Consider the following 70,715-nt stretch of genomic DNA (forward strand, 5'->3'; position numbering starts at 1 on the left):
TAATTTGCTTAAGTACATTCACAAAACAAATATGGGTACAAATTAAATAAAAAAAATATGGGTACAAACAACTGAACCAATGAGCTCTTTAAATAGAAAACTAAAAGCAAAGTGAAAGACCAAGTGCCACAAAAGCAGAGGGGCACAATAAAGTAGCCCTGCATATTGGGCAGCATCTTCACTTTATAAAGTGGATCTGATGCAACTTTACGTGGTTGCACGGAAAGATTCCAACAAAAAAAAAAAGCATGACTAAAACTACAGGAGCCAAGGACAATTATTCCAATAAAGAATAATTGTTGACGTCTAGATATCAGACATTACATTTTCTTTTCTTTGTCACTTTCTCTTTTATCAAAGAAAAAGCATGTCATGCTTTACTTCTTTGTACGGATAGGAAGACAGATTCCACAATAAACATCTTCACTATCATCTCCGAAGTTTTCATCCATGTGATGCTGGATGAAGCAACTTCAGACTTTATTTCCTCATCATCTAAATCGTCAAGTTCAAGAATTTTTAAGACATTTTCCTCATATCCTTTTCAGAACAAGAAAGGTTGGACTCGATCAAAGGCTTAAGTTTTTTTAGTCTTTTTGGATGAATCGGGGGTAAGGTAAGATAATTCAGCTACAAAGTTGCCTATCAAGCAGGATTCATCAGGCTTTGAAAGATGATGGCTTTAAATGATCAAGATGGAATTTATACCACCATCGAATAAATATTCTTCTTTCAAGCTCTTCATCTAGTAATGTGAGTGAATCTTTCTTAGATTCTCGGTGCTTATTTTCTTCCTTTGCACCTATGTTTCTATGGTCTTGCCACTCCTTAGCATGATAGCCTTAATTTGCTCTTGATTATTCAGATTCACTTTCAGCTAACTTGGAATTTTCCTGATCTCTCTTTCATTCAAGGCACTAGCGACCTAACCAACTTGAACTTCCAGCTTGTCAATTGAAGCTTGTTGGTTTGGAGCGTTGTCTGAGTTGCTTAAATGAATTTATTTATATTTGTAGCAAACTGAGCTATCAAGTCTTCCACTGGTGTCTTCTTTTCTTGTGGTTGGAAATTCATAGGAGACAGCCTAGTTGGAGGATTTAGAACATTTGAATTGTTATTCCATTGAAGATTTAGATGAAAATGCCAACCCACATTGTAAGTGTTCGAATACGAGTCATTCCGCTAACGAGAAAAATCGTTCACTTGATTCGCTTGCTCTTGCATATACTCCGGAAAGGACCCATTGTTCGAACACTCAATACTTGCATGTATACCTGCACATATTTCACAAACCACATCAAATGACTTCACAAATTTAATGGTCATCAAATTATCCAACTTTTTGTTTAAGTTAGAAATTTGTGCAGCCATGGCAGATATGGCGTCAATCTCAAGAACCCCGACACATTTGGATGGTCTTCTTTCTACTCCCCACTATTGAGAATGAGTAGCTAATGTCTTGAAAGGTGTGGATGCCTCAACAACTGTCTTTGTCATTAGAGCCCATCCATTAGTGGCATCAGTCATTCTCTTGTTTTCAGGAGTCAATCATTGATAAAACGATTGCAGCTGCAACCATTCCAATAAGGCATTATGAGGACACTTCATCAATAAATCTCGAAACCTCTCCCAACTGTCATAAAAAGCTTCAGCATTAGATTGGGCAAAAGTTACAATTTCATTCTGCAACTTAGAAGACTTCGAAAGAGGAATTTTTTTTTGAAGGAATTGGTTCGGCAACTCATCCCAAGTTGTTATAGAATTAGAAGGCAAAGAGTTAAACCAAGACTTTCCTTTGTCCTTGAGTGAGAACAGAAACAATCGCAACCTGATAGCATCGTTAGTTACCCGATTGATCTTCAACGTTTCACATATCTCGACAAACTAGCTAATATGTAAATTTGGATCTTCAGAGGTAAGACCATAAAATGATGGCAACATGTGGACGAAAGACAACTTCAACTCAAACTGATTAGCAGTGATTTTTGGGCTCACAATGCAAGATGATGTGGCTCCAACAGTAGCAACCGAATAATCCATAAGGCACGATTTTCATTTGGGTCTTGAAGTGCCATTCTTTCAGTTAGTTCTTCTCACTTGTTTTGCTTCTTTATTAGGTCTCAAAACGTCCCTTCAGTTTCAGGGTTATAAGGCACATCCTCAAGATTTAGAGAACAATGACCATGCATGAACTTCACAAGAATACCTGGAAATGAAAGAAAACAAAAATTAAAATAAATCTAAAACACATAGAAACTAAAATGAGTAAGAGATAGGATTAAATTTCAATCCAAGACAGCAATGCCAAAAACTTGTTGCGAAAATTAAACTAACCGAAATCAGTCCAACTTAGTTCCAAATTTTATGCTCACAAGCGTACGAATCGTTCGATAGTATAGAAAGCAAATATTTAGTATCGTCCCACATAAATTGATTTAATTCTTATCAACTAACTTAAATCCAATTGTAAATTTTGGTAAAATTTAACAAATATGGATTTAAGAATTGAAACTAATAGTAAAAAACAAATGAAAACAAGAAATTTTGAATACAACGCAAAAAGTGGCAGCCAATAAAGCAAATTATAATTCAGCCAAGTAAAACATTAGAGTGTTTGACTCACCATAACCAATCCATCTTGATATCTGTAGTGAATTATTAATAATTACTCAATCTCATTGACAGTCAAATTTCATTAACTCATGTAATATCTATGGCATATGGATTGTTACATATATTCCAATATGCAACCATCCATGACATTTGGATTAGGTTAACATAATGAAACTCATTAGGATTAGTGAAAATTTATATGAAAACTACACAAATCTTAGAGTCTGGCATCTACTACTAGGTAGTTCTTGGTATCTATTTGCAAGAAACTATCACTCAAGTTGAAAACATGGCATCTACACAACTTGCATCAAATTTACTAAGTAAAAGTCAAGATTGTAGCTAATCACCAAGACTAAAACCAAACATATAAACATAACAAACGATACTCTATGAAACTGAAAACTTGAAATAATTCACTTGAGAATCTAAACATTCATAGTCATGGCTACATCGTAGCCCTAGCACAATGAATCAATAATGAAAATGAAAATTTAGTTTAGAAAACCCTGAAAAATCCTTTTGCTCTGTTGTTGTTGTCATGTTGTATGTATGTGCTGGAATGATCAGTCATTCCTTTTCTTCTTTTCCTTTTTCCGTTTCCGTAACTGATGAAAGCTTAACGCCAATTTATTGCTAACAGTAAAAGAGAAGAAACTGAATTGAATTCCTTGCTAACCACATTGTGTATTTACACACCTTTGTTGATTTCCCTATAGACAACGTCTACTCATTTGCCTTTTGGGTTTCTAGCTGCAGTCAGCCTCCATATTGCCCTCTTCAATTCTCCATACGATTTGAACAAAAATTGCATCCCCAATAGAAGTCCTCAGAATTGACAACAATTTATCGTAATATAAAACCAAAAATCCCCAATTTGCATTTCCGTATAAAACCCACGATCTAGAACTTAATTTGGAAATCTGAACTTCGATTTCTCTAATTCTATTATAGTAAAAATCTTTTTTTTTTTTTTTTTTTTTTTTTTTGTGAATTGGGGTATGCCAGTTGAACCCTAGAAGATGGGTTGGAAACCTCTTTTCTTTCTCTATACAATCGAATGGATCAGCAACTTTTGGAATATTGAGTGGTCACGTGCTCAAGTGATCATACAAAATGAAATAAATGACTTACTTGTAATATTTGCATAAAGAAATTGCATAACAGTTGAGTGGGATGAAAAAAACAAATACAATGAAATTAAAGAATGCCTATCTCGTAAATGTCTAAAGTTCCAACAACTTTTTTTTATTAGAAATTGAATATTTGATATAAATCTTCCATCTCATTCGTTATGCCACAAATAAATAAATAAATATATAATTATTTTGTTTCAAATCACAAATATTACTAACAATTGTAATCTTTAGGGGTAGAATATATAGTCAAGTACATGCTCATCAATCAACATGTCTTTTCAGCCTCATATCATTACAAAGTTTTAAACCTTCAGCACATATTTCATAGGTAAGCTCTCCATAAGTATACTGCCTATAAGGTTTAACTCCTCCAAATTTTGTCCTTATACGATTTCGTACCTTCTCAGCAAATAAGGAAGGTAATCAAGAAAGAAACTTTTCTTTCCAGAAATTAGCATTACAATTAAATCTAGTGAAAACCTTGGCATAAAAAGCATCTTTATACCACCTAAAATGAGACAGAGTCGGACATTTGAGGCTCATAAGGGGTTCTTTAGAACAATCATGTTGAAGCTCAGTAGATCCAACGAAATGAAGTGTAATGGTATAAATTAAGGTATTCATTGCATCTTCTCGTATTTCACGCTCCCCATTAGCATCTTTAGCCATCATTTTATAAGCAATGATTTGTTCATTTGCTGGTTCACTTAAGTGAAAGTCCCACCATCGGCGAAGCTGTCCAATAAATCCTGCCACAATTGCGTAAGCAATAACTTTATCAGAATTTCCCTACAATTTGAAGGCTGATAAGAACATCATCATGTGTCTCATAGTATTGACGATTTGGTATTCTGTTTGTCCATCAATGTTCTATTCGATAATTGGTCGTCCATCATACTGCACATTTTCACCAATATCATTGTCATCAAACTGAAGATATATTGGGGTTGGCCTAGGATTATGACCCTGCGTCCATGTTTTATCTTACTCACTTGTGGGTCTAGGCTTGATTAAGTAAAATGCTCTTCCAAATCAATTTGTGTTTTAGTAATGACTGAGACATTTGGTTTAATTATCTTCATGTAGCTTAATCTTTTGGCCAAAGCATCAACAAAATTGTCATTTGTTAGGGGTTTTCCTAACTTATAGTTCTTAAGATCAGGAGTTAGTTTGAACATGGATTGGTTGATCTTATTCTTTTTCTTTTTATTCTTCTTTTCTTCAGAAGAACTGGAAGATGTTCCTGGTTCTCTAGAGTTCCAATTTCTAGATTTGAGAGAATCATTTTCCTTTAATGAGTTCTCCACACTGGCAACTCCAGTTTGTAAAGAAGCACTTTGTCCTCATTCTGGAACTTCATTAAAAGGAAAAACAATTGTTCCTTGTGGATTTATCTTAATAGTCTTCTCTGGTGGATGTATTGCCTTTTCTATTATTCCTTCTTTTGTTGTATAAGTTCAAAATAAGTATCTAAAGTACTTATACATTGAGTGTACTAAAAAAATTTGTACTTCTTAGCACACTACTCATACCAAGAAAAGAATCTTGTATTAATTCCTTTTTAATCATGAAGGTGTAGTGAAGTTTTTTCAAGAAAATTCTTCTTTCTTGGTTGTAGGCTTTTACTAATCATTCCCTTTTTAAAGCATTTTCTTCACTGAGATAATTTTTATCCTAGAGCTCCTAGAGGGAGTTGTGGCTCCAGTATTTTCGACCTTATAGAATGGGTATTGCATTTGTTCATGGGTTTTCCTAAGGCCTTCTAGGATAATCTTTGCATGATAGCCTTCTAGGATAATCTTTGAGTGATCTTGCTCTACAAGCTTGGCTCGGTATTGGTTTTCTGAAAGAATTAGTTCTGAAAGGGATAGGCCTAAGGACATCAACACTCATTTGAGGACCTAAACTTAGCATGGTTCACCTGTCATTAGTGATATGTATTTCTACATCTCCATCTTCATATTAGTTAATATCGCTAGGTTCTCAGCTTTGAATTGGTTGAGGATGGATTGTTTCCTGCAGTCTCCATCTATCAGGTAAAGTGACTTAATTCCACCTAATCATCTTTGGTACCATAGTATGTGCTTTTCCTAAATTGGCTTGAAACAAAATGGTTTGTCCCTTGCTATCCATAATCTTAGCTATGGGTCCAATATTCATAACCTTGTATGAAATTCAATAAATCACAATGAGATGTGATCCAGGGTCCATACCGTACTCTTGGGGTATCTACGCTCAAGTTAAAAGTCATAAGATTCCTGAATCGGATAACGACACTAAAAAGTTTGGGTAACAATTAAAATAAATTAGCCCTTCACTTAAGGAAGACTATACGAATCCCAGCATGAAATTAACAAAGTTCCTATGTCGTTTATCCCAAAGACATAGTAGAATTGAGGTATCTGACCCTGTTCTAGCTAATAGTTTCACTGCCACCTGCATTAGACCTATGTGCAAATAGCTATGACCCCTTTTATTTTTGTTGATCTATTTGGTGTTGAGAGAGTAGTTGAAAATCTACACCGGCAAGTGACTGAAATGGTTTTTTCAACCGTTTTAATTGAATAATCTGATTTAAATTAGAAAGTTTATTTCTAATATATGTTACATGTTGAAACCTTCGGTATATTCCAATTTTCTAAATCCTTTTCAATATTCAAGATGGTTACTTCTTCAACGTTCTTAACTGTGATAATCCTCGAGCTATTATTGCTCTTAGAACCGCTACTACTACCTACAGTTCTCTTACTCAAGGGTCTAAATAAACTAGCCATTAATAAATTCTCTACTTCTCTATCCCCTAGGTGATGTATCAACAGACTTACTACCTACGCTTTCACGTGCCTCATTTCGACTTCACACGGTGGTACGGCTCGCTGACGATTTCCCCCACCTTAGTGAGAAGTTCTTGCAGAGTATCTTGATCTAATGGTGTAGTTTAACTTTTATCTTAACTAAGAGCCCTATAACTAGCAAGTTTAGGCACTGGTAGCAAATATGGCCCCAGAGACGTTTGAATAGTTAAAAACGTCTAATCTTGCTTTAATTTATTATATATGTATACTTTGTTAAAAAAAAAAATCTATGCTTTTTAAGAAAATAAAAAAAAATTCTATATATTTTTATTCTACTTTTCTTTCTACAATTAAAAATGAGAAGACTTGACTTGAGACGTAAAGATTAGGCGAGTTGGACTATACATCAAGGCTGATCAACGATTGACCATGCAATCTTTTCTTGCATCTCAGAGCAATTGGAAGAATACCATAAACCATTAGTTAAAAGACCTAAACTTGTATTGCATAACAAGGACATAATTAAAGCTAAAAACAAAATACCTAAGCCTTTTGAACTGGTGGAGACACCATTAGAACAGGAACACTTGGGAACTCGGATGAGACTAGACTGATAATTTTTTGGCAGTCGAATTTGTTCCACCATTTGACCTATCAGGACCTGTAGATTTGGCCTATTTCGGCTTCGTAGTTCCATCTGAAGATCCAGGGGACCTTGTACTTGGCCATGAACAATGATAGAAGGGTAATTTTGCCATCGAACCGGCTTCTGTCGAATCTTTGCTGGAAACCAGATGAGAGAACTTGCATGAGTTCTTCAGGTACTAGGCTAGCTGTTGGGCCATGGACTGACCACCAATTAGGAAACCATGCTAGAAAGCTTAGCCTGAAATTTCTGTCAAAGGTTACAAACCATGAATAGGTGAAATCTTCTGTTTGATGAAGAAATATATTAGTCCAGGCTTGAATGTAATCAAAATAATTATAATGGTTGTTTGGGATGAGAACATGTTGGGTATGGAGTGGTTTGGTTTGATATAGGGGGATTCCCCATTCTTGTTCTGTAAGAAATCTACCAATATGAAGGGAGTGGTAGAGTATTTTGCGATCATGGGTGGTACTGTAAATGGGCTTAATAGCAATGCTTTCTGTCTTAGAGAGAATGACTTGGTAAAATTTTAAAGTTTTGTAAGATACTTTGGTAAATGATGGGAGTTTGGGGGAAAAATAGTTTTGGCTTTTTTTTTTTTTTTTTGTGGTTGTTTTTTGTTAATGTGATGAGGGATGCAAAATAGGTATTCCGTTGGGGTTTTATGGACGTACTGGGATGTTTTAGCAAGGCTAGGTGGTTTTGGTTTGGATGATGATGGAGTTGGCATGGATAAATATGGATCATATGAACTAGTTAATGCCGTTTGGTAATTTGGTCGGAAATTTCCTATGGTTGATCCTAATGGAGTGAATCTGTTGGTGATGGCTAAGGCCGATGAGGAATCAGGAATAGATTCCTGTTTTACTGGTGGTGAAGGTGGAAAAGTGGCTGGAAGCCTTATCTGGCTACTATTATTTCCTGTCATTCTTCTCCTGCAAAAATTCTCTTGTTAAAAAATCTGGGATGTAATTGTGGCTGCCTTTAATGTATTTAATGTCAAAATCAAAAATGCACACGAACTAAAAATTTTTGATTTAATAAATTATCCTGGAATTTGTTAATGTATAATACAATAGATAATATTTCTTTCTTAATAGTACTATAATTACTTTGTACTTAATTTCATACTCCTGAATGGAAACGAACAATTTGTTCAGAAGATTCGAAAGAAGTTTGCTGCTTGAGGATACCTCCATAACCAATGTCAGATGCATCAGTTTCAACTATCTTAAAAGAGTTGGGAGTTGGAATGCCAAGACAAGGCAAAGTCTTAACATGTGTTTTAATCTGTTTGACAATGGAAGTATGAATGGTAGACCATAATGGAGGATTATCTTTGAGACGATCAAACAATGGTTTACACTGCTGACAAAGATGAGGATAGAATTCAGATACATAGTTCAAAGAACCTAAAAAACGTTGTAATTGGGTTTTATCAATAATTTGATTTGGAAATTTATCAGCAAATTAAATGACATGATCAATAGGTTAAATGGTAGATTGATGGATATTATATCCTAAAAATCTAATGTTAGTATGAAACAGTTTAATCGTGGATGCAGAAACAACTAATTCATTGGATTTAATTATTCTAGCAAACAAATGCAAATGCTTCCAGTGTTCGTCTATGGACTTTGAATAAATGAGCACATCATCAATATAAACAATCGAAAAATGGATGTATTGATTAAAAATTTCATTCATGATATTTTGAAATTCATTGGGGCATTTTTAAGGCCGAAAGGCATTACATTCCATTCATAGTGTCTGAAAGGAGTTACAAAAGCTATTTAGTATTTATTAGATTCATGGATTTGAATTTGCCAAAAACCTGATTTCATATCAAATTTTGAAAAAATACCTGCTTGAGAAAGTTTTTTTATTAAATCTTTTTTATTGGGGATTGGATACCTAATTCATTCCAAAACTTCATTAAAAGGTTTATAGTTAATAACTAATCTGGGAGTACATCTTTCTAATTCTGCGTTCTTCTGAACATAAAATGCAGGGCATGATCATGGTGACTTGCTTTTTCAGATAATTCCTTTATTAAGAAGTTCTTGTATTTCTGTCTTGCAGAATTCTAAAACTTCTTGACTCATTTGGATAGGTCTGACCTTGGTTGGGATTTTTGATTCATTAAATTCCTTGATATAAGGAAGTTTAACAATGTGTTGTTTTATGTGCCAAAATGCGTTGGGAATATCTGAACATATGTCATTAACAAGCTTCATTTGAAAATTATTAATGGCTTCTAACAAAGATTTGTTTGTTAGATGTTCTTCAATTCTTTTGTGATTAATTTCTTCTTTTAGGAAATTAATTTGTTGTGTTTTATGACTAATGAGATTAAGGGATCGCAATATGCTATCCTTTTGGAGATGTTTTAATTTTTTGAGATCTGTTTCCCTGCAGAACTCAAACGTGACTTTCTATCCTAAGACATGTGTGGTAATCCTATTGTGATGAACCTTAAAAGAATATATGAGTGAAAGGAGACCTAATATGACTGGATCAACAATATTTTTGATTAAAACAAATGAGGTTTTAAAACAAATATCATTTTGGCAAACATGCGTTTTTGGTATTTCAAAATTTAATTGCATTGGCAATTGATTTGCAGCACTAAGTATTTCATTAGACTTGTGATAATACCTAGTAGGAATTAACCCTTCTTTAATACAATTCAAGTTTGCGCCCGAATCTATCAAAGTAATGGTTTCAATATGAAAATCATCAATTATTATTTTGATTTTAGAATACCATTTCTGGATTCTTATCTTGTCTAAAAGACCTAAGATTAAATCTTTTGAGGATGATTTGCTCGAATGAGCATCAGAATGGGAATCTGAAGAATAACTGCTTTGTCCTTTTGTGTGCGAACACTACTAAGATGTGTACAAATTTCTAGGTTTTCGAACTTTAAAAACCTAATCTCGTCTTTAATTTTACTTACTTCTCGTTGGAGATCCTTAATTGTGATTTCTTTCTTAGTCTTATTAAACCTTTCTAAGGTTGTGCTAAGAGAGATTGTTGGAGTTGGTTGAGGTTGGCTAGAATCTGAAGAAACTAACTTCTTAAGTTTCTTAAGATAGAAAGATTTAAGTTCTGGGTCATCTATTTTACTTATTAGTTCTATAAGAAGACTTTCTTGTTCTTCTTGCTTATTAAGCACTAAAATCTTCTTACAGCAAGCATCGGTTCATCCTAGCTTGATGTCAGGAGATGAAAGATTGGTTGATGAACTATCATCAGAAGAGGATAATTCTAAATCATCTTCTAATTGACTATTGTCTGTGTTCCTAAGTTCTAAGACTTGGATTAATTGAAGTTTCTCTTCCTCATAGATCTTCAATTGATTAATGGTTTTCTTAACACGACAATCATTGGCGTAATGGCCATACTTGCCACACTTGTAGCAATTTCCTTTTTGTTTTGGATTTTTGGAGTGGATTTTTCCAGAGGGTTTCCTCTTTCACTTGTTTGATTTGGGTTTCTCATAAAACTTATTAGTTTCAAAATGTTTATTTTTGGATTTGTATTTATTGTTTCTGGGATAAGATTTACCTGAGTACTTGTTGGAGTACTTATGATAAACCTGGGATTTTTTCTTTTTGTTTGAGGGAGTGATGGGTGGTAATCCATATTGTTTACAAAATGTTCCTAGCTCATACTTAGCTATGGATTTGTCTTTGTTAACCTGTTTTGAAATTTTCATATCTATACACATTTTTAAACCTTCCTTCTGGATGATAGGAGCATATTTAGGCGACTTAGTTGGCTTGTTCTTGTGCATTTATGTTGTTGTTTCTTAGTTCTTTAAGTCTTTTAAGCCAATTTCGTATGTTTTCAGGTTCTAAGGGCTAAAGGAGCAAAGAAGTGCATTTTGGAGCCTTTTGGAGCACTTTTGGGCTAAGGATGGATAGCTTATGCTTGGAGCCAAAGTGTTGGACGAAATTGAAGATCAAGTGAGCCTAGAATCGAAGGAAGAAGGAGGAATCAAGAATTGGAAACCAGTTTCCATTATGGGGAGTTTCTATTCTTGAAAGGTTTCCAATTGTGCAAGTTTCCAAATAATGTTGGTTGCCTAAATCACATGTTCTAGAAGCATGTCCTAAATTGTGCCGTGAGTTACCTTCCCTTTTCTCTCCAAATTTATGGCTTTAAAGCCTTTCTCTTTTCTTAGCCGAACCTATACATTCCTTTTCTCCCAAAATCTGCAAGTTTTGCACTTTCCCTTTCTTTTCCTCCCTTGTGCCGCAAGACTTAGCCTTTTTCTCCTAATTCCTGATTTCAATTACCTATTCTAAAGGGATTTAACTTAATTCCTGATTCTTAGAATTGATTTAGGGAATTAAACACTTACCTATTTCTTAAAAGCCTTGCCGTGCACTTCCCTTGACATTCCCTATTCCTTGCCGTGCAAGGGAGATGTTTCTTTCCTGTTTCCTTGCATTAAAACACATTCCTTTTGTGTTTTCTTGCCTTGCCGCACCTATTCACTACTTTCCCTTAGATTTCTGATTTGATTTCCTATTTGAAAGAGCTTTTGACTTAATTTCTGATTACCTAAATAACCTAGGGTTTTATTTCCTGAAATCCTATTAATAAACCTCCTTGTTGCAGCCACAAAACATTCATTCATTCACCATTCACGCCAGAAATTCATCCCCTCCCTCTAACACATCCATACTTCACCATTCTTCATACTTTCTGCCCAAAAACAACCCTTGCCGTCCTCTACATCCATCCCTATCCTAAACACATCATTCTATATCATCCATAATCCCCAAAACTCACCATAACCCCTTGTGCCGCAGCAACTAGGAGAGGAAGGAGGCCTAAAACATTTCATGCTTGCAGATTGGAGTGTTTTAGGTGTACTTCGTTCTTGTTTTCAATGTTTACTTTGCTATTACTTTCTAAGTTTGCTGTAATCATGAGTGGCTAAACCCCTAATTAGTTAGGGGAAAGTTTGAAGCCATGAACATGTTTGAAATATGAATTGATTTCTTCCAATTGTGATTTGTTAAGTTATGATTGCAATTCAATTATCTGTTTATTAAAAACTTGTTTTTGTATGTTGATTAGGGATGCATACTTAGTCTTCATGCATAAACTCGATGCTAGTTTATAAACGAGTTTCACCTAATCGTCACAAGTTTATAAACATGAGTAGTGAAGGTTGCTAGTCACAACCGCGATAATTGAATTCTTGGCAAGAGTTTCATGCTTTTCATGGTAACAATTGCCTCGTCACTACTTATAGTTTTCATTAAACTTAATGATCTTTGATTGTACCTTTATTGTGTTTTTCACGTAAGGGACTTTTAGAGAATGTTTTGAGTTGTTGTATGCGCATTCCCATCGAATTCAATAACTTAAGGAAAACTTGAAAGTTAGAAAAGTGCTGTCCACGGCTAACTTGGGGTGTTGAGCATCATAGTTAATGAAAAGCAATTGGAAAATCAATTCATATATAAATGTGTCATGTGTGGAGAATGGACCTCTAACTAATCCATCCATCATCTTGTTCTCAAAATTCGTTTTACAATCTGCCTAGTTTTATAACTTGTTTTGTTATTTCAATTTTCGTCAAATCAAAATCCCCCTTTACTTTCTTGTTTTATAGTGTTTAGAATCTGCTTAGTTTGTGTTTTAAAGTGTTTTGAATCAACCTATAATCTTAAATTCGTCCAAAATTGTGTTTAAGGTCAGAAACTGCCTATTTAGTGTTTTTAGGCAGTTTTGAGTCTTTTGAACCTGTTTTGAGTCCTTTGAGTATTTGTGAACGTTTTTAACTTTGTTTTTATGTTTTTGAGTCAGTTTAGAGGTTTTAGCAAGCCCTCCTAATCCCCGGTCTAGAACGATCCCTACTTGCATCCTTACTACAATTTGACAACAAGAGGGTTAATTTGTGTGCTTAACTATTTTCGCATCACTGGATAATATTAATTATATTTCCATAAGTAAGCGTATTATATGGTATGACACCTTCTTCATTAACTAAGACACTCCTAATTTTGTGTGCAAAAAGATTTGGTAATCCATTTATAAATTTTTCTTTCCAAAATGGTTGATTACTGTCTTCTTTGAGCATGACTCTAGACATGAACATATCTTTGTACCATCTAAAGTCGCTTAGAGTTTGACATCTCAGATTGCTGAGTTGATCATGGATCCTGGAGGTGACATTATTAGGTGTTCCTATGAAGTGTTCTATTATTGTGAAAAGCAATGTATTGACTGCATCTGGGACTCTTTGTCCAATTTGCTCGTCAAAGATCGGTATTCCTTCTTCATTTTTTTTAACAGCGTTTTTTTTTTCATTTTAGGACTGTTCAGTGAGATGTTTCTCCCACTAGGAATGGAGCATTCCTGTAAATCCAGTGATCAGAAGGTCAACAACTTGTGTGTTGGCTGAGATTATGATTGGTAATATAGCTATTAGCAACAATAGAGATATGTTGAAGTTTATTTAAAAGTTCTTGTTCTGACAAATCATCTATATTCCATTCATAAAGTTTATCAAAAGAGACTGAGAATTGATTTTGGATATTTCTTTCTTCAAACTAGATACCCGGAGGTGTTGGCCTGAGATACCAATTTTTAGTAAGGGATGTTGGCTTGACTCTTTTATTGGTAATCCTTTTGAGTTCAAGATTTTGAAAAGCTTGCTCAACTTTTCGAATAGAATCTGAATCATCGTCTGACACAGAGGAAGTTGAAGATATTTCGGATTGGGATTGATCAGATGGATGTTTTAAAACATGGACTGTTTTTTCTTGTTTTAATTCTAAAAGCATTTGATCAATTTTTTGACTTGTGGAAGTGGTTTTCAAGGCTACTGTCTTTGGAGAGAACTCTGGGAAGTTAACTAAGGGTTTTTCCCTAATTAACGACTTTGGCTAAGAAAATTTGTTAATTTTAATTTCTATTTTATCAAGTTGTTTACCAATAGTGTGAAGACTCTGATTGGTAAAATTGTTTTGTTCAATAACTAGTTTTACTCCTGTATCTTCCTTGGGAAGTTTAAAAGGAGTAGCTGGGATTTGCTTATTAGCATTTGTGATTAAAATCGTTTCTTGTGGAGGATGACTAGAGGAGACAATTGTTTTGTCTTCCTTAAGCCAATTTTCTTTAGTTATTACTTCTAATTTCTTTTCAGACTCATAATACTTTTCAACATAATCGAAGAAAAATACTTCAAATATGTGGATTTGCATAAATTCTTTCCATTTTTTTATGAATTTCTAATTTTTCTTCTGTTGTATATTTATTTCTGAAAATATTCCTCCTTGGAATATTCTCTTCAGCTTCAATATCAACATTGACCTTTTTTCTATCTGGTTTAAAGGGTTTATTCAAAACTAAAAGTTGATGGTGAATCTGACCTGCGTCAAAATTAGATTCTGTTGGAGAAGTTTGCTCTCCTTGATCTTAGGTTTGGGGTTAGTAAACCGGATGTGTAACCTGAAAGGTTGTTTCTACTACCTTTAGTTTGATGTTAATTAAGTCATTAATAACTCTTGCTAGGTGACAGACGAACTGAAGGCTACGACCTTTAATTTCTTATTAGCTATAGAATTGATTAACTCTTGATCTTGACCCATCCTATCGGTTGGTATGGATCCAGAAAAAGAATTTCTGCTAGCTGCAAATGATCTATGTGACTGGGTAAACTCACAAGATTTTCTGGCTGGACGGTCAAAGTTGATCTTAACTGTTCCGTCAAAATATTGTTCAATGTTGTCTAAATTAACTAGACTATTTTGGATAGCTACTGGCTTGCTTTCATTAATTAGACACCAATCTGAAGGTAGACTGATATCTAACCACCTAATGGTTCTTGAAACTTTAATGTTTGCATTTTCTTGATTAGTTTGTATTAACAGTGTGTGGTCTCTAGGACTCTTGGTTAAAGCTTGAAAATTCATATTTGTGCCAGTGACTTTATAATATACTCTGTATATTAGGCCAAAGGCTGTGTTCCTTCAAGGACTTGATATCCTGAAGTTTTGATGTTGAAAGTGAGTGCTTTTAGCATGTGGGGGTCTGAAAGACTTATGGTAAGGTCTAGAAAACAATCAAAATGGATAGGTCCATTGTATAAACTTAACTCGATCATTCCAAGTATGCTATCACTAAAGTTAGTGAATCTAGCATCTCGGAGACACAATAAGATAGAGGTGTTGAGGCCTCTACGTGTTAAAGGTTTTATGGCTATATGGACTAAGCCTATGTGAATGTAGTTATGACCATCTTTCCTATGGGATTTAATTTGTTCTGGTGAGAACAACTGACAAGTTTCATGTTCTTTACTAAGAGCGTATGCCCTTTCAACAGTTTTAACATGATGTTCACTTCTAAATGAGGCTACTGACCATTTCTTTCTGTAAATATTTTTACTTGAAACCTTGGGGATGTTCCAATCTCCAGTCTACACTATCATCAGTTTGAAAATCAAGTTTTTGTTCATCATTAACAATGTTTGGTATTCCACCTAAACTGGATCTAGGGCTAGTGCTGACCATTAAATTAGATCTAAATAATCTACTCATGATATTCTCAAATCAAGTAATCAAAATACAAAAAACTTATACTCATTCACCTTCCTCGCATATTCGCTAAACTCTTTCCCCGCTCATGTCTCTACCTGGGACTTATTGTTTGGACCACACCTTACTGTTTGGTTGGGAGTTTAAACAAACAATTTAGAGGACTGAGAGATAAGATAAACTGTAAATCAAAAGACTGATAAGTGAATAGTACTTATAGATTATAAAGATGCTAATGCAATAAACTACCACTTGGCTCTGATACCAAATGGGGGCGGAAGCCTATTGGAAATAATGTGAGGACAATTATACCAAGGGCAATGATGATCTGGATTAAATGATGAGTTATTAGATGGAAAGGGAATAAGATGAGTTTCATAAACTTCTGGGCTGAATATGCCATGATACCAGTTATGATAAACAAATAAGAAGAATTTAACAAATGATTGATCGTTATTTACCTTATACTTGAGATACTCAATGAACTGACTGGGAGACAAACATAAATGCCAATTAAAATCAGTAGTAATGAAAATATTTTTCATAGTGAAATTAATGAATTTAAATTAATGATGCAGAGATATAATTTTGAAAATATGTTTTAGTTCAAACTTGGAAACCAACTTACAGTTTTGTCTACTGACGATTGATAAGGAAAAAGATAAAGCACGCAAGCATCCTTGATTGTAAATTAAAATACAAGTGTTTGATTTTTTATGTTGGGATAAAGCTAAATCACTTCTGTTATGAGAGAATTCGCATAAGCTCTAGCTTATGGTCGACTAAAGTCCTCTTGCTCTGAGCATGAGCTCTTCTTTTATCCTTTTGGAATGAATGATTGAGGATGAGAGAATTGAGTCGGGATTCCCGCTTGCATGTGATGCTAGCTGTTAAAGCTAGCGAATGATGAAAACTTTCATTGTGGATTCACGTTCTGTCTTCTGAAAAGCTGGATGAATAGTAAAAGTGATTTTACTATTCATAAATAGTGACTTGTCTGCTGCTACTGCTAATGAATAGTTCTTGTCAGAATGATTTCTGCTATTGCTGATCACATGGCTGGAACTGTGCAATTTACATGGGTAAAACCCTTGAAATGATTACAATCTATTACATTTTGAATTTCAAATTTCAAACGGATCCTGAGAATCTTGGTAGTCGGACCATTTGACGGGTTAGGACGAGGCGTCGAATGAATCTAAGTTTGCTTCTTCTTCTTGTTTGAGTAGCAAGGCTGCTTCTGCCATAAGCTTATCTGCCATTTCTTGGAGTTGGGAGGATTTCTTGATCTTTTTTGAACTTGTTGATTTGGATGATTTTGCTTTGCCCTTGAGGGAGGACGAAGGACTAATGTCTGATAAGAATGAAGTGTTTTCTGGAATATATATACACACACACACACACACACACACACACACACACACACAAACCAATTGGTTCACAGAAGATTTTCCTACTTCCAGTTTCCATTTTCCATCTGAGAGAAAAGAGAAGATGGATGCATGCAAAGTCAAAATATATATTCACTGGTTTTTCTCTTCCGTTCAAGGCAAATTCATCGACAATTCTAGCTCCGATAAAAGACTATCAAGTTGTTGCTTTTGGTCTATAATTTGCTTCCTAAAGAGGTAATCCTACTAGAAAATAGGAAAAGAAAAAAAACTTAAAAAAAAAAAGAAAAAAAAAAAGCCAAATAGGAAACAGAAAGCTGTCACAAACATCTCTTCCGTTGGTAAAACCTAAAGGGTTTGGCAATGATGTCCTCGTCAACAAAGTTAATGCAGAAATTCATGCACTATGTTAGTTAACTGTAACAATAGTCTCAATTAACCATAGCAATCAAGTGAAGCAGACAATATTTCAGATGTTAACATAAACTACATTGGCTATTGAGTTTAAGATGACTGCAGTGATTATGTTAAGATACTGTCGATTTGGTGGCTCTACTTCAAGGTATGAATTTGTTTATTGGTAAATCGTTGAATTCTACACATGTGGAGTAAATTACAAATAACCATATCATAAAAATAATTCCATAGAAAATAAAATTATATACCATACTTACACAAAGTTAATTTTAAAGTGTTCAAATAAAGCACATATAATGATAAAGTGTTCAAACAAGGAGAATAAGGGAAAAAAATAATAATCTTTCTCTCTAAAAACCCTCTCTCAAAAACCCAGAAAAACCCATCTCCTTAGCCGCCGGCGTCTAGCTATGGCTGGGGACTGGTGGCTGTTTCTCCCTCCCTACTTTTAGCTCCTCCACCTTGCGTCCATCCCTCTCTTCTCCCTCTCCCTCATCCCAGGCTTCTCTCCATTTGCTTTCCTCCCACGTTTTTTCCATCGTCCCACTGGCGAGCTTAGATCCAAAGGTTCCTTTACACTCTGTGTTCCCTTGGATGGCTCTACCGTCATGTGTGTTTTAGTTTTGACGGTTATGGCGACTGTTTCACCCGTTTCTCTCATGAGCGAGGTAATTGATAGTCTCCCTTGGTCCTTCATTTGGTGGATGTTAACCCAGGGTTTGCTTTTTGGTAGATCGCGTATTCCACTCCCTCACGGCATAAGTGGCTTTCCTAGATGGTTTATGGTGGTTGTTGGGTTTGGTGTTGTAACGTTCTGGATGCAGATTTCGTTGGGTCGCTCATTCGCTTTGGCATGGAGAGCCTTCAGATTTATCATGTTTATGTGTCCTAGGTGGAGTCAATTTTGTGGTGTTCCCAGTGGCGGCTCTCTTGGATGCCCACAGTTTGGCATGTAGATCTGCTGTTGTTTTCTCGGTGATTTGGGTTCTTCGAGGGCTTTGCCCTTAGAACTATCATTTCATCCTATTTGGGTTCGTGATGGTGGTGGGGTTTGGAAGTGCGGCAGTGTGGATGGTTTGGCCTGCCCTTTGCCATCCATGTCATTTATCGCTAACCTTACTACCGTTATGACCCACACCGGGGTGGCAGAAGTCTAACACAAGTATAAATACAACAAAGTGCAGTGCTATGCATAATCAAAAGTACGATCATGCCACTATTATTACAACTAAGATAAAACTGCAGTAAATGAACCATCACCGAAAATCTAGAGGATGAAAGCTTCACTGCCAAGCCCACTCGTCCCCACCGATGTTCTCCTTACTCTTGTTACGTCCTGAAGTGGTTGATAAAACAAAATGTGAGTGGACCAGTTTATCACAGTTATAAAATCATCGTTAAACATAATAATCCCTGTTTTGAAAACATATATAGCGAAAACTATATAATAATATTTACTACCATAATATTAAAATCTCATCCAACAATACAATCGAAAACAATCAAGTCAAGTTCAGAAATCATACCTTACATCAATCAAACATGCTAGCATCCACTAACATAAGTGTAGCAAGCACAAAATACTAGCATTAACTAATTAATCTCAATACTAGTAACAATCATCAACCCTAGCATCTATGGACAAATATCACTTGCAAATAATCTATGGTCGAAGATAGCTATATAAAAATATTACATGATGACCATGTGGTGAAAATAGATCACTAATGATCCAATGATATTGTCAAATATCCTCACAAGTCTCATCAAAGACTAACATATTAGTATGCATCCACATATAAGGCATATATAAACATATATATGATGTAAAAACATTTTGGTTTTCGAAGGGGTCTACTCACAGGTAAATAGAGCGTCCTTCCCAAATAAGCTCATCGATTGTGTCATTCTGGTCCTCTGATAATCTTGTGATAGTCAACATAAGCTAAAATCAGCTAAAATCATCAATTCATGGGATGCCCAAAACTACCATTTAGGTATTAAAGTTGCACAAACGGAGGGGACCACGTGACTTGGAACACCAAAAAACCTAGGGTTAAGTCTCGAGTCTATCACACGTTGCCGCATGCGCAACCAAGCGCACCACGCGCCGCCGCGGTGGTGTCACATGTCGTGGGCCACCGTTGCCAGCTAACGCGCAGTCATACTCGCCGTCGCAGTTCTATGAGTAGACACCACACTTATCGTCGTTGGAGCCACGCACTGGTATGGTGAGGTTTTAATAGGGTTAATGGAATATACCTTTTTCATCAGGCAATTCTGTCAAAGTTAACAGAATAGGTGCTACAATGCGTCAAAACTAACGGCGTCCATGCATGCAATAAGAACATAGATATCCAGCATAAATTGTAAGTTAAAACCTTCAAGTGAAATGTGGGAGATTTCACCTTGAATTGGACTTGGAACTTGCCAGAGTTCTTCCGTTTGCCCTTATCAAAAACTGGGAAAGAGAACAGGATGCATATGGTGGCGCATGGTCGAGGACCACCGTCGTAGTTGTACTCGTCGCCGCGGTTCAGTGAGTAGACACCACGCTCACTGTTGTCGGAGCCACGCGTCGGTGTGGTGAGGTTTAAATAGGGTTAACAAGGGGCAATACTTTTCAAAAAGGTTTTACAAAACTTTATTTTCAGGCCCACTCACCCTAATTTTTTGCCCTTCTAGGATTTTAATGGCAGAGGTTTCGTGACGACGATGATGGTTGGCAAAAGCTGTTATGTAGGAGACTTCTCCTTTTGGTATAAATGTCATTACTCTCCTTTTACTGCAAATTTATCTATGCTCTGACATCACTTGTGTAATATAGGTTCAAACCTGCTCACATGCGCACTCTAAATTAGTCACTTTTAGGTTTTAATTTATTCACATTTTCCACATTACTACACTTTATGACTTTGTCACCTTTGTCACCTTTCAGGTGTCAGCCAGCACATCGCAATTCAGGTGTCCAGTGGACATTTTGGGTCGGGATGTGTCATATTCTTCTTCACTTGTAAGTGAAAGGTCTTAGGTTGGTTATCGCCAAAGACGAATTCAACCCACATTGTTGCTAGTCCATTGTGAGGCTAACTTCATCCTTCTTTTTTAGTTTTGCTAATATCGTTTGTTCAAGAAAAAAAAATTTTGCCTCCACAAATATCTCTGAGGACAAAATGATATTTAAAAAAAAAAAAAAAAAAAAAAAAAACTTTGAATGCTTAATTTGGTTAAATTTTAATTTTTTATTGTTTTTGTATTATTTTTTTTCAGAGAAGTGTTATTGGTATTTTAAAAATCTTATTTTACACTCCTTACAAATGTTTTTTTTTTTTTTAAATATAAAAGGTTTGGAATTTAACATGAGAATTTTGAAGTGTGAAAAACAATTTTTTTTTATTGTTAAACATGGATCTAACTGTTAGAATACACAGAATGCTCGGAACACCAAACAAAAAAACCAACAAAAAAAAGAATTCAGACTGTTTACCGGGTATCCCCTGTTTGTTCTCTTCCCGCCCACTGATTCACACAACCCGCCGCGATATGCTTCATCGATCCGAAATGCCACCGCCCAATAATCCAGTCCCACATCGACGCTTTCCACCAAAAATCACCGTAACTTCTCCTTAACGCCAGGATACAACCACGTGGATATTCATCAACGGCCCTGATTTATCTGTTACCCCCTTCCAACACAGTCCTGTACTATTATCACCCCCTAAATATCCTTGAAAAAACACTGTAAGTCGTATCTGAGGCTTTAATCCTTATCCACTCCGCCGAGCGTTTCTAGTATAAAATAGCATTAGCATCTCCTTCCTAATTCTGAATCCAATCCGAACCGGTCCAGTTCAGTCCAGTCCAATCCAAGAGGCAAAGTAGGGATAATTTGACCTGGGGTGTGTTTTGACACGATGATAAGGTTAGTCATGCTTCGATCTTGTCCGCCGTCTTCTCCTCTGCTCCGAGAAGCTTATCCCACCACACGATCATCCCCGTCGTTGTTAACGGCAAGAACGCCGAACTTCACTTCCACTGTTTGTTCCTCGTCGAGAAATCATTCTTATATTCCAAAGCTCGAGCCTTTCAGCCGGTCAAAGTTTGAGCGCGGCATTAAAGACCCGCCCTTGATCGAAAAGTGCGAGAACGAGCTCTCTGGTTCGTACCCATCTCCTAAATTTCAGCTTTTTTCATTTTTTTTTGTTAGTTAATGTGAATTGAATTTTGATTTATGATCTGATTTTGTATCTGATTTTGTTGTATTGGGTTGTATGAATCTTTTCGATTTATTGATTCAATTTCTGTGGTTTTGGTTCAGAGTACTGTTCGACGCTGGAAGGAGACGAGTCCTATAGCTGCTGGAGAGCATATTTCGAGCTCAAAGATCTCGAGGTATATTTTTAGCTTTCAGCACTTTCTTTCCCAGTTGGATGGACTGTTTGGTTGCTGAGAAAATGGAGGATTTTTAAAGACATATCCTTTCCGATTTTTTTCGTGCAGAAGGAGATGCCAAAACAGGATGTGGAGAAGCTGATTCTTCAGGCAGGAGGCGTGAAGACGTTGGTGGGCTGCCTACACGGGATTGCAGGAATCCAAAAGGAAAAGAAGTTGGGATTCAATTCGGCAAAGCCGTCGAATGTGGGAAAAGGAGAGAGAGAGTGTCCGATACCAGATGGGTTGCCGAAATCGGCTGATGAGCTGGAGGAAGAAGAAAGAGGAAGAATGCCGGATTCACCCTTCACCAGGCTGCTTAGAATCAAGGGGAGGCACCCTGTTTGGTATTCTCAGGCCCCCGACTACGAAACAGATTAGAGCGGTTTAGAATATCGCTTTGTAAAATCGGCTTGTAAAGTAATAAGTTTATATCTTTGTTTATTTTTGTTGGGATTAAGTTCAAGTGCGAAGTTGGATGTGTGTATATGTGTTATTAGGTTTAGGCTTTATAAGTTTTCTTCATCGAGAGTTGAATCAAAGAGGTTTCTTGTAATTTTGTGAGATTTCAAACCTTATCTTCTTTTGTTGCTTAAACAGACAGAGACAACCTTATCTCTTATTGTTGTAGGCATGGTTATTTAATTCCCGTAGTGATCATCTCATTCCTACTCCCAGCAAATAAAGGGATTCTAACTCATGTAGACATATCACCGTCAAGGTTTTAGCGTGGCTACACCTGTGCTCCCAGTCCTCTTTGTACAAATTCTAGCTACACCTATGCGCCCAGTCCTCTTTGTAAAAATTCTTATCCTTTCACAGTTATTTTTACCTACTTTCCTTAGAACTTGATTTTTTTTTTTTTTTTTTTGAACAAACGATCTTATTTAAACTAAAGTCGTGAGGCAATGGTTAAGCTTAGACTGTAATGCTAGGTGGCTCCTAAAACTTGATTTTAATCTCACTCTACCAACTCAAAAGTCGCAATTTTATTCCCTGAAACTCAAAGTTTGCTCTCCTTTGCCCTCTAGAATTCATTTTGATTCCATTTGCCTCCTGAAACTGTTAACTCTATAAAACTTAAAAGTCGTTCTACGTCATCGTAGATCTCTTAATTTCTCATGTGGATTTGATTTGAGTGCATCAGACTAATCATTTTTTTTTTCATCTCTTCAATTTCTTTTAAACTTAATATTCGCTGATTGTTGAATGTTTTAAGGCATAATAGAGATTATAATCAAATTTATTAAGGATGTGGCATAATCTAATTGAATGTTGGGTCTCGCATATATTTCAGGAGACGATCTATAACTTTCAGAAATATGAGAATCAAGATGTTACAGTGAAACAATTTTAAGTTTCAAGGAATAAAGTGTTGACATTTGAATTACAGGAGCAAAGTGAGATCTAAATGAAGCTCCAAGAGAGGTAGCTAAAAATAAGTCTCCTTTCAATTAATGAATTTCGTGTTATAAAAGTGGATGATCCATATGAAGAAATAGGCAGAGTCCCACCGCTTCATGCCGCCTACAATGTTGAATGTGTGTTGCCTACTTTTACATTTCTTGGCCTTAGTCGGGAACAATATGGTTTCTTATATAAAGGCCTATTAGCTCACAAATGTTACAAAGAAGAAAACATACAATCTCTTGTTTCATTGCTTTTTAATTTCAGTTTGATAATGAAAGATATACTGTTACTGCCTTGAGAACATAAGCACACTTGTCAAACCTCGTAAACATTATGTGTTATTTACTTTATGTTTTACTGCACACAATTTCACCGCATTTTGTACTTTTCTCATGTTATAAGCGTCACTTTTCGATTTGTGAGCAGATGCTTTTCATCTTCTCTTTCTGTTCACTTGACCTGATCTGATGCGATTGGTTCAATGTTCTTCCTTGCTTCTCATAGCCCAGCATGACATACATACAATAACTAGACGAGAATCCTATTGACCAACATTCTAGTTTTTTTTTTTTTTTTTTTTTTCAAATTTGAGCAGGAATTGTGGTTTTTTACGCACTCTATTAGAAGTGGGTATACCTACTAACCAACTAACCCCAGAGCGTCGTTCATTACAATCATTAATTAACGATAAGTATTTTTAATATTCTTTTTTCTGCCACCATTGTCAAATATTAGATATGTATCATGCTATTTGAAGCAAGAAAAGTAGAAAACCTGATGCATGAAACCCCTAAGCACTGCGTCAACAAGTTAATAATTAAACTAAATGCAATCATCCACCATACGACAGTTAATGAACAAAAAAATAAATAAAAAAATAAAAAAAAGGGACCCAGTCAAAGGTCAATTTTTAGGCCACAAAATTTGAACGTACCTCCAAACTTGGTGGAGTGTGCATGTAAATATTAAGAAGACCAGCATAATTTCCGGTGCTAAAACAAAACGATTACCTCTGTCTTTTCCCAACCATTCAATCACATGCCAAGAATATCACTGCTTCCCTCTACCTCCCTTCCCTTCGCCTTTATAAGCAGCCTTGGGCAAAGCCAAGTTACTCGACTTCATCCATGGCTCCATCTCTTCTCTCCCCCACGGCCTTGGGCTACTGCTTTCTTCTCTTCTCCCTCATTCTCTCTTCGTTTCCAGCTCTTTCATTCGCCCTAACTAATGCTGAAGCTGCTCACATAGCCCACCGCCAACTCACTTCTCTCCCGGAGAATGGTGACCTCCCAGACAACTACGAGGTTCAAGTCGACGCCAAGCTTAAATTTGAAAACGATAGGCTCAAGAGGGCTTATGTCGCTCTCCAGGCGCAGAAGAGAGCTATTTTTTCCGACCCTTTTAACTTCACCGCTAACTGGGTAGGGGAGAATGTTTGTGCCTACAAAGGGGTGTTCTGTGCTCCGGCGCTCGACAACCCGAGCTTGAACGTGGTGGCCGGCATAGATCTCAACCATGCAGACATTGCAGGACATCTCGTTGTCGAAATGGGGCTCCTTACCGACCTCGCTCTCTTCCACATCAACTCCAACAGATTTTGTGGTATCGTCCCAGAGAGCTGCAGAAGGTTGACGCTTATGTACGAGTTCGACATCAGCAACAACCGATTCGTTGGTCGTTTTCCTGGAGTCGTCCTGAGATGGCCTAATTGCAAGTACCTTGACCTCAGGTTCAATGGCTTCGAAGGTGAGCTACCTCCAGAGCTTTTCACCAAGGAGTTTGATGCCATTTTCTTGAACCACAACAGATTCACGTCAGTGATTCCAGAGACGATTGGAAACTCCAAGGTTTCTGTTGTTTCATTTGCGTTTAACAATTTCAGTGGTTGCATCCCGCACAGCGTTGGGAACATGTGCAATGTGAACGAGCTGATCTTCATGAACAATCAGCTTGGCGGGTGCTTCCCTCCTGAGATTGGAAACCTTGGAAAATTGCAAGTTTTTGAGGTGAGCTACAATGGATTTATAGGTTCTTTACCAAAAAGCTTTGTCGGGCTACAGAGCATTGAGGAATTGGATATTGGGTACAACAGGTTGACAGGGTTTGTGACTGATAAGATTTGCACGTTGCCTAAGATGGCCAATTTCACATTTGCTTACAACTATTTTAGTGGGGAGGCTCAAAAATGTATGCCTAATCCTAAATCGAAGATAGTGTTGGATGATTCAGGCAACTGCATGCCAGGAAGGCCCAAGCAAAAGAACACAAAGACTTGTTTCCCTGTGGTAACTAAGCCCGTGGATTGCAGCAAGAATTGTGGTGGATCTTCTACACCAGAAAAGCCTAAGACACCAAAGCCTCAACAACCTCCAACGCCAAAGGCTGAACGACCACCTACACCAAAGTCTGAGCCACCACCAACGCCAAAGGCTAAACCGCCATCCACGCCTAAAGCTGAGCCACCACCCACGCCTAAGGTCGAGCTGCCACCAACACCAAAGGCTGAGCCACCACCAACTCCAAAGGTTGAGCCGCCACCCACACCAAAAGCTGAACCGCCACCTACTCCAAAGGCTGAACCGCCACCCACTCCGAAGGCTGAGTTGCCACCCACACCAAAGGCGGAGCCCCCACACACCCCGAAGGTCGAGCCACCACCCACTCCCAAGGTCGAGCCACCACCCACACCTAAGGCCGAGCCACCACCCACTCCAAAGGCAGAGCCACCACCTACGCCTAAGGCTAAACCGCCACCCAAACCAAAAGCTGAGACACCACCAACTCCAAAAGCAAAGCCACCATCGACACCTAAGGTCGAGCCACCACCAACTCCAAAGGCTGAGCCACCACCGACTCCAAAGGCCGAGCCACCACCGACTCCAAAGGCCGAGCCACCACCGACTCCAAAGGCAGAGCCACCACCTGCACCCAAGGCAGAGCCACCTCCCACACCCAAGGCTGAGCCACCACCTGCACCTAAAGTCGAGCCACCACTCATACCAAAGGCTGAGCCACCATCTACACCAAAGGCCGAGCCACCTTCCACACCCAAGGTTGAGCTACCACCAGCACCAAAGGCCGAACCACCTCCGGTGCCTAAGGCCGAACCACCCCCCTCACCAAAGGCAGAGCCACCTCCCATGCCAAAGGTAGAGCCACCTTCCACACCTAAAGTTGAGCCACCTCCAACACCAAAGGCTGAACCACCTCCAACACCAGAGGCCGAGCCACCCCAAACACCAGAAGCTGAACCACCCCAAGCACCTGAGGTCGAACCACCGCAAACACCTAAGGCCGAGCCACCTCCTGCACCAAAGGTTGAGCCTCCTCCTACACCTAAAGTTGAGCCACCTCCAACACCAAAGGTAAAGCCACCACCGACACCAAAGGCAGAGCCACCCGAAACACCAGAGATTGAGACACCACTAACACCCGCACCTTCACCAAGCCCAATTGGTCGTAGCCCTAAGGAAGATCCATTATATCCAATTCAACCACCACCAACACCAGAGCCTGTGCAATCTCCTCCGCTACAATCTCCAACACCAGAACCAACACCAGAGCCTGTGCAATCTCCACCACATGTCCAATCCCCTCCACCAACAATTGAATCTCCACCACCGCCTGTCCAATCTCCACCACCACCAGTTGAATCCCCACCACCGCCTACCCAATCTCCACCACCACCAGTTGAATCCCCACCACCACCAATTGAATCCCCACCACCGCCTGTCCAATCCCCACCACCACCTGTCCAATCTCCACCACCACCACCAATTGAATCCCCACCACCGCCTGTCCAATCTCCACCACCACCAGTGGAATCACCACCACCGCCTGTCCAATCTCCACCACCACCAGTTGAATCGCCACCACCACCTGTCCAATCTCCACCACCAGTTGAATCACCACCACCGCCTGTCCAATCTCCACCACCACCAGTGGAATCACCACCACCGCCTGTCCAATCTCCACCACCACCAGTTGAATCGCCACCACCGCCTGTCCAATCTCCACCACCACCAGTTGAATCCCCACCACCGCCTGTCCAATCTCCACCACCACCAATTGAATCCCCACCACCACTTGTCCAATCTCCACCACCACCAGTTGAATCCCCACCACCACCTGTCCAATCCCTACCACCACCAGTCGAATCACCTCCTCCCCCAGCTCCAACTCCATCTCCTCCTTTGCCTCCTCCTGTGCAGTCTTCACCACCAACCCAACCAGACTTCGTGCTACCACCAAACATTGGAGCACTATACTCATCGCCACCACCGCCAATGTTCCCAGGCTATTGAGTAATAGTTTATCATTTCACATGTTTGCCTTATTTTGTATTTTTTTTCTCTAGTTTGAAAACACCTTGTACACACTCACTTGTAACTTGAGAATCATGCAAATACAGTGAGACAGGGCCGTCTCTGACATTTTGGGGGCCCTGTGCGAATGAAATAAAAAAAAATTCCTTATTTTAAAAAATAATTTTTGGACAATATATTATACATAATTCAACAATCAATACAAAAAACTTGATTGAAATGAACATCTTTCTCTTACTAATGGAATGATTTCCAATTACCATGAAATTATGATTTAAGGTCCATCCATGAAAAAGGAGCATGACTGAAAGAGATATACGGATGTGGTTGTGGAAGAAAGTAATATACAAGTTGGTATTTTATCCCTTGAGAAAATAGGAAGAAAGTAATACAAAAGTTTTCTTATTGTTTGAGAAAAGTGAAAAAGAGTAATAGACAAGTTTTCTTATTGTTTGAGAAAAGTGAAAATTAAGATTTTAAGGCCTGGTTTGGTACTGAGGTGATTCTGAAAAAAGCTGGTATAAAAAAAAGCTGGGAGCTGTTTTTGTGTTTGGTAAACATTCAGCTTCAGCTTTTTTTCACAGTTTTGGGTGAAAAAAAGCCAAAAACAAGAAGCTGCAAAACCCAGCTTTGAAAAACTGGCTTTTTTTCACATCTGTTTTACATAAAAGTTTACCAAACACTATAATACAGCTTTTTTTTTTCAAAAGCACTTTTACAAAAAAGTTCACCAAACACTCTGCTACTTTATTTCACAGCTGCTTATTCTCACAGCACAGCAGAAGCAGCTTTTTTTCAAAGCACAGCAATACCAAACCAGCCCTAAGTATAGGCTTCACTTAATCAATTGTAATGTAGATAAAATCTTATGTTGATGATTTTTCTTTTCAATCAAAACTTTTTTATTAGAAAATTATACGCTATGTAATATGCAGTAGGATGATAATTTTTGGGAGCCCTTAGAAGTTTAGGGTCTTGTGCCACTGTGCTTTTTTACACATCCCTAACGCCGCCTCTGCAATGAGATTTGTAATTTCAACTACCTTCTATTGCAACTTACATGGGCTCTCTCTTTTGCTAAAGTTAATGTGTTATCATGGATTTATTGCTAAAGAAGTAAAACAAAAACAAAAAAACAAAAACAAAAACAAAAATTAGAGAAAATGATTCCAAGTGGTGGCTGATCATGAACGAAATTAATTTTATTATGATTAAATTACACTGTTAGTAAAGGTTTGTTTGGAAAACTGAATATAAGTGTTTTGATTGGATTTCTTTTCATTATAAGCACATCATCATATATTTTTTTTAAATTCAAGTCTTTATGAAGCAAGCACTAAGCACATATCATTCTACGAAAATTTCCCTAAAAATTGCAGGCTCAGAAAATACGTTTAACTATATTTGCCATAACGTTATCAAAAGTGTATTTAGTTATGTGCACTATTATAGTAGAGAGAGAATACATGCTTCCTAATGAAGCCCATAAGTAATCACCACCCATCAATGTAATAAAATAGGAAACCAATTCTCATAATTTGACAATAGGATTGCGTCCAAAACAATATCCAATAAACCAAATATACCACACATAGACTATGTCATGTGGGCCCACACAACATAGTCTATATGTGATATGTGTCATATGTCATATTCTTACATTCTCCCACTTGGCCTACACGACACATATGACACATATGTGATATGCCTTATGGTTTAAGAAATAAGCATTAGGTGCATTATATTTGAAAGCACCCTCATTATAAATACTGATTTTAAGTAATCCACTAATGCAAGTCAATGATGTTTTAAATCTACATGCAATATAATTCCTTTGATGTACCACAATATTAATAAATTACTCAAAACGGTCAATTAGTGAGAAGTAATATAGAGTTCCAATAATGTATTTGTCAGAGACTATTCCTGTTATAATATATCCAATCTCAAACATGTATACATTTATTGGAAAACAAGAAATATCATAAACATAACCAATTATTGAGCTCAGAGTGTCAACTTAAATAATTAAACATCATACAACACACCTAATCATTAGTATTGTCATGATTATTACCACAATTCTTTCGACATATTTCATTTTTGCCTTCAACCATAGTGGTAGCAAATTTTCGCCATCTTTAGACTTGATGAAATTGTACAATAGGACCATGATTTTAGGGCAGGAGTAAGGCTGATCTGAATACAGTTACCTCAAAAGTCCAATCATGGACTCACCAGTTCTAGGCAAAGCTGTATCAAATAGATTAGTGGTGTAACCATCACCCGTTGGATGACCATACTTGTTCCCCAAGACATACAATTTGATCCGGATATGGATAATTTCAAATCTTATAAGTTTTGGAGTTCATAAGAGGATGTAGTATCTACTTCTAGATATTCTCTAGGATTCCCCCGGCTTAGAACTATGATTCCATCCTAAAAAAGTCTCTCCCAAGGTATATATACACTTGTCTAGGGTTAATCTCTGGTAACACAATCGAAACACTTGAATTCTCTTTCCCACTGCTTGAGTCTAAAATCATTCACTAACTTGACCATCGGATAGACATTGGCAGGCACACCTTTCCCACTACGGGTCTTAGGCTTGGTCATGATTGTTTACTATTTTGTAGGTTGCTAGAGTTTGTGCACAACTACCATTCACAGTACGCGAATTTGCTTGTAACAATTGGTGCTTTCATTGAGAGTGAACTCGTATTCCTCTCGGCCAAATTACTTTACCACCTGACATGTCTAAACGCTAGGTTAACAACAACAGCTTTGCCGTCATCCAAGGCAATACCCACCAAAAATACGATGAGGTCATCACCATAGACAAGACTTGGGAGGATGTCATGGAAATATGCCTGTCACTGGAAAGTGTTCAGCAAGCTAGCTAGTTAGAGAATCAACTAGACTTGCTGACATAAAGGCGTGTGTCAAAGAGTTAAAGGAAGCTATTTCCCATTTCAAAGAATTGGCTACTCAAAAGATAGAAGTAATAAATCTGATCTCCAAAAAATCGCCTCAACATACCTTTAAGAACATCACAGGAAATCCAAAAGGTTTTTGGGTCTCCACCCTATCCAGTGCCAAAGGAAAGAAATGTTTTCTCGAGTAAATTGTATATACGGGGAGCAACAATACTATAATATTAGCTTTAGGTGGCGGATGATGGTGGCGGATATTAGAAAAATCTTGTCGGTAATATTTGACATAAATTCCTGGTGGATATCAAATAAATCCTATCGGTTATAACCGACAGTATTTTTGAATCGTTTTTTTAAATATTTTTGACATCTTCTGGCGGTTTTTAAGTTAATGGTGGCGGTTATAACCGACAGAACATGACTATTTTATTATTTTACTTTCTTGCGGTTATAATCGACAGAAATGAAAATTTTATTATTTTAAAATGTTATATTGATTAAAAATAAATAAATAAGCACATATTTTAAAAAAAAAAAATTTCACTCATGACCCTAAAGTCTAATGAACCCAATTCACATGAGCCATAAATTTTCTAAGAGAATAATAACAACAGACGACAATTTGAACCTCTATTATTTTTGTAATAAGGATTATGCTCCCTCACAAGCAAGCAACAAGATACAAAGAAATTCAAACAATTTTTTTTTAATGCGTCACAAAGCACATTGTCTGGCACATAAACACACATGAACATTTGGCATACTCTAACATGTCTGATTTTATTATTTTAAAATGTTATATTGATTAAAAAAAAATAAAAAAACACATGTTTTAAATTTTTTTTTTTCACTCATGGCCCGGTCGGATATAACCGACACAAACAAAGCAAAATTTTGGATGGCCGCCAGAATAATCTCTTAATGTGCTTTTTTTTTTTTTTTTTGCGATTTTTTACACATGCTATCTCGGAGTATATACAAACATATTTGACGGTTGGATTGTTGAAACTAGTTTCATAGAATGCATATCCTATCAAATTGATAAATTTAACAAACACTTAAAGAGTGAATGTTATACTTCCATTAATTATAAAATAAGATTTATCCACTAGTGTAAATATTTTAAATTGAAGATCAAATTCATTCATTGCATTCTTATAGGATCGACGAGTGTAGCTGCAAAAAATCATCAAAATCGGAGCTAAAATAATCGTTAAATTATGATTTTTCATTTATAACCATCGAAAACATTTGTTCCATTACTTAATATCTGAATGTTTGTTTTTTGCAATTTTTTACGTATCCGATCTTGGAGTGTGTACAAACAAGTTTGACAGTTGGATCATTGAAAAACATTTCGTAGAATGCGTATCGCATCAAAACGGTAGATTAAACCAACACTTAGAGTTAATGTTATACTTCCCCATCAAGTATAAAATAATATTTTGTGGTATTCACTAGTGTAAATATTTTAAATTGAAGATCAAATTCATTCAATGCATTCTTATAGGGTTGAGGAGTGTAGCTGTACAAAAATCACCAAAATCGGAGCTAAAATAACCGTTAAATTGTGATTTTTCATTTATAACCGTCGAAAACTTTTGTTTTGTTACCTAATATATGAATGTTTGTTTTTTGTGATTTTTTACGTATGTGATCTTGGAGTCTGTACAAACAAGTTTGACGGTTAGATCATTGAAAAAAGTTTCGTAGAATGTGTATCGCGTCAAAACGCTAGATTAAATAAACACTTAAAAGTTAATGTCATACTTCCATTAAGTATAAAATAAGATTTTGTGGTATCCACTATTGTAAATATTTTAAATTGAAGATCAAATTTATTCATTGGATTCTTATAGGCTCGTGGAGTGTAACTGTAAAAAAATCATTAAAATCGGAGCTAAAATAACCGTTAAATTGTGATTTTTCGTTTATAACCGTCGAAAACTTTTGTTCCGTTACGTAATATCTGAATATTTGTTTTTTACAATTTTTTACATATGCAATCTCGGAGTGTGTACAAATAAGTTCGATGGTTGGATCGTTGAAAAAAGTTTTGTAGAATGCATATCGCCTCAAAACGGTAGATTAATGTGATAAATTTTTATTTATGTTTTTCAAGTATTGATTAGATAATATTTAGTTTTTGTGATGAAATTTTCATTGTACAATTATCTTTTTTTTTTCTTTATTGCATATTTTACATGGATTATTATCTATTAAACCAAACAATTATTTATTTAATTTTTAAAAACGTATTCTATTTAAATAAATATTATTTATTTATTTATTAAACCAAACAATTATTATTTTATTTTTTTAAATCATAACAAAATTTTGGGGGGAATTTTGCTGCTATTTTGTTTCTGTCGGCTATAACCGACAGTAATGAAAATTTTTTGTCGGTTTTTATTTTAAAAAAATGTTTTTGTCGGTTTTAACTGACCATAATGAAAATTTTCCAAAATAAAACCCCTCCAACTCTTCCTTTTGCTAGTGCTTCTCCCTTCCCCCTTTTCTCATTTCCTTCTTATTCTCTTCTCCCCTTCTTTTTCTCACTTCAATCACCATGGATGAACAAGGCAGAAGTAATGCAAGTCATTGAGCACAAAGACAAGCAAAGCGCTGTAAGTCCTTCCACATGCTTCCACCTATGATTTAATTTATGTTTTTGTTGGAAATGAAATTCCTGCAAGGTTTTCAGTTCTTCGAGTCAACACTCTTCTTATAAAAACATAGGAATTCCTCCACGATCAGAATACAATTATACAAGGTTGGTGATTAATATTACTGGAAAGATACAGTTTTGGACGTGGTTTAATTCCATAAAGCAGTGGAATTTGTGTGTTTAATGCTTGCGGCAACCTTGGCAGCTGCAATAGTAATAATAGGCCCCTGTTGTGCAAATGTTTGCCAAGTTTCAAGCCCCAGTATCTACAGCAGTGGAATTCTGGAGACTTTTCAAGTGAATGCATAAGAGACTCTGCATTATGTGGCAACAACAAGAATGATACCTTCTTGAGCTTGAAGAAGATGAAAGTGGGAAACGCACATTCACAAATCAATGTTGAAAATGAAACAGAATGCAAGGACAGGTGCTTAAATAGCTGTAAGTGCAAGGCCTATTCATATGCTAAATCTGGAGAGTATAGTACCTTCTGTCTTGAAGAATTGAAGAACATGGTGTACCTTATTAGCTCAATCTGGTTTGCTCATTAGCTGCAGAATCTGGTTCAAGAATGCTCAACGAGAACGAGCAGGAGAAGGAAGAATGCTCTCATGTCCTTTTCATATATTTTTTTTATTATTAATATATTTTCTGTCAGTTTTATCCGACAGAGAATGCTCTTATTTATTGATTATTTTTTCTTTCTGTCGGTTTTAATTTATTCTCTGTCGATTATATCCAACACAATTTCTGGCAGTTACATCCGACACAATTTCTGGCGGTTATATCCGACACAATTTCTGTCGGTTTTAGAGCATTTTCTGTTGAAAAATTCATTTCCTGACGCTGGCAAATCTGTCGCTTTTTATATCCGCCACTGCATCCATTTTCTGTCGGATTTTGCTTAATATCCAACAGTAATACACGTTTCTTGTTGGTTATCATAACAACACTAATAAATGGTTTTGTAGTAGTGCAATAATACCCGAGAAACACTCAGACAGAAATTAAGGCGACTTGCAAGAAACCAAGAATGGTGGCTTTCATCACCAAACCACTAGCCATCAATTCCAATATCTTGATGTTCTTAGACATGGATCTAGAAGATGTCCACTGGCCCCATGATGATGCCTTCGTCATCAAAATACAAATCTCTAACGCCCTAGTAAGTAGCATTTTGGTCGACAACAGCTCATGTGTTAGTTTATTCTTTGATGATGCCGCTGAAAAGATGAAGATTCTTGACAATGTCAACAAGGGGAAGACGACCATTTACACCTTCAATGGAACCCTAGTTTGGTTTTTGGGAACAATAAAACTAGCGGTCCAAGCAGAAACAAATAAAAAAATTTCTTAAACAAAGGACTCAAAGGGACAAACAAAAATTGTATACACTCAGCACAAAGAGCTACCAACGCCGCACACTAAAGCTCCAAAAATTTATGACCAGCGTTTCCTGAAAGCAAAAACCGAATCAAATTAGGCAACTCCATGCAAGATCGAAGCACACATACATAACCTTCAAAATCATAAGAAAAAGAAAATTCAAACACAAATCCACCTGCAAATTGAGAACCACAAAAAAGAAATTAAGTTAGGCACACTGAAAACGACCTCAAAATCATCAGAAGACACTAGATCACGCAAGGAAAAAAATGAATTTCGATGAAATCGAAAATGGCAAAAACTTGTAGCTAGCTAAGGGTTTCAAACCAAAGAAATTCTTAGGAATAAAAGATTACTCCAGCAACAAAAACGGCACCAGCTGATCGCTGAGACAAAGATGAAAACAATAGACAACATGAAAAGGGGCAATGCAAGAAAGGAAGAAACCCAGGTCTGAATCGAAGCAAAATGCTATGAAAGAGCGAAAGAAACACGAAAGAAAAGGTGGAGAAGAAGTCGAAGGTAGCGATGATAGATGCATGGCCAACAAGGGCAAAACTGACTTTCCACTGGAAAAAAGAAAGGAAACAGCATGGGAAGCACAGAGAAACCGAGAGCATTCGCCCGCACACTATTAATGAACAATGTCGTCCCCCATCTGGGTTTTAGTATATATATTATTTTTTTTTTGACAAACGATATTATCTACACTAGGAAGAAGGGTGGTTTTAGCCTCACAATGGACTAGCAATAATGTGGTTTGAATTCGCTTTTGGCGAGAATCGAACCTAAGACATTTCACTTACAAGTGAAGAGGAATACCACTAGACCGTAATCCTAATTGACTCTATTAGTATTAATTAAATTAACTAATCCAATATCTACCTATATATATATAAAGCCAATGGAAAAGGTGAATAGCGATTTTGGTGTCATCAAGCTTCAACAAAAAAATTTGGACAAAAATGCCCCCAATACAAAAAACTTCAAAGGAATTCCAAAATAATGCATCAAATAAGGCATGGGCTTTTTCGTCATTTGAACATTATTTTTTTAATAATTAATTTTTTTGTGGTTTTATTTATTTATTTTTAATTAGTACCTCATAATAGGATACCAATAATATGATTTAATTTCTTTATTTTTAAACATGTTCAAAACATTTTAAGAGGTGTGTAATGTCGATTATAAAAAAAGTCATTCACATGTGGATAATAATATAATTAAATTAGTTATCAAATGATATTTTTTTTATTTTAACAAACGATATTATCTACACTAAGGGGGAGGGAGTGAGCTTAGTCTCACAATTGGCTAGTAATAATGTGATTCAATCAATTGTTTATTAAATATTATTTTCTCTATTTTAAACACGTTCAAAACATCTTAAGATGCATGTAATGCCGATTATAAAAGAAAGTCTTTCACAAGCGGATAATAATGTAATTAAATTAGTTGTCAAATGATTGTTTTTCTTTTTTAACAAACTATATTATCTACACTGAAGGGGAAGAGGTGGGCTTAGCCTCACAATAGGCTAACAATAATGTGATTCAATCAGTTGTTTATTAAATATTGTTTTCTTTATTTTTACACACGTTTAAAACATCTTAAGAGGCATGTAATGACGGCTATAAAAAAAAGGTCTTTCACATGTGGATAATAATGTGATTAAATTACATTAAATTAGTTGTCAAATGATTGTTTTTTTTTTTTTTAACAAACGATATTATCTACACTAATAGGGAGGGGGTGGGTTTAGGTTCACAATAATGTGATTCAATCTGTTGTTTTTGTCATTTTAACGGTATTTTGATAATAATTAATTTTTTTATGGTTTGTTTGTTTTTTATTAATTAGTGTCTCACAATGGGCTAGCAATAATGTGATTCAATTTTTCTATTTTTAAACACGCTTAAAACATCTTAGCCTCACAATAGAATAACAATAATGTGATTCAATCAGTTGTTTATTAAATATTATTTTTTCTATTTTTAAACACATTCAAAACATCTTAAGAGGCGTGTAATGCCGATTATGAAAAAGATCTTTCACACGCAGATAATAATGTGATTAAATTACATTAAATTAGTTGTCAAATGATTGTTTTATTTTATTTTAACAAACGATATTATCTGCACTAAAGGGAAGGAGGTGGGCTTAGCCTCACAATAGGCTAGCAAGAATGTAATTCAATCAGTTGTTTATTAAATATTATTTTCTCTATTTTTAAACACGTTCAAAAAAATATTAAGAGATGTGTAATGCCCGGGTATAAAAAGATCTTTCGCACGTGGATAATAATGTGATTAAATTAGTTGTCAAATGATTGTTTTTTTTTTTAACAAACAATATTATCTACACTAAAGGGGAGGGGGTGTGCTTAGTCTCACAATGGGCTAGCAATAATATGATTCAATCAATTTTTTATTAAATATTATTTTCTCTATTCTTAATGTAAATTCTATAGAGACCGATTTTATTATGTGAATTCAGCTGCTTTAATTGGTTTATGAGAGGTTTCATCTAGCATGATCTAAGATTATTCATTTACTTCAAATATTTGACTTTTCTTTTATTAATTTACTCATACAAATACATTTAAAATATGTAAATCGTGTGAAGTACACCGTAATTAAAAAAATGTCTTATGCTTGAATAAGGCAATTCAGCAGTGCTAGACGGCTAAGGTTCTCCCTTTTTGGTAGACCAGGGTACTTTGGTAGTGCCAAACGGATGTCGTATTCTCAAAACCACCAAAAACGACGTCGTGTACCTGGTGGATAGCCTTCGAAAGTTCGAAGGCACGCCGATGAAGCAGATGGCGAGGTAAGGTTTCATTTCGATCAATCTTTCGAACTTCCATTCTCACGAAAGCGCGTGGATTCAATCGGCAATGGAGGAAGAAGACAAACAGCCGCTCAAGGAGGACAAGGGTCCTCAACAGGAAGAGAAAGAAGAACCAAAAGGAGAAGCAGCTGAAGCACAAGTGTCGCCGGCGAAAAGTGGCGGAGGATGGGGAGGTTGGGCGTTTTCGTCCGTCTTCTCAGATCTCCAGAAAGCCGCCGAAGAGATCTCCCGCAATGTAAGTGTCTCCAGCGTTTCATAAATGTATTTGCATCTGCATTTGCATGGTAAGTTTACCTGATTTGGTGTGCTTTGGAAAATTAGGGTTTATAAGTTTGGGAAATGTTGATGAGTGGATATACTTTCTGGTGGGTTTAGATGATATCGGATTTAATTAACTGTTTCGACTGCGAATCTGAAAGTAGGTTTAAGCTATTAAGAATTTAGTGACGTTATCCAATTGAAAGTTATAAAATATGCAGAGATTTATGTATGTAGTTAAAATGGAAGAATTTAGGGTTGCTGCATTTTGTGGTTCGGTTTGTGAAGTGGCGGTTTTTGGATGCAGGCGGCTGCGGCTGCTCAGACGGCAGCGAAGAGCCTTGCCGACATGCAAGCTGCTGAGGACTCAGAAGAATGTTCCAAGGAGGAAGAAGGGGATGCTGAAAAGGAAACCCAAGACGACACTGAGAGCCAAGATGAGCATGAAAAGCAAAGAAAGGCTGCTCTTGATAAATTGGAGAAAGCTAGTGAGGATTCACTTTTCGGTCAGGCAAGTTGTAAATTTATGGAGTTGATACCTCTTTTTTATATATCTGCAAGTCGTTTGTGTTAATGCATTCACGCCGATCATATATTCATGAAGTTTGTTATGCTAAGTTCGTCATGTTTTCATTCCGTTTGTTTCTTATGTTGTACTTATTAATCACACGTCTAGCTATTGCTACGCTAATGCAAATTTTACAAGAACCACATCTACTTCTATACAGTCTCAAATTGATTTAGGATAATTTAACACCAACTCTTTCTGTTGCACTAGATTGGAGGTGTTTGTATCTTGAATTTTGCTTCAATCCTCTAAAGCTGATGCCTTCCTTTTGTTCTCCACTTAACATGCTAATTTTCATTACTTTCAGGGTTTGAAAGTGCTTGATAGTTCCGTGGAGAATTTTGCTACAGGAGCTTGGCAAGCATTAGGAAGTGCATTGAAAGGGGGTACTGATCTAGTGCACAAGTATGTTACACTGGAGTTGAATGTACTAGTATTTTTGCGGATTTTCTCTGGACCAAAATTTAGTAATTAGCAGATGGCTACAGTCCACATGATTTCTCTTGTTTCTCGGGAAACTAACGAATTAGTAATCTGATAGTGGACTATTGGGCTCAAGATTCTAAGTTCCAACTTCTAACATAGATTATGGAGTTGATATATTTGTGCAAAGTGCGAAATCCAAATTAGAACCACAAACTTGACCTGACTTTCAACTTCTTGTTCTCTAGGATTGAGAATTCTGCTGTGAACCTTGCGGGATCTATCCAGCAAGGTGGAGGTGCTGGTTCTACCACACCATCCTTATTAGAGGTTTGCGTTCCCCTGCTACTTTTTTGGTTAACTAATGGTACATCATTGCTTATCTTGGTTTCGTGTACAGACTGGAAAAGCTTTTACATCAAAGGGAATGCAAGTGCTTGAGCTTGTAGGAAAGGAAACTTTGGATCTACTGATCACAGAGACTGGTATAGAAGTTGATAAGGATTCTACACTTTCTGAAAAGGAAACTGAAGAGGATCAGTTATATGAGGAAGTGGGATTTGATCGGTGTTTCTACATATATGGAGGTCCAGAACAGTTGGAGGTCAGTTATTTAATTTTGAGGTTAAATATTGTTATTGTATGGAATAAAATGTATTAAAGTTGTTATTTTGTATCACTGTCAGGAACTGGAGGCTTTGTCCAGCCATTATGCGCTATTATTTAATCGGAGAAAAGGAAAATTGTCATCAGAACAGAAGTCTATTTATGATGGAAAGCTTAAACAGGTGCAACAGATTTTCAGTCTGAATATTGAGTTGGATGGAAGTGGTGCAGAGTCGGACAAAGGCAAAAAGAAAAAGACCGGAGATGATGGAAATATCAATGAGATGAAGAGTTTGCATGATTCAAGCGTCAGCAAGGCTGCTGATATGGCGGCTGGGTACTATATTTTGTTCAATTTCTATTTTTATTGTCTTGTCTTTTTCTTTTTATAGATTATTTGCTTCAATGAATGGCTGTTTAATTCTATTGACTTTCATCTGATTTTCGTAAATACTATATACTGATCTTCAAGCTTTTATAAATCTACTGGCCAATCAATATTCTTTTATTGCCTTACCTTTGTTGCTCCATTACCCTCTGTTTATCCACTCAATTTACAAACAAACAACTACGTTTACACTAAAGCCAACATCTGATTACAGCAATTGTAAAACTTGCTGTTCTTGCATCTGTCTGAGTTACATTGAGACAATTTTGCCAAGCCACTGTTGATGATGTGTCCTTTCCCTGCCCACTGTCCTTGTCAATCTGAATTGATTGGAGATCTGAGGCTTCGCTCTAAATGATTTCAAAATTAATTTCTTTATAATCGTGTGCTTATAGAGATGTGTGCATGTGCATATAGATCATATTGCTCCCAACATTGCATCAGACTTGAAATGCATGATACTCTCAGAAAATAAATATCTTTTAAGGGTGGGACTGGTGGCAGGGGAGTCCTATGAAAAGTTATTGCTGGGTGCTGATATTTCCAATTTCAAAACCGGATTGCATTTTAATCAGCCTTCTCACTGTACATATTTTTTTTGCAATTTCAACAGCGTCCAATTAAAAGAAATGGAGTCGTTTGTTCCTCATGAATTTGTGATCTTGGTTGACATATTGCTGTAAAAACATGTGTGGTCTTCTATGCTTCCTTATTTTTGTTTATTTTTACACCATGCATTGTTACTATGACTTTAAATTTTTCTTCTTATGTTCTTTTTAGGTTCACAAGTGCCTTAGCAGGACAAGCTGTGAACGATATAATTCAAAGAACAACTGGTAGATTAGAGAGTCTTCACTCAGAGGGGGTTCATGTACGTGATTATCTTCTGTTACTGTATTATTCCATCGGCATTTTTATAGACATGGGTTCAATAGTTCTGACGTAATCATATTTTTGCAGAGGCTGTCAGAATTGTGCTGTTCAGCGGTATCTCAACTGTTGATGCTTGGTAAATCCGTCATATCTAGTGCAAACAAAACTCAGGCAGAAGATGTGGATGCCGATCTGGAGAATATTGATTGGCCTGAAGATTCTGTTGAGAAAGCAAAGATAATCAGATCAAAAACACAAACAATGACAGGATATGTGGAGGCAGTGTCTAGCAGTTTCGTCACAGGTTAATTTCCTTGAACTCTGTTTAGTGCTGCTTATGCTCATAATTGACTACCCTTTTCCTAGTTGAAAATATGCCATTACAATTAATATACTCTCAGATCTAATCACTTATTGTTACTTAATTGCTCAATGGTAGAGTGGTTAGCCTTTTTTTTTTTTTTTTTTTTTTTGTGTGTGTGTGTCAAGAAGAGTGGTTAGCTATTAGGTGACTAGTTTGTTGAACAATTGGGAAGATAATCCACATGGAGACAGCAACATTTGAACCCGAATATATTATTGTTTGGGGGCCTAATTCCTAAGTTCCCCAACTCCTAAAGCTTCATGTCTTTACTCTCTGCTTTTACACTGACTTCTTAATGATTCCATTTCATAGTGGATTAATTAAACCTATCAATACCCTGCACTCCTAAGGTCTTCAATGTCTTCTTGTGTAGCAAATATATTTTTGTTGACAGTTTGAGTTTTGATGAACTTTTCAGGTATATCTGATGTTGCAGAAGCTTATCTAGCAGCCATAAAGGGCGCTTCCGAGGAATCCCACGAAGTGCTCCCGCATACATCGGTCCAAGAAAAAGCAAGTTCTTTCTCTAAACACCTTCGTGATGACCAGACCACAGCTTTGAGCAAAATCCAGGATGGGCTACACTACTTGTCGTACGTTGTCATTTCAACCTCTATGCCTGCAGCGTGAGAGACCTCAAATCTTTAAGCTCTCTGTTTAGTTTTGTAAATAGTCGGCATTTAGAGTGAGTTTAAGTTTTCACATCGTTTCAAGTGTTATACGAAATTGAAGTTCTTAGAACTGTAAAACAATCAGCAACTTGTAACAATAAGGTAGAAATTATACGTTTGCATTAATTAAAGTTTTGTTGATTTAATTTCTAGTAAGAATCTATCAATCATGAAAGAGATTTTGTTAACGCGCCGGATAATATAAAGTCCAAATTAGTTTGGTTTGCTTGTGATGACAAGATTTTGTAGTAATGGAAAGCTTGATGAACATGATTGCAAAAACCGTGGTTATATCACCACGTGATGTTCCGTGCCATTGATACAAAGACGTGGAAAGGAAATTTATACATTTTTATTTCATTGGCACTGTATGTCAGAATAGTGGTGCAACCGTGCCATGTAAGTCATTATGCCCTTGCATTGTGGCCACATTTGTAATCGATCTTTGGCCAAATAAACTTGAATGCCTAAAATGATCCTTTCACTAATGTAAATGACAAAGCATTTGGTATAATTTAGATTTTTCTACGCCACATTATTGAATTTGGCATATGACCCCACTACAAGGATGCTTAGTGCAATTTGACATGACGTTGGATGAAATATTAAGATCAGTTGCACAAGCGCTTAGGTAATTTTTAGATTTTGATACGTATGCAGGTTCACAATGCATCGATATTCGTACGTGTCCACTAATATCCTCCACACTCCTCTTCTTACTTTTATTCAGGCTAATCTGTCAATTATGAGTACGTCCTCGTCATTCATGTAAGTCGAACATAAAATCTCACTTACAAAGTAAAGAGGAAGATAAGCATACATGGTACTGGTTCATATTACCTTGCAAACTATGCACTCCTATTTAGCTATGGAAAGGGATCCTCTCAGGATCCCTTCCTCTTAATTCACCAATCAGGAAATTCGTGCCATTAAAATTTAATCAAACTGCTGAAGTTATTATAACTTTTAAAGTGGTCCCCTGTTTGTAGCCGTTTGATCAAATTTCAATGGTACAAATTCCCTAATTTGGTGGATTAGGAGGCATGGATCGGAAATGATCCCTTTCCATTTAGCTACCAATATTGTCCAATAAGGCAATAATTATGATTTAGACATTATATAAAAAGAAGCCAATCGGATCCTCTCCAAATTTTTTTGGTGAGGATCCTGAAAATTCGTAAATCGTATCCGTTTATCATACATCGTGTGATCAATCTTTGTCATGTACTATTTGTATTTAATTTTAAAAAATATATATTTAAAATGATTTCTAACTATGTATGATCAACATATATGATTGACGGATTCCGATCCTTACAAAGAAACCGGATTCAAAAAGAACCACACGTTACCAGGAATACCTGTCAATTCAGCAGCACCTACCCAGTATATTGTCTCCATTATTTCCCTCTCAAGAAACGTCTAGGTTCATTGTACAACAACAAAATCATGCCAAGAACACCACCAAATTTCACTAAACTCCACCATCATCTCTACTTGAACCTCAACTTTACCCATGGGAGAGGTTGATCCGGCCTTCATCCAAGCCATCGACAGGAGGCCGAATCCCAAACCTAAAAACTCATCATTTATTGATGGAATCCCCACAATTGACCTCTCAGCTCTCAGCACCGGTCTCGAGGAGAACGACTTACGGGAAACAGATTCATCGCCAAGTGAAGTCTCGGGCCATGCTAAACTGGTTTCAGAAATAGGCCATGCATGCAAAAACTGGGGGTTTTTCCAAGTTGTGAATCATGGGGTTCCACTGGAACTGGGCAGGAAGATTGAGGATGTGGCCAAGAAATTCTTTGAGCTACCAGGTGAGGAGAAGAGGAAGGTGAAGAGGGACATGGTGAATGCTTTGGGGTACCATGATGGTGAGCACACTAAGAATGTTAGAGATTGGAAGGAAGTGTTTGATTTCTTGGTGGAAGATCAGACGGCTGTCCCAGCTTCACATGAGCCAGGTGATGAGGAACTGAGGGTGTTGACTAATCAGTGGCCTCAGTACCCTCCTGAGTTCAGGTAATTTATTTGTTTTCGCTTATTTTAGGGCCCGTCTGACAATCAATTCCTGTTTTTTCAGTTTTTAGTATCACCTTCTATAGAATGATTTGCGTAAAGTCGGCTGATTATGGATTTTCTTTGGTTTGAACTTAGAACACATTAAAGACTTTCAGATTTTTTTTTCGAATATTTAGAAATATAGCCACTCGAAGAGTGCTTGAACACCACTCCATAATGCTCGAGTCCCCTCGACTGGTTGAAGTTCTAGAAGTCTGAACTTGATTCACAGGGCCAGTTACCAATTCAGAAGTGTTACAAGATCGGATTCATGAAGATCAAACTAAATTTTCGATTAGAAATTGGCATGTGATGCCTATCCAGTACCAACTCCACCAAATTTTAGCATATCTTGTTGTGGTTTATGTACAGTTTACTCCATAATGCTAATTGTTTTTCTTCACCTTGGCGTGTGGTTTATGTACTCGAATTGACTGCCTTGAGCAGAGAGGTCTGCCAAGAGTATGCTCAAGCGGTCGAAAAACTAGCATACAAGTTGCTAGGACTAATTGCTTTGAGCTTAGGCCAGCCCAAAAACAGGTTCGATGACTACTTCAAAGACCACCAAACGAGCTTGGTCAGACTCAATCACTATCCTCCATGCCCTTCCCCTCACCTAGCTCTAGGTGTTGGCCCGCACAAGGATGCTGGCGCCTTAACTGTCCTTGCCCAAGATGACGTTGGAGGACTAGAAGTTAGGCGGAAATCAGATGGAGAGTGGAGTCCAGTCACGCCCACCCCGGATGCCTACATCATCAATGTCGGTGACATTGTTCAGGTACCGCTCATGAACTATATAGTTTTGGCGAAATGACAACTTTAAATATGCATCTATGGAGCTGTAATTACGAATGAGATTGTTTTTGAAAATCACCATTTTGAACTACGAAGTTAAAGTTCTCGAGGTGTGAAACAACAGTTTCAGTGAAATGAAATCATCCCGTTATGTCTTAATCATGAATGATGTTCTTGCAAAATACCCTTTTGCACAACAAAAGAAATGAAGAAAAAGTTTTGAACTTTTAAGCGTATGAAATACTCCTAAAGACTCACCATTCCTTTCTTAGTTGGACCAACCAGATTTTCGACAAGCATTTCTGTTGGCACAAGAAGCACAACTGTAAGTGAATTTTAATCATTACAATTATACGGGATGTAATATGTGTGTTCACTCTGTGAATTGCAGGTTTGGAGCAACGACAAATATGAGAGCGTGGAGCACCGTGTGGTGGTGAATTCTGAGAAAGAGAGATTTTCAATTCCTTTCTTCTTCTTCCCAGCCCACCATGTGATGGTGAAGCCCTTGGAGGAGCTACTGAGTGATGGAAATCCTGCCAAATACAGGGAATACAACTGGGGAAAGTTTTATGCTACCAGAAACCGCAGTGATTTCAAGAAACAAGAGGTGGAGAACATCCAAATTCATCATTTCAAGTTACCGGAGTAGATATGAGATAGTATAGCATGAACGTTTGATCACCCGTAGCAACTGGCAGCGCAATATTCTTTTCGCTTCTTGTGATTACTGTGCTATGTAACCAGGTCGGAGGCTTTGGAATCTGCTTCTGTAACTGCTAATAAGTGAGTTGCATGTAAAGTCGCCTACTTTTACTTAAAGCTTCTATATCTCTCTGCAAGTCTAAGGCAGATATCTAAGTGCAATCTTCAAGGAATATCAAAACTTGAAGTAAATATACTATAACAATCACCAATTTTCTTTTAATACAAGCGACACCAAGGAGTATGAACCGAATACATGACCTGAGGTGTAGAGGTAAACTTGCTTAACAATTTGAACTACAAGCCTTTCGCATTGTAATGATCACTGTTAAGTTCATGCTAAACGTGATTAAAAACTCTCCGTCACCGAAGCCGAAGGCATACCCTTGATCGACCTCTCTCCGGTAAACTCCCCAGACTCTGTTTCCGACCCCAAAGCCATTTTTACCAGACTCCATTTCCGACCAAGGCCATCGAAAGGCTTATCGCACAAATAAGCAATGCATGCAAGGACTGGGGTTTCTTCCAAGTGATCAACCACAGGGTTCTGTTGGAGAAGCGCCAAAGGATTGAGGCTGCTGCTCGGAAGTTCTTTGCGCTGCCCTTGGAGGAGAAGAGGAAGATTAGAGGGGATGAAAAGAGTATGTTCGAGAAGTCGAAAAGCTAGGTCTATAGTTGATTGGATTGATTGCATTGAGCCTAGGTTTGCCAGAAGTGAGGTTCCGCAGCTACTTGAAAAACCAAACCAGTTTTATCAGACTCAACCACTGTTCGCCTCGTCCTTCCCCTGAGTGGGCTATTGGCGTTGGTCGCCAATAGGATGGTGGTGCTTTAACCGTGCTAGCTCGAGATGAAGTTGAAGGATTGGAGTGAAGAGAAAAACAGACGGGGAGTGGATACGAATTAAACCTACCCCAAATGCCTGTATCATCAATGTTGGTGACGTTATTCAGAAACCAATCTTCAAACTTCATACCAAGTCCCTTCGTTGAGCTTCGTTCATTCATAAAACAAATCGATATGTTTATGCAGATTTGGAGCAACGAGAGATACGGGAGCGTGGAGCACAGAGTGATGGTTAACTCGGAGAAGGAAAGGCTTTCCATTGCCTACTTCCTCAACCCAGCTCATACATTGGAAGAACTGCTTACAGCTTGGGAAATTTCATTACTCGAAGAAAGCTCACTAACTTCAAGATACTCAACACCGAAAACATCCAGATTTACCATTTCCGAGAACCGGATTAAGTTGATTCGAACGAGTTTTCCGTCATTTTAGCTTCACGTACGAAAAACGCTGTATGCATAACTTTGCAGAAAATAACACCAGCTTCATATATCATTTACCTCCTTTATGTTGCTCTGTCGAAAAAGAATCAACTTAAACAAGACCTTTTGATTAAGTCCAAAATTCTGCAATATTGTATGTTGAAAGTCAGCATCCTGCCACAAATACCATCTAATCTTTCTCAATCAAATCGTTTATTTAAAAATTTTATCTCAATCATGTCATTCTATGTCTGCATCGGGATCATGTGGAGTAAAGACAACGGGAACAATAGTAACACTACATGACGGTGTTATGGTCACAAAAATTTCCGAGGCCAGCATGAACTGTCCCAACCTTCCAAAATAACAATTGACAAAAACCTGTCCAGATTCAAGATAAAACTTCAACGAGCCATTCTTCTAGTAGCACTCTTGCAAGACAGAAAAAGAATTGAGTTACTTTCCTTCAAGAAAAAGAATTGAGTTACTTTCCTTCCAAATCAAAATCGCCATCCATGGGAGAGATTAATCCAGCTTTCATCCAAGATCCCGAGCACCGGCCAAAACTCTCCATCATCGAAGCTGATGGCATACCATTAATTGACCTGTCTCCCATAAACTCCGCAGACAACTCTTCTGACCCAAAAGCCCTTGACAAACTTGTTAGAGAGATCGGCAATGCATGCAAAGACTGGGGGTTCTTCCAAGTGATCAACCATGGAGTATAACTTGATACGCTCGGAAAGACTGAGGCTGCTGCTCGGAAGTTCTTTGATCTGCCTTCGGAGGAGAAAAGGCGGATTTGGAGGGATGAAAAAAGTGTGTTGGGTTACTACGATACTGAGCATACCAAGAACGTACGAGACTGGAAGGAGGTGTTCGATTTCACAGTGGAGGAACCTATGTTAATGCCCGTTTCAGCTGATCCTGCGGACAACGAAGAGATAGAGTGGACTAACCAATGGCCTGAGCAACTTCCAGAACTAAGGTAACTCAATGATTAGTTGATTACTAAGAGGAGAGTGAACATAATTACTTTAGACACAAATTTGGATTTTGACTCGTACGATCTAATACCAGGGTGTTGTGTGATGAATACGCTCGAGAAGTAGAAAAACTAGCTCTCAAGTTGTTGGGACTTATTGCCTTGAGCCTAGGCTTGCCAGAAAACAGGTTCAACAGCTACTTCAAAGACCAGACAAGTTTTATCAGGCTCAATCACTATCCACCTTGCCCTTCCCCTCAGTTAGCTCTTGGTGTTGGTCGCCACAAGGACAGCGGTGCTCTAACCGTGCTGTCTCAGGATGATGTCGGAGGACTGGAGGTGAAGAGAAAAGCAGACGGAGAGTGGATTCCGGTTAAACCCACCTCAAATGCCTATATCATCAATGTTGGTGACATTCTTCAGGTTCCCCTCTACAAACTTAATCCTAAGTACTTGTGTGCAGATTATTTTTGAAATTTGCAAGTAGCCAAACTTGTTTCCCACTTCTCACTACCTAAGGACCAAAGGACATGCACACAAACGTAGAACCACGAGCGTTATCGATATGTTTTTACGCAGGTTTGGAGCAATGATAGATATGAGAGTGTGGAACACAGAGCGGTGGTGAATACGGAGAAGGAAAGGTTTTCCATTCCGTTCTTCGTCAACCCCGCACACTACACCGTGGTCATGCCCATGGAGGAGCTGACAGATGAACAGAACCCGGCGAAATACAAGCCGTACAACTGGGGCAAGTTCTTGAGTCACCGAAAGCTGACTAATTTCAAGAAACACAGTGCTGAAAACATCCAGGTTTCTCATTTCAGGGTAGAAGAATAGCACCAAGTAGTTAATAGTATTATTTTCAGATGAGCAATATCTGTGTAATTTTGCATCAAAACGAGAGGCATTTTTCCGAACAACGCTTTTAGAACGCAAAAATAAGTCGATCATCGTCGTGGTTTATATGGACCTCTTGGTTAGACGGTTCAAACTTCTACATTTACCGATTGCATCGTAAATTACATATTGTAAACCACATTTTTAATCAAGGTGGACTTCACTTACTAGTTAAAAAACAGCACTAGACAAATTTTGCAGGCATTTAGTAACATCACAAGATTCCAAACATTGGGAAACATACAAAAGGCTTTGTAATCAGTCAATGAAAAAAGGACGAAAAGCTATGCATGTCATAGGCTGGCTGGTTAGTGATGACTCAGACCCAGCATTATTGGACTAGTGCGTGCTAGTCGAACACACCAACAGCCACACTAAGGTTTGTGGTAGCAATTCTCACATCTTATCCGCTCCTCGTGCGGTCAAAAATTATTTTGAATTTTTTTATTCAAATTAAACACAAACAGTATCTAACAATTTTTGGTCGCACGATAAACGAATAGGATATGAAAAGTAAGGATCCGGAGAGGATCCTCATCCAAGCAACACAAACCAAAACCTAAAAGCTACTTTCTAGGTTTTGATGTTTTCCAGATGGATGCTTTTCTGATAGAAGGCTACCATGGTAGAACTCAATCAAACATCCCAATAACAAGGCCATCAAATGAAAATAAATACTACGAACATGTTGAATTAGCTAAAGTTGTTACATCAAGGAAATGGATTGCTCGTGTGTTAGTCTTCCAAAAAAGATGAAAAATTACATATTATATATAACAATATATATAATTTATTTAAATATAAACAAACCAAGTCTTATTTCGATCAGATCAAAGATGATGTACAACTTTTGTGATCATAGGGGGCGATTAATCAGCCAAAACACAAAGAAAAAAACCAAAGAATATCTCTAAGACAACTGAATAGGGTCCTCAACTGAAAACGACACAACAGAACGTGTTCAATATTTTGGTTCTGCGCACCCAAGAACTTTTGCAAAGGGTGTAACGATGCGTAAAAGTGCATGGTATCAGCTTCCATGCGCTCAAGAACCCTAAACCCTCCTCAACTAGAAACGGCACTACAGAACGCCTTCAATATTTTGTCCTTTGCACTCCAGATCCTTTTGAAAAAGAGAGCTTTAACAAAAAGCTCCTGATACTGTTCACTTTAACGAAAAACCATATTTTTACACTAAAAAGTCAATTCTACTACTATTCATTTATCTTTTATTTAGTCTTTATTGTTAAAACTCAAAATTTTCAAACCCTTTTCAATAAATTTCCTTTTGAAAAAAGTGTAATGATCTGCAAGGTATAGCTTCTTTGCTCTCATGGACCCTAAACTCTAACCCCTACTAGGCCCTTAACTAGAAACAGCACAACAGAACGTCTTCAATCTTTTTAGTTCTTTGCACTCAGGAATCCTTCTTTTTCTCGTCTAAAATCCACAGCTCTATTTCCTCTTTTTTTTCCCCTTCAACAACAGAGGACAGTAAGTATACAAGTTACTGTTTCGCTCGTACGCAACTTAATTGCAGTTCACAAAACAGTCTCCAACATAAATAATATAACATACATCATCAATTTTATTGTAGAACTGGAAAAGCTTTGGAGTAATATTATCTGCAAGGCTATTCATGGTAAAAGAAAACGATAGCACAAGTTATATCATACGCAATCAAACAAACGTTACAAAGAACATGTGCGTCTATTGAGAATGAACCTTAAACGCTAATTAGAATCCACAAAAACATCTGCCCATTTATAAATTGAAAGCCCAGTTTCCCTCATTCCTCCCCACAATCTAATCTAGTAAATTGAACAAGTGATTATATTCTACTAAGTCTGATACAAAAAAGATGGAACACTGAAGAGAATGGATTGTAAAAAGTCTACCATGCATCTTCAAACTGCATTATGATACTCATCAATTGTTTCTTTCATTCGATCCAATTGTGACATGACATACTCGAGCTTCTTGCAACATATCTCATTAGCTATTCTTGAACTGTAATCACACTTCTCAAATGGACGGTAATCGCATGCACTTTTAATCTCATCCCGTAGTGCCACTTGAATATCCTGATGCACAAAAGAAAAATAATCCAAATTCCTCATCCTCGATTCACAAAACAGTTGAGCCAAAATAAGAAAGTGTAAGTACATAATCCACTCTTGCAACCAACCTACTCAACCAGACCTAAAATTTCTCACATTTTGCACCAAAAAACTATTCCCATACCAAAATAAAATTAGGCAACTTTGTTGATTCTTCGACGAAGTTTCCGAATTCTTTAGATACTACTCTTATTGACTAGATTCCGATTATTCATCCAAAATTCAAAAAGCATTTCAAGCAACTCGATCAAAGAGTACCTAATTCAATTCATAGTATAAAAACCAGAACCTTCTAGACCCCAAAAACCCTAGTCCCAAAATTTCCCCCTCCTAACATTTGTAAGTTCCAAATTTGCAATCTACTTCATGGGTCCAATTAAAGTTCCCAAATCCCAAATTCCATGAAAACTCCATGCTTACACAAATTTTAAGTTATATATAAACATATATGTATATACACACACAGAAGCAGACGATACCCCTAGCTGCTACTACTCTGAGCTTGTAAAATACAGACCTTGATCAATTGCATGAACTCGCGGCAATGGTTGTTGATGAACTCCTTTCTGGGACCGCTAGGGTTTGCAAGCTCGTCCATGACGCCTCCTGCTAGCTCCAAAACCTTAACGATTCTCTGTACAATCAACCAAAAATTAAATAAAAATTCAAATTCTCGTCGGTATCAAAACTCCTATGTGGAATTGGAATTGAGTAGTTGACTGCTTACATTCTCCACGTTTTGGAGTCTCTGCAACGAGGTGTTCTGGGTCTGCGAATCCATGGAGTTTGTTTGAATTTTTGCTTTAGAGAGTTTTTTTCAAATGAGAAAATGAGAGAAACGAGATAGTGTGATAGGTTTTAGTGGCCCTATAATTTTACACTCAAGAGGCCTGCTTCATATGCCACTTTGTTTCACCACTGATCTTGAGAATTGGTATCTAGATTTCACCTGGAGAATGAAAACCTACTCAAAAATGAATTTCAAATATTTTTAATTTTCTCCATCTTAACGCAACTATTTGCTTGGAACAAAGTTGAATAGTTAGAGATCATACATTACACTTTCTTCCTATTCTTCGTTGTTTCATAATGTGTTACATATCAAAAAGTCACACAATCTTTTTAGCAAAAAAAAAGTCACATAATTGTTGCTTACCTCCATACAATTCACGTCTCAATTCTCAGACTCTTAATGTTATAGCATACATAATATTCTTCTTCTTCTTTGTCACAAAATGCCAAAAGCACTTGCATTAATCAAATCAATACTTATATAAAAAACAACATGCCAACAAAAATTGAGTTGAAAAAAACCCCACTGTCATATGTTTTATTATTTTGCTGATGTGATGTGCTCAAAATAAATGGTTAGATTGGGCCAAGTGCTAGGTTTTTCATGTATATTGATAATGTTTGTGGCGGTGTCATCATCTCTTCGTGTATATACTACATAAGCAAACCAATCAACAAAAACCCAGAAAAGCCTCACAAATGTAATTATATGAATGCAAGAGGACTTGGCATCTTACTTGATAAATATCAGACTTGTGTCTATGATCATGATGAACTCTTTAGGATACAAAGAATCACTCTTTTTTCTTTATATACAACTCAGGCCAGGAAACACTAAAACACAACCCCTAAATCCAACTGAATAAGATGTAAAACAAATTTGAATATAGTTTTCTAAATTCAGATTAAAAAGAATCTACTTGTTTGGAGCAGATGAAATTGCAATCCCCTGGAGCACATCTTAGTAAAATGCAAAATTTCATCAAAATGATGCTATCCAGATTGCTCAACACTGCTCAAATAAAATGACATCAAAAGAAGAATTCTTCAAAACCCAGAAATTTAAACGTGTAATTCGACAAAACCATGAAAAATTTACTAAAACCCAATTATATTAAATCACAAATTTGAAGAAGATTTTGACATGAATAGGTGTAGAAAGTACTTGAGATGATGAGGAATTGTTTGAGACCAACCTCGATGCAGGGTGCCGCCGTAGTCGTCGGATTCAGGTTGGAAACTTTTTTTTTGAGATTTTGAGATTCAGGTTGGAACGATGTCGAGTGTGATCAGGAAGGCTGAAGTGAGGGAGGAACTGGAACAATTTGAATAAGAAGTGAAGTCCTCCTGAAATTTGGAGCAGGAGATTTTGATTCCAGTCCAAGCCAACCGGGAAGGAAGAAGTGAGGGAGGAGTGTGATCCCACGTGTCAAAGGAAGGCGGCAGAATTGTAATAATACAGATTTGGCAGTGTCAAAAACAGAAGAACATTGTTCAATGAACAGTGTTTTAGGCTATTTTGAGCTTTAGTTATATATAACAAGCAACTTAGCCCGCGTGATGCTGCAAGTTTAAAAACTGTGTTAAATGTATGAAATATAATCAAATATATTTACATTTATATCAAAATCTATTTACATCTTTATGGTCAACAAGAAACAAAGATTTGTGTTTGTACAATATATTACAATACTCTGAGGCTCATGCCTTTAGTTCTTGTGCATTCATAGATTCTCACATATCAACAATTTGTTCTTTATCAATGTTCAAGGGAGAAGGCAAATAGAGGATAAAAATTAACTGGGTCAGCAACATGTAACTTAAATGTAGTTAAGTATATTTAATTTAAAACAGAGAAATTAGAAGATATGTAAATGATGTTGAAAGTAAAAATAATAATAATACTTTAAACGAACCACATGAACTGAACTGGAAAACTTTAAGTTCACAGAAAATTTCAACTCAATGGTTTTAACATATAAACCAGCCTACAGAACATCAGCTTTTGTATTTCTGTGGACTTATATGAAGAAGAACCAACATATGCCATTGCTATATACTTATTTGAAAGATGAAATTGAAACACTCGATCTCACTAACTCTACTTAGTCTCATGATGTAATTGCTATATACTTACATGAAGAAGAGGCAAATTGAGTAAAAACAAATTTTTAGTTGTTGGAGGTTTGAAATGATTTGTTAAGACTATTTATTGAACTATCTACCAAGTTAAGCGAAACCCTTTTTGGGTGCATCATATAATGCTTCTTCTGGGAACCACACAAACCAAACAACATATACTATCCTTGCTCTCTCAAACAATAGATCAACTTCAGTTTGAATGAACAAAGAAAGTTACGCACATTCAATTGGGACTCGCCCAATTGAATAACAATATTGCTAGTAGTCTACATTAACCTCGCAACTAAACTTACTTCAATATTCCTGACAATGAATTTCCACTTCCTGAGTAATTAAAGATTACACTTAATCAAAAGTAGTTCAATGTCATATTTAACTAAGCTTTGCAATTCTTGTGATCTCATTTAAATTCGTGCATTGTTTGCGTTTGATGACCAATCTGTCAGGTTGAATGAGAATCCACATAATTTCATTAGTTTACACTTTCTGATGTCATTTATCAAATCACTTCCTAGGCTACACGTCAAAGCTGTCAAGCACATGACTTTGCACATGTATGGTCTTTCCCCTATAACTGCAACAATCTACTGATTCAGTGGTTATTGATAAATGTACTTCATCCATTCCAAATTGGGGTTGTCCATATTAATAGACATAGTTCCACGACAAAAATGTATGCTGAACATTCCACTTCAAGTATAAATGACACTATGAACCATAAGATTCAGAGACTACTTACTACTTCAAGTATAGTTAACATGCAATGTAATCAAACCTCATATAAAACCAATTTTAACTCCCCATCTTGTCTCAGACCTAAGACTCCAAGTTTAACCAAGCACCATCCTGTCTCAAATATTTCAAACTCTGATAGGCAGTGTTATACTAAAAAGCACCGGCGCACCCCAAAATTGCAATTACATTCGATTCTTTTTACAAAATTCCTACATGCAGAGCTTTCCACACCATAAAATGACCAAACGCATCATTTTTAACACAATTCTGGCATAATGTCATATGAAATAAACCCAACTGGAATGCAGAAATGACCACAACTACGCAGATAGCCAAATATCGCCTAAAATGCAATCATTTCAATTCCACATTCTAAACAAAACCCTTAAAATGGATTATTTTCCACACCACCAAAAGATCAAGCACAAAAACTATGCACACGAATCCTTTTGAGCAGTTATGTAGTAAACACTATGAGAAAACTGCAAATTGGCTGGCGGCAAACTGGACACGCCTGCTATAAAAAAATTGTGAATGACATATATAATAGGAAGGAACAAAAGCAAGTCTTTTTGCTAATGCATCTCACCATGTGTCCACAGCCAAAGGCTAGGTCCTCTCCATTAATAAGCAAATTTAACAGAACATCATTCAAATTGAAACAAGGGAAATAAAAATCAGTAATTTTAATTTTTTATGGATAGTAATGGTGGAGATCAAGCTCCCCGCGGATCAACCTCCCTAAAAACAGATCTTTTCCCTTTCAACAACTTTTCACTTTTCCCAGTATTTCAGTAGAGAGGTTGATGGAAAACAACTGATAAAATCAAAAACCAATTACCAAATTCAATCAACTGCACACAAAACAAAAACCCACTACCAAATTCAGAAATTTAATCGACAAACTGTACAAAACCTACAAAAGGTTACTAAATTCCAGAGAAAATCACACCAAAAAAAAAAACCCAGAATTTTAACAAATAATTCTCCGAAACCCAGAAACTTAAACAAAAAAATCTACAAAATGATGAAAATTTTACTAAAACCCAATTATATTTAATCACAAATTTGAATCAGATATTTATACGCAATAGGTCTAGAAGGTACCTGAGGTTCTGAGCAATCATTTGAGACCAACCTCGACGCCGGCCTTCTCTAGAATCCAAGCAAAAACGTCGGAAAAAATTAAGTAGTTATAGAGATACAACAAATCGTACATGCAAGTATGCAAGGCATAAATCTTGACCTAGAGAATGAGACTGAGCTTGGACTTCAGTTTGTGAGGTCTAAAGGATGAGATGGTGGTGGCTTTGGGTGTTTCCGGGTTCTTGGGTGTGTGGGGGTCTGAATCGTGATGTCGAGAGAAAGAGAGGAAGAACGACGCTCAGCAGCGAGAGTAGAGAAGAAGATAAAAATGGTAAAGAGAGGGCGTTTTCTTACAAAAATGAGCTTATGCGACCAATTTTTTTTTCAAAACACAATCTTAGTATTAATTTGGTACTGACATGCTTATATAAAAAGTGAATATGAAAGAAATTGAACTTAAAAAGGTGTTTGATAAACACTTAAAAATAGCTTATTTTCATATTTTTGGATGAAAAAAAACCTGAAAACGTCTAGCAGCAAAAATGACTTATTTTCTCAACACAACAGAAATAGTTTTTTTTTTCAAAGTACAGCAATACCAAACCACCAACCCAAGAGGCAATGCACAGGCCTAATAACATAAACTAAGCAAGGCCAAAAAAGGAAGAACATTGTCCTTATGAACCGTGTTTCAGTTTATTTTGAATTTTTAGTAATATTAAATTTCACATGAACTTATTCCCGATAATTTTTTTTAAGAGAAAAGATGATATTCATTAATAAATGAGAAAGTACAATCAGGAGGATAGGGTGCATAATGAATCTCGATAAAAATCTTGATGGAGATTTCAATCCGGTCGAAGAAAAAAAAAATGTCCCCCTCGAGCAAGAAAACTATCCTCCAAAAATACAATTACAAGAGCACTAAGCCTTGATAAAAATCTTATCAAACATTTCACATGAACTCCCCAAATGTAAATACGTCATGTCAATCCAAAACTAAAAATAAAACTTTGTCACCAGTTATCAGCTAAAAAAATTAAGAAATGTCATTGGTTTTGAAAAAGGAAATAATACTTAGACACTCATGTTTAATTATATTGATTTTTTTTTTAATGTATTCATCTAATCGTTGCGAATAAAAAGGAATGCGTGTGAGGTTAAAAATAGTATAAAAATCAACTCTCTTTTATAATAAGGAAAACTAATGAAAAGAGCTTGAAAACTTTGAGTTTTAAAGATAAGGACAAAATAAAGGGTAAAGTGAATAATACCAGGATTGACTTTTTAATGTAAAAATATAGTTTTTCGTTAAAATGAACAGTACCGTGGGCTTTTCGTTAAAACTCCCTTTTTAATATCAAAAGAGTGATTTTGTGCTAATTTATTTTGCAAACCTAAGCTTAGAGATGGGTTTAATTTTAATCGGTTCGGTTTTTTACAAATTAAGTTCTCTTGTACTGGACTCTTTTCTCCCTTAAAAAAATAAATAAATAAATAAAAGAAATTCTGAAATTGGGGGTTGTTTGATCAAGACGAAGTTCTAATATAGGATAGCATCACTGATCCAAGCAATGGTATCCAAAGAGGCAAAAGGTCTTCCACCAGCAGTTCGGAAATTACATATTTAGGTCTGGTTCCAGAACAGAAGCTAAACCAAAGTTGGATCTTGAAATGCAAGTTCATGGTTTTGATTATTAACGTTTTGGATAATGGTAGAGGGACCAAAGTTTTAAATTAAATTTTGTAAATCAAATAGTGTGGATGTTAATGATTGAATTATTACTTAAATATTGATTACCGTACATATTTTTCATCAGATGATGACACATTATTTGGTTTACAAATTTGATTTCTCTAACATTATCCGTATGTTCTTACTCAGTTGGAAATACTTATTATAATGCTCTGGATTTTGATTTTATGGGTTTGGTTTCCGTATTTGCGCTAAGTTAGTTGTTCAAAAATCTTAATGACATTGCATTTAATTTGTTTCCTGAGAAAGGAAATTAATGTTTGTGGCTTGGTTTTTACATGGGGTGTGATATCCATACACTTTTCTTTTACTTCTTACACACCTTCTAATTTTCGACTATCGGATCGGATGAATTAAAAAAGATCAAATAACATAAATTAACAAGGAGTATGAAAACTCTCTTTACATGTGTATAGACAAGCAAAGGAAAGAGGCTTAGGGAGAAATTGGGCTTCAAATTTGGCTTTGGGCCTAAAATTGTTAATGGTTTTATTTGAAATTGAGTTTGAAAAATAAATATCTAACATAAATAAATTACATATATATATATATATATATATATATATATATAATTCGTTTCTGTATAGTTTTCTAACCACTGAAATTGAAACTGAACCAAAAGATTTCAGTTTTGTTCGATTTTTTAATTCAGTTTGATTTATTTTTTGGTTCGGTTTATTCATCTTTGGCTCGGTTTTCGGGTTTTCAAACCCACTCCTACCTAGGTTTAGCCAAATTGGTTAAAGTAGTGTGCTCTCTTTTTGTATAAAAATGTGTCAAAAATATGAAGAGAATCCTTAGGGAAAGCATTTTGTTTCCACCTAGCTAAAACAATGTCGGTAGGGAGGCTCGCACAACGGACTATTACATCAATATCATCTATAAAGAATAATACTCGCATCCCTCTCTACGGGGGAATGCACATATCTCAACTTCTGATGAATAACATATATTCACCATATAAATTTCATATCAGAATAATGAATATGCCCGCACGAAGCTCCTTGTCTAACCCAAATTCTCTTTACTTTTTGAACTCAATAGTATAAATATTCAAACAATGAATATGCTTTCCAATCAAATTGGTGGTGACAAAACCAAAAACACAAACACATACGGATGAAAGAAAGCAAAATTTGATCACATTAGTCTCTACTTTCCTTATCTTCTTCTCTATGTAGCAAATGAAATCGAGCCTGCCTACCAACCTTAGCAAGAAGCACTTTGTGTTGGTTCATGGCTCTTGCTTTGGTGCTTGGTCATGGTACAAGATTGTAACCCTATTCAGGTTAGGGGTAGGCACAGTGCGGTTCAGTGCGGTTCCACTCCTAAACAGGAACCTTAAAATATCAGCGGTTCGATGCGGTGCGGTTCCGCTTAAATTTATCACTAGAACCGTACGGTTCGGTCTACACCGGTTTCAATTCAGTTCTTGCCGGTTTACGGTTACGAATACTAAATTATTTGAACACCAAATCATCATGCATTCAAATACATGTAACATCTTCTAAAACTGTTTATATAAAGTTGCATACAACACATATCCTTTTTAATGCAAATGTCTTTGGTCAGTGGCACCAAGTCAACAAGCAGCAAAAACGAAAATCAAATAAGAAGCAAGAAGCTCCTGATATTGACAGCAACAAGCAACAGCTCCTGATATTGGCAACAACAAGCAGCAAAAACAAAAATCCAAATGTCCTTGGCAGTGGCAGATTCTTTTTCAAACAGCAACTCCTGTACACAATCAAACAACATATAATCAAATCAAACTTATTTCAGACAACATATAATTACTTACAAACTTGTACTAAGAGCAATTGGAAGACAAAGTTTTGAGCACCATGTAATTTGTATTCATTGCACTAGCTATACAAAACATGATCTCAAACAATTTAACTATCCCATATGATCTCCTTCATGTATCAGTTAATTATATATCTTATTCATTGAACTCAAAATTATATATCTTACAACTCAAATTGGATCGTCATCCCTAAACTAGACAAAAAAATAAATAAAACCCAAATTCAACACAGAGTTGGTCATTCACATACATATTGAAATTGATCCACAAGTAGCATCAATTTGAAATCCACAAAAGCAAAGCCGTATAAAACCCGAATACAAAACCTAGAGCATATTCTAACAATAAAACAAAAGAATAACACTCACATAGCAAATGAAGAAAGATCAGTTGAGAAGTCACACGACACGGTACAAGGGAGCCTCCAAATGATCTGACTGCATCAAGTAACCCACACAAAAAATATCTCAGATACCCGGGTCGAACAATTGCATAACAAGTTACAAATCACTAAACAAAATACCAACAAATCCAATTCACAGTTTTTCTCTTGAAGTTTCGGTTTTTCTCCTTCTACTCGTGTGACTGATAATATCTGTTTGTGAATAATAGGCTGGATGTGTATATCCATGATTATCTAGTGAAGCAGGATTTAAAAGCCCTTACATTTTGATTATCTAGTGGAGGGGTACAAAAATCTTTGAGTAATGGAAATTATCTTTCTTATTACTTTTTAAATGAGTTTTTTTTTACTTTGCTGAACTTGCATTTTGATTTTTCTTTTGGCTATAAGTTTCATTCTCATGTATTATTAATGGTTTTGAGAAATGGGTTTTACAGCTATTGATGTGCCAAGAGGTTTCCTATTTGAATTTTGGTCGGTTTTCTGGGATATATTCATTGCTAGGACTAATGAGAAACATTCAGAGGTTGCGGCATCTTGCATTGAGAATGGAAAACCAGTGGAACTCAACCATATTCCTAATCTCAAATATGAGAAAAGATAGAGAAAATACCAAGGACGGAGGACGGAGGACGAAGAGATGATCGTGAGCTATCCTGGAGAAGGGATGATGAGGGCCGTTGTAGAAAGTGGAGGTTGTGGCTGCTTGAGGATCGCTGATATTTTGGATGAGAGGTTGTGAGTGACTCAATGAGGGTCAGCTATGTGAAATGGGGGAACGTGGTGTGAGGGTGAGGTCGTGTGAGTGAGGTGAAGGTGAGGTCAGTGAGAGTGAAACCTAATTGGGATGGGATCCTATGCTTGGCAACTTGGTGAAACTATTTTTTCAACCTATTATACCATGACATGTGTGTATATATATAATTTATTTATTTATTATTAATAAAACGATTCGATTCGGTTCCGACCGGTTCTTGTACGGTTCGGTTCAGGGCGGTTCTTGTTCATTCGAAACCGAAACCAGAATCGGTTTGAATGGTCTGGTTCGGTTTTTTACTCAAAGTTGACTTTTCTGGTTAACACGGTTCTTTTTGGTTTTTTTTTTCATACGGTTCGATGCGGTTTGGCAATTTTTATGCCCACCCCTAATTCATATGATCTGGTCACAATGTCACTGTTCTAGACCCAACAGCAGTTGGGGTCGATCCTTATCAGGTCAAGGATATGCAATCGATTTTCGACTACTTTAAGCTCTTGAGGGATTTCATAGAAACTGTTGATGGAAAGGTGATCCTTGTTAGTCATAGTCTTGGTGGGTTGGCCATTTCTTAAGCCATGGAAAGATTTCTGAATGCCTCATTTGGTTTGTTGGGCTGTACTGACTATTTTAGTCGTATACATTAATTTGTACATCACATATCAGATGGTACTGTTTTTTGTCCAAAAAACAAAAAAAGATATCAACAGGGCCAACCCTGAGTATTTAGGGGCCATGTGCAAAACTTAGATGGAGGCCCTTCATTTTTTTTTTAAATGTTATATTCCTTTATTATTTTTTATTCTTCAATTTTATTATCTATAAAATTAAAATATTACAAGTTACTACAACAAAAAATAAGTTGTTTGATTGGCCATATTTTTTTCCTTACCTTCAAAGGTCCTGAGTTAGATACGCGTTGGATGTGTTTTTGTTATCTCCTTTTTAAGTTTATAAATTTACAAAAGCTAAAAATAGCAAATCAATATCATAGGGATTTAAACCCAGCCAGGGGCTATGAGGTAGAAGAACTAAACCACTAGCGATAGAAAGAAATAATATTGTCATTTGCATGTAACCTATTTTATATGCACCTGTATGCATGTAATGAAAATTTGGGGCCTCTTCCGAATCGGAGGCCTTGTGCATTGGCACCTTTTACACACCCTCAGGGCCAACTCTAGATATCAAATAGCACTGATTGTATTGTCAAGTGTTTTGGTGCTGTGTCAGATTAATCTGTGCATTGGATAGTACGTCAGATTATAATATTTTTCTAAAAAAAAAATTCACAGAATAATTGATGTCACATCCCCGCCCGGGCCCCCACCACATCCCGGGCTCGACTCTATCGTAGCACGATATTGTCCATTTTGGGCCCCGACCACACCCTCACGGTTTTGTTTCTAGGAACTCACACGAGAACTTCCCAATGGGTCACCCATCCTGGAAATGCTCTTGCGCGCTACTCACTTAACTTCGAAGTTCCTATGGAACCGAAAACCAGTGAGCTCCCAAAAAGCCTCATGCTAGGTAAAGATAGGAATATACATATAAGGCTTATAAGGCTTACAGGATCCACTCCCTTGGGCGATGTGGGATATTACAATCCACCCCCCTTAGGAGCCCGACGTCCTTGTCGGCACACTTCCGCCCAGGGATTGACTCTGATACCAAATTGTCACATCCCAGCCCGAGCCCCCACCACATCCGGGGCTTGACTCCACCGTAGCACGATATTGTCCGCTTTGGGCCCCGACCACACCCTCACGGTTTTGTTTCTGGGAACTCACACGAGAACTTCCTAGTGGGTCACTCAAACTGGGAATGCTCTCGTGCGCTACTTGCTTAACTTCGGAGTTCCTACGTAACTTGAAGCCAATGAGCTCCCAAAAGGCTTTGTGCTAGGTAAAGATAGGAATATACATATAAGGCTTACAGGATCCACTCCCCTGTACGATGTAGGATGTTACAATTGATGTTAAAAGAAGAAAAAAAAAACTAGAAAGAAAAGAATTAATCATCATTAAGCCGACAAAATGTGGAATAAAAACCTCAAATTTCTCTCCCAATCGTGTATTCCTTTCTTCATCATCTTCCCCATGCATCAAATTCCAGCCTCCCATACAAACCCACATCGATTCACCAACCAAAACAATACTACTAATTAAATTGAAGATACAAATTGATGAAGAAAAGAAGACATGACTGGGAGAGAAACATGGGTTTGGGGTTTAGTGATAGTCCTATCTTTTTATGAGTACAAGGTCTTAGAATCTGATTCTATAGATGGTGACTTCAAACTAAATTATTAATGCAGAATCATTGTATGACTAAACCCAAATCTCTAACTCATTATTATAATAGGCTTTTTTTTTATTAGCACCCCAATAATGTTGAATACACCCCACATTAAAATTTAATATTAAATGACTTATATACTCTAATTAATATATAATGACATTTTCAACCTTATAAGGTTGAAAAAAAATTAAAATAAAATTCTCAAATACACCTCAAATCACTTTTAACGTGTATATGTCAAAGATTATTTGTCTTATTCGACTCTCAAAACCACTGACCCTACATTGTAGACAAAACCCTAACCAATGAAACTACAAACATGTAGATTGAGAAAAAATATTTTTAACAAATAAAACATGAAATTGACGTTTTGGAAGATTTACATAAGGTAAGACTTCATATTTTTCATTCTTTTAGTGATTTCAACGACATCAACATCAGCCGTTCCTTTTAATTATTGGTATTATTATTCTTAATTATTTAATTGTAGTTCCTTTCAGTTGATCTAATAATTCAAAACCCAGCAACATCCTCTTTTGAGCAAAATCCTATTCCTCATCTAGTAACGCCGAACACGCGTAGCACTCCACCTCTTTCCATGGAGCAAATGGTATCAAACAATTGAAGGGATAAACACATGCAAATAGGATCAAAAAATTGTTGGTATCAGATCATTAATGTAGGATGATAGTATTTAGGACAATATGAAAAGGATAGAGAAATATAAGAGATCTGGACTCATTCCGGTCTTTGGTGACACGCCTGACCCTGATATTCTCCAAACACCAGGGTAGGCACATGCTGGTCGACACCCAAATGTGACGAAGCCATATTATGATGCATGAGAACAATTAACTGACATAAATAAAACTTGTAAATTTAATTATAATAAATATGTAACTGTGGAACATGTTCAGAACATACAACTAATTCGAGACACTAAAAAGGAATAATATAAAATTGAACGAATGAGGAGATGGGTCCTCCACCGAGAAAACTCAAAGATGCCAATGCGGGAGTGCCTTGATACCGGGATTGTACACCTCGATTCTAAGTCCTGAGGGGCGCAAAACAAAACATGAGTGGACTAAGTTTATATATAAGTAATAATGAAACAGTTATTCATCAACGTACTGACCCCCAAAGTTTATGAAAACTCAATAGTATAATATGTAATAGGTTTTCCGAAAACCCTAGCATGCCATAAAACCTTCAATAAAACATATATCATAAATAGTATGCTAAATAGTGGTATCAGTATCTCCCGAAGGCATATAGAACACTTCATTCGCCCGTAGGCTCCTACAGCACCTGACCGAAGCCATGTATAGATATCATTTGCCCGTAGGCATATAGTGACCACTAGATAAGCACAAAATTATTGAATATAATCTTTCCAAAATATATCTCATCGGAGCTCAATAGCTCAACATCATATCAAAAATCATGTTCAAAGTATATAATCATAAATCATATATACTTCAAAGAATGTAAAGTCAATAAAGCATGATATTTCATAAAGCATGAATCCAATTTACTCATAAACGTTTCGTAAAACATCACCATAAAATCATGCTTTTCATGTATGCATTTCTAATAGTAAAATCATGCATTTTAGAAAGGGTCCATTCACAAATACTCCGTCATCGAAAAGCCGTGCAAACTAGCGAAGACAGAAACGCCGCAATAAATGCACCTAAGCACATAAAGGGTCCAATTAATAGAACTCTACTAAAACGATTGAATTTGAGAAAATGGACATCGAATTACCCTAAGAGGGGTCCCGGGCAAATTTCGTAAAAGTCAACACAAAGAATATTCTAGAGAATATTCCATCTGGGTCGGGTCAGGTCGGATCCAGGTTGGGCTTGGTCCTGGGTTGGGCCTAGTTTCTAGGCTGGGTTGGTATTGGGCTTGGGTCAAGGGTTAGTAGGCCGGTTTTTATTTGGGTTTGGGCTTGGGGTATTTGAGTTGGGCCTAAAGCTGGGCCAAAAGGTTTTAGGTTTGGGCTTAACAATTGGGCTAGGTTCCATGGCCCAAATCTTTAGGCCAGACTAGGGTTGTGGGTCTGGGTTTAGGGTTACCGGGTCAGGTTGACTTAGTTTTCAGACCGATTCTCACGAAGACAAAAGCCGAAGCTTCCCAAGCTCCGGTTAACCTCGAACCTCGACTACAACTGATAGGAGCATATTTAGGCGACTTACTTAGCTTGTTTTCGTGCATTTATATTGTTAATTCATAGTTGTTTTTGGCGTTTAAGCCATTTTCGTGTGTTTTTAGGTTCATGTGGCTAAGGAAGCAAAAAGATGCATTTTGGAGCAAAATTGGACTTGGAAGGGATAACTTATACTTGGAGCAAAAGGAATGGACGAAATTGAAGAGTTGATGTCACAAGGATTCCTACTTGAAGTAGCCACACACCTTCCACATTTCAGCCACATGCACTTGTTCCTCCATCATTGCACCAACAACAACATTGCACATGCACTCCCTTTAATTAATTAACCCACATGCACCCTTTATTCTTTCATCATTCCAGCCACTCCACATCCCTCACCAAGAAATCATTCAACACATGCATCCATAATCATTTCTCCACACCAAAACCGTGCACATGCATTCCCCTTGTGCAATTCCATCATTCCACACCTCCATGGCAGCCACCAACCAACCTAGCTGTCATGTTTCCCCTTTAATCATTCAAACATTCACCCACATGCATTTCTAACCCTCATGCACCCTAGATTCTAACCAGCCATTCACATTTAATCATTCATTCCCATCAGATTTCTAGCATATTCACATGCATTCCATCCTTTAAAACATTGCACATGCACTCCACATGCATTCATCCTAGCTGTCATGTTTCCCCTTTCATCATTCCCTCACATTCTTTAAATCAGCCAACACATGCATCCACCTTTCTCCCATCAGATTTCCAACATTGCACATGCATTCCCCTTACAATTTCAGCAATCCTAGCTGTTTTGCACATGCATTCACTTAACCTAGCTGTCATGTTCCCTCTCGCATCCATTCATCTCCCTATAAAAACCATACACACCTCAATTCACTCATTCATTCATTCTCATATACAACTCATCCATTGCAGAAATGTAGACCATAAACCACCCTTGCCGTGACTCTCCCTTACAATCCAAACACCATCCTTCCATCTCCACAACTCTTCTTCCATTCCTCCACCACTCCCCAAACCATTCACACCATCAAACTATCCCTAGACCTTGTGCTACAACGAAGAGGAAGATAAGAGGGCCTAAACTTTCATACAATTCAAGTTTGAGTTGTTGGAATGTTTAGGTGTTGCTTTGATTTCTATGTTTAATTTCAATACTCTTTGTTTTGTACGAATGAGGCATGGAAGAGAAGAGGGCCTAAACGTTCATACAATTCAAGTTTGAGTTGTTGGAATGTTTAGGTGTTTCTTTGATTCTCTTTGTTTTGTACCATGAGGAACTAAACCCCCCTTGGCTAGGGGGGGATTCGAAATAAATGTTTATGCTTGCATTTTGATTTGATTACTTCTAATTACGTTTCATAAGTTGTGGATTCAATTTGTTTAACCGTTTGATTGATAACTTATTTATGTATGTTTATTGAGAGTGCACGCTTAATTTTCATGCATGAATATGACGCTAGAATATAAGTGAGTTTCACCTAATCGTTATGAACTTATATTCACAAGTAGTGGAGGTTGCTTATAAACAATCGCGTTAAATGAATTCTTGGCACGAGTTTCATGCTCATCATAGTAACGAATGCCTCGTCAACACTTATAGTTTTCATAATGCTTAATGATCTTTGATTGTATCTTTATTGTGCTGTTCACGTAAAGGACTTTTGGAGAATGTTGTGAATTGCGTTGCGCTAACCCATCCAATTCATTAACTTAAGGAAAACTTGACGGTTAATTTAAGCGGACCTAATTAACCCGGGGTGATGAGTTTCATAATTTATTGAAATGCAATTGGAAATCATTTTATTATGCAAGTGTAACATGTGTGGAGAAGAACCTTCTAGCTAGCATTCATCCATTCATTTTCATCGCATTCATATTTACATTCTGTCTAGTTTATTAAACTTGTTTCGTTATTTCAATTTTCGTCAAATTAAAATCCCCCTTTACTTTATTGTCTAATTTAGTTAGAAAGTGTCTTAGTTTGTGTTTATAAGAGTTTTGAGTCATTTTGTTACACAAATTCGTCCAAATTTGTGTTTGTGCTCAAATCTGCCCAGAAAGTGGTTTTTAGGCAGATTTGAGTGTGTTTGTGTTGTTTTGAGTCTTTTGGTTTGTTTTAGTGTTTTAAAGTTTAGTTTTGCATTCCTTGAGTCTAGTATAGTGTTTTATATTGTTATTTTACGTTTGAATCAAGCCATAATCTTAAATTCGTCCAACATTGGGTTTAAGGTCAGAAACTGCCTAGTTAGTGTTTTTAGGCAGTTTTGAGTCTTTTGAACTTGTTTTGTGTCCTTTGAGTCTTTGTGAACGTTTTTAACTTTGTTTTTATGTTTTTGAGTCAAATCCAAGTGATTAACAATCCCTCCTAATCCCCGGTCCAGAACGATCCCTACTTATACATATACTACAATTTGACGAAAAGAGGGTTTAATTTGTGTGCGTATAAATCACGCATCAACAACCTACGATCTACCCACCAAATTAAAGAAAAACTAGATTATATTAGGATTATACCTTTGGTTTCCCAAGTAGTGGCCGAAGTTAGCCGGAAAAGTCGTCTGAAACGCACGGTTCTCGCCGGGAATCTGGGTTTCGGTTTCCTTCTTCCTTCCATCACGATCACGTCGTTTCACAAACCTAAACTAGGTTAAAGTTGAACCATAAAGGCGAATAAAAGAGGATCAAAGTACTTTGAGGCTTACCCCACGTCGGGAGGTCGAGAAGCTCACTGGATTTCTCCAAGCTTTTGCACCGATTTCCATGGTGCTATAATCCTGGTCTGCACTTGCAGAGGGAAAAGAGGAACAAGAGAGGTGAGGAAGTGAGGGAGAGCAAGTGAAGAGAGAGAGAGAGAGTCCTGCGAGAGTGAGAGATGAGAGTGAGCTGAGAGAAAGAGGTCCAAGAGTGAGAGAGCTTGGGGAGCATTAGAGAGAATGAGAGAAAGTAGGGGGATAAGTGCCAAGTGGCAGCCTTAGAAGAAGAGAGACTGGGGGACCAAAAAGAAAGCTCACCATTTAAGAACCAAATAGTACCCATTTCAAAATATCTTTTCAACCCCATTGAAATTACCAAACTACCCCTTCATTCCAAAATCCATAAAATTATTCGGGACGGGTTGTTACATTTGGCATCCATCAAACCAAAGGTGTATTGGAATCACACCAATAGAGAAATTAGAAATTTTTTAAAAATACATCGACTTCAGCTGCACATCGAAAGTACCTAGAATGATATTATGTATTTTCACATAGAATGTGAAAAGTGTGGGTGTAGGTAGAAAATGTGAAATGTTGTTGAAAATGTAAAGTGTATGGTGAGAGTTGAGATGGGAAAGTATGTGGAGTGTATTAAAATAAATTTTAATTGAAAAATCAAATGTAAGGTATATTTAATAATATATGAGATTTAATATAATAAGCCTTATAAATCTATCGTTATAAGGCTTATTTAGATGTACTTTTAAAATAACGAAAAGCGCTTTTAGAGAAAATATTTTTGGGTTCCAAAAGTACTTAAAGTAATTTTTCCAAGAAGCACCAGTTATGCTTCTTCCAGGATTTACTTGCATCTTTATGAAAGATTGGTTCTAAAAGTATGTTCATCAAAAATGCTTTCAGTCATTTTAAAAACATATCCAAACAAGTTCATATTTAATAAATAAAAAATGGGATTCCCAACAAATGTTTGTTTGTAGTTGGAGAAACAACGAATGGTTATGAGAAGTGTACCTAATGGGTAGGGGATAAACATGGCCATCCCATTTTTCTAAGTATCCCCTACAAAAACTGATGGTAACACCCGCTTATTTATTTATTCATCGGTTTTTAGTAAACATATAATATGACATAAATAAAAATCATACGTATTTCTTTATAATTTTGTTTTTAACGATATATTTTGTTAGATAAGTTACTGAAGAAGTTTAAACCCACATCATAATATAAAAGTTTAACATTTTTTCATCATTGTAGTAAATGATTGCTTGCTACAAAATATATTTTTTAGATGCATGATAGGACATGATCCTTTGCAAATTTATTCCTTAACGTACAGCTTCCCCTGCCCCCGGGCGAAAAAAAAAATAAAAAATTATCAGTACTCAAAATCCTCTCCAATTGTTGACCAAACGAAAATATCTTCAGACTGATTGAAATATTTAAACAAACTGGTCATTAAATATATAGAAAAGTTCATTTGCATATTAATTTAAGAACAATGAGATCTTTTTGTATTTTAAAACTAAAAGGGAGTTAATTGTGCTTTTCTTTCCGATTATTTTTTTTTTTTGTCTAATTTTTTTTGTTGTATTATAATTGGATTTGGAATTAAAAAGTCGTTCGGAGACAAGATTCTTTATTAGACAGCCGATGTACATTCGACCAAGTGCCAAGCTCCAAACCCCAAACCCCAAACAATCCTCCAACCACTCTCATATTTGGCCCTTTTTTTTTTTTTTTTTTTTTTTCTTTTTTTTTTGGAGACGCCGTTTGTACTTGGCATCAAAACACCAAGTTCGGCCGACTGACTAAGTGAAATTTCAACCTTCCGATCGTAAGGTTAAAAACGCTAATTATTTGGGCTATTTTATGATTCTTAATTATCGTTCACATAGCAAATGAAAAGTCTGAATCTTAGAGATGTTTTTAGGGACAATATGAGTTAATAAAATATGCTCATCATTTTAACCAATATTACTAAACTAAAATTTTTATACCACACACGGTTCCTTCTTTTATTCATTTAAAAGTTTTAAAGGCTAAAAGCCGAGAAAAATAGACTATATTTTTCTTACGTCAAATTATTGCTTTCAAATTTACTATTATATAACTTTATACAACCAACAAAAAAATTAAGCATCTAATTTTGTAGTAATAATTTACACTAAATTGGATTATAATTGATAAAACCAGAACCAGAATCTTTGTGTGGGCTTTCTTTTCTTCAAAACACGTCTCTTATTGTAACAGAAAGCATAACACGTTTATTGTCTGCAAGATATCCAACCAGACAGTAAAGCATTTGTCTTAAATCAATAATTGAGAAGCATCCAATGTTATTCATTTCCACAAATAGAGTCCGGATCCTCAGTGTGAGGATTCTGAGATCCATAAATCGTGTTCGTTCATCATACATCATACGGTTAGAAATCATTTTATTTAAAAATAAACATAAACAGTACTTAACAAAAACTAATCATACAATGTACAATCAACGGACACGATTCACGAATCCCCAAGATCCTTACCAAAATGATCCGAAGAATATCTTGTTGGCCACAAATAAAGCCTTGGACTTTAGTGGATGTGTGACCCTTTTAATTATATAACATTTGTGACAAATTGCACCATTCTTGTAACAGCAAGTTGTTGATGCTTGTTAAATTTGGTCGTGTTCATATTTTTTTCGTGACAAATTTGTTATTTTAGTAGGTTCTAAATTTCAAACACAAATCTGATCCATTAAAATTGACGAGTTATTCGACCCAATCCATTTTACCCATTAGGACGATATTTACTTCAATAAATAATCTAATGAAAAAAAATTGCATACTATATTACTAAACATTAACATCTAAATTCATAAGTTCCTTTTGATTCAGCAATACAACTATAATCATTTCATTAAGCACTACATCTACATGCCACATAAATTGAGAGGTAAACTGATAGGGCTAGGACTTTAGTTTAAAGCGTTAAAACGGGTTAAAATGGGTTATTCGTGGGTAGACATGAAGCAACTCGTTATTTAACGAGTGCTTAACAGATTGACACAATAAAACACATAACCTGTTAAATCTCGACCCAAAACCCTTTTTTTCCACGTCACTTCGTGGAGGTTTAACGTGTTATGCATGAAATTGTCAAGTCAGCTTATAATGATTGACCAAATTTTTATTAATGTTATATTATTTTATAGTATTACTAATTCACATATTATAATATCAACAAATGACATAGTTAAATTTCATGGTTAATATTAACATAGATAAATAAATTGATACCACCATATTGTGATGTCAACATCAATTAAAAAGTTACTCATTCTTGATAACACCAAGTTGTGTAATGGCACTTAACTGAGAAGTTATTCATTCTTTTCAACCTTATCCATCTATTCTCTTTACTACTAACTTTTGTTGATAAAGACATTACAATTAAATTATCCCCCTTTCTG

At 36.5% G+C, this 70,715-nt stretch overlaps 6 protein-coding genes, 1 long non-coding RNA gene and 1 pseudogene across 14 annotated transcripts; 6 read left to right on the top strand and 2 right to left on the bottom strand.

Annotated features, from left to right (window-relative positions):
- The first annotated feature begins 21,343 nt into the window (after nucleotides 1–21,343).
- On the top strand, nucleotides 21,344–22,552 carry MEE14 (maternal effect embryo arrest 14). Its single transcript, XM_068467698.2, has 3 exons — nucleotides 21,344–21,723; nucleotides 21,884–21,957; nucleotides 22,066–22,552. Exons 1-3 carry the CDS (start codon nucleotides 21,480–21,482, stop codon nucleotides 22,375–22,377), a joined length of 630 nt encoding a protein of 209 aa, XP_068323799.2. The 5' UTR covers nucleotides 21,344–21,479; the 3' UTR covers nucleotides 22,378–22,552.
- Nucleotides 22,553–24,525: 1,973 nt separating this feature from the next.
- Nucleotides 24,526–27,894, top strand: LOC137728150 (Leucine-rich repeat (LRR) family protein). Of its 4 annotated transcripts, XM_088678461.1 has the most exons (3): nucleotides 24,526–27,072; nucleotides 27,157–27,167; nucleotides 27,525–27,894. In XM_088678461.1, the coding sequence occupies exons 1-3, from the start codon at nucleotides 24,534–24,536 to the stop codon at nucleotides 27,708–27,710; spliced, it is 2,736 nt and encodes a 911-aa protein (XP_088534587.1). In that variant the 5' UTR covers nucleotides 24,526–24,533; the 3' UTR covers nucleotides 27,711–27,894. The 4 variants fall into 4 exon arrangements, with proteins under 4 accessions (XP_088534587.1, XP_088534585.1, XP_088534586.1 ...); XM_088678459.1 differs by having other exon boundaries at nucleotides 24,526–27,167; XM_088678460.1 differs by lacking the exon at nucleotides 27,157–27,167 and having other exon boundaries at nucleotides 24,526–27,156; nucleotides 27,556–27,894.
- A 9,535-nt stretch (nucleotides 27,895–37,429) lies between these two features.
- LOC137728756 (BAT2 domain protein) lies at nucleotides 37,430–41,865 on the top strand. The gene is made up of 9 exons (XM_068467513.2): nucleotides 37,430–37,803; nucleotides 38,134–38,337; nucleotides 38,702–38,799; nucleotides 39,066–39,147; nucleotides 39,218–39,421; nucleotides 39,504–39,760; nucleotides 40,592–40,682; nucleotides 40,772–40,988; nucleotides 41,467–41,865. Exons 1-9 carry the CDS (start codon nucleotides 37,615–37,617, stop codon nucleotides 41,676–41,678), a joined length of 1,554 nt encoding a protein of 517 aa, XP_068323614.2. The 5' UTR covers nucleotides 37,430–37,614; the 3' UTR covers nucleotides 41,679–41,865.
- A 1,273-nt stretch (nucleotides 41,866–43,138) lies between these two features.
- Nucleotides 43,139–45,403, top strand: LOC137730030 (protein LATERAL BRANCHING OXIDOREDUCTASE 1). Its single transcript, XM_068469100.2, has 3 exons — nucleotides 43,139–43,747; nucleotides 44,234–44,564; nucleotides 44,973–45,403. Exons 1-3 carry the CDS (start codon nucleotides 43,236–43,238, stop codon nucleotides 45,231–45,233), a joined length of 1,104 nt encoding a protein of 367 aa, XP_068325201.2. The 5' UTR covers nucleotides 43,139–43,235; the 3' UTR covers nucleotides 45,234–45,403.
- Nucleotides 45,404–45,639: 236 nt separating this feature from the next.
- Nucleotides 45,640–46,533, top strand: LOC137730031 (protein LATERAL BRANCHING OXIDOREDUCTASE 1-like; annotated as a pseudogene).
- A 292-nt stretch (nucleotides 46,534–46,825) lies between these two features.
- On the top strand, nucleotides 46,826–48,533 carry LOC137730208 (protein LATERAL BRANCHING OXIDOREDUCTASE 1). The gene is made up of 3 exons (XM_068469279.2): nucleotides 46,826–47,542; nucleotides 47,635–47,962; nucleotides 48,119–48,533. The coding sequence occupies exons 1-3, from the start codon at nucleotides 47,457–47,459 to the stop codon at nucleotides 48,377–48,379; spliced, it is 675 nt and encodes a 224-aa protein (XP_068325380.2). The 5' UTR covers nucleotides 46,826–47,456; the 3' UTR covers nucleotides 48,380–48,533.
- Nucleotides 48,534–50,082: 1,549 nt separating this feature from the next.
- LOC137729772 (mediator of RNA polymerase II transcription subunit 11) lies at nucleotides 50,083–55,713 on the bottom strand. 5 transcript variants are annotated; one of them, XM_088678489.1, is made up of 6 exons: nucleotides 55,475–55,707; nucleotides 55,336–55,383; nucleotides 52,548–52,914; nucleotides 51,287–51,508; nucleotides 51,077–51,193; nucleotides 50,083–50,523 (listed from the first exon to the last, which is right to left on the bottom strand). In XM_088678489.1, exons 4-6 carry the CDS (start codon nucleotides 51,338–51,340, stop codon nucleotides 50,347–50,349), a joined length of 348 nt encoding a protein of 115 aa, XP_088534615.1. In that variant the 5' UTR covers nucleotides 51,341–51,508; nucleotides 52,548–52,914; nucleotides 55,336–55,383; nucleotides 55,475–55,707; the 3' UTR covers nucleotides 50,083–50,346. The 5 variants fall into 5 exon arrangements, with proteins under 5 accessions (XP_088534615.1, XP_088534613.1, XP_088534614.1 ...); XM_088678487.1 differs by having other exon boundaries at nucleotides 55,336–55,713; XM_088678488.1 differs by having other exon boundaries at nucleotides 51,287–51,523; nucleotides 55,336–55,693.
- Nucleotides 55,714–63,263: 7,550 nt separating this feature from the next.
- Nucleotides 63,264–67,438, bottom strand: LOC148693474 (uncharacterized). The gene is made up of 3 exons (XR_015952284.1): nucleotides 67,244–67,438; nucleotides 67,056–67,148; nucleotides 63,264–63,398 (listed from the first exon to the last, which is right to left on the bottom strand). It is a non-coding gene; the product is annotated as an uncharacterized LOC148693474 (long non-coding RNA).
- Nucleotides 67,439–70,715: the final 3,277 nt, after the last annotated feature.

This window comes from Pyrus communis, chromosome 10, assembly GCF_041283825.1.
Source record: "Pyrus communis isolate YQ-2024b chromosome 10, ASM4128382v1, whole genome shotgun sequence".
Classification (NCBI taxonomy): domain Eukaryota; kingdom Viridiplantae; phylum Streptophyta; class Magnoliopsida; order Rosales; family Rosaceae; genus Pyrus; species Pyrus communis.

Excerpts from the sequence above, each read along its gene's own strand:
- MEE14 (XM_068467698.2), top strand. The coding sequence starts at position 21,480 with ATGATAAGGTTAGTCATGCTTCGATCTTGTCCGCCGTCTTCTCCTCTG. Across the intron at positions 21,724-21,883 it reads GTGCGAGAACGAGCTCTCTG|AGTACTGTTCGACGCTGGAA; the intron begins GTTCGTACCCAT and ends GTTTTGGTTCAG. Across the intron at positions 21,958-22,065 it reads TCGAGCTCAAAGATCTCGAG|AAGGAGATGCCAAAACAGGA; the intron begins GTATATTTTTAG and ends TTTTTCGTGCAG.
- LOC137728150 (XM_068467026.2), top strand. The coding sequence starts at position 24,534 with ATGGCTCCATCTCTTCTCTCCCCCACGGCCTTGGGCTACTGCTTTCTT.
- LOC137728756 (XM_068467513.2), top strand. The coding sequence starts at position 37,615 with ATGGAGGAAGAAGACAAACAGCCGCTCAAGGAGGACAAGGGTCCTCAA. Across the intron at positions 39,422-39,503 it reads GAGGTCCAGAACAGTTGGAG|GAACTGGAGGCTTTGTCCAG; the intron begins GTCAGTTATTTA and ends TATCACTGTCAG. Across the intron at positions 40,683-40,771 it reads TTCACTCAGAGGGGGTTCAT|AGGCTGTCAGAATTGTGCTG; the intron begins GTACGTGATTAT and ends ATATTTTTGCAG.
- LOC137730030 (XM_068469100.2), top strand. The coding sequence starts at position 43,236 with ATGGGAGAGGTTGATCCGGCCTTCATCCAAGCCATCGACAGGAGGCCG. Across the intron at positions 43,748-44,233 it reads CAGTACCCTCCTGAGTTCAG|AGAGGTCTGCCAAGAGTATG; the intron begins GTAATTTATTTG and ends TGCCTTGAGCAG. Across the intron at positions 44,565-44,972 it reads ATGTCGGTGACATTGTTCAG|GTTTGGAGCAACGACAAATA; the intron begins GTACCGCTCATG and ends TGTGAATTGCAG.
- LOC137730208 (XM_068469279.2), top strand. The coding sequence starts at position 47,457 with ATGTTAATGCCCGTTTCAGCTGATCCTGCGGACAACGAAGAGATAGAG. Across the intron at positions 47,543-47,634 it reads GAGCAACTTCCAGAACTAAG|GGTGTTGTGTGATGAATACG; the intron begins GTAACTCAATGA and ends ATCTAATACCAG. Across the intron at positions 47,963-48,118 it reads ATGTTGGTGACATTCTTCAG|GTTTGGAGCAATGATAGATA; the intron begins GTTCCCCTCTAC and ends GTTTTTACGCAG.
- LOC137729772 (XM_068468795.2), bottom strand. The coding sequence starts at position 51,340 with ATGGATTCGCAGACCCAGAACACCTCGTTGCAGAGACTCCAAAACGTG. Across the intron at positions 51,194-51,286 it reads GACTCCAAAACGTGGAGAAT|AGAATCGTTAAGGTTTTGGA; the intron begins GTAAGCAGTCAA and ends TTGATTGTACAG. Across the intron at positions 50,524-51,076 it reads AGTTCATGCAATTGATCAAG|GATATTCAAGTGGCACTACG; the intron begins GTCTGTATTTTA and ends TTTGTGCATCAG.